This window comes from Neofelis nebulosa, chromosome 9 (genome assembly GCF_028018385.1).
Source record: "Neofelis nebulosa isolate mNeoNeb1 chromosome 9, mNeoNeb1.pri, whole genome shotgun sequence".
Classification (NCBI taxonomy): Eukaryota; Metazoa; Chordata; class Mammalia; order Carnivora; family Felidae; genus Neofelis; species Neofelis nebulosa.
The window spans coordinates 135,972,876-136,031,403 of NC_080790.1; the positions used below are offsets into that span (position 1 = coordinate 135,972,876).

The 58,528-nt window shown below is 50.0% G+C and overlaps 2 protein-coding genes, 2 long non-coding RNA genes and 1 other non-coding gene across 11 annotated transcripts; 3 read left to right on the forward strand and 2 right to left on the reverse strand.

The window, feature by feature from the left end:
- Positions 1–1,493: 1,493 nt before the first annotated feature.
- On the reverse strand, positions 1,494–7,891 carry LOC131485985 (uncharacterized). The gene is made up of 2 exons (XR_009249119.1): positions 4,098–7,891; positions 1,494–3,948 (listed from the first exon to the last, which is right to left on the reverse strand). It is a non-coding gene; the product is annotated as an uncharacterized LOC131485985 (long non-coding RNA).
- Positions 7,892–8,983: 1,092 nt separating this feature from the next.
- Positions 8,984–19,154, reverse strand: LOC131485988 (uncharacterized). Of its 2 annotated transcripts, XR_009249121.1 has the most exons (4): positions 18,932–19,154; positions 18,373–18,491; positions 17,190–17,287; positions 8,984–9,829 (listed from the first exon to the last, which is right to left on the reverse strand). It is a non-coding gene; the product is annotated as an uncharacterized LOC131485988 (long non-coding RNA). The 2 variants fall into 2 exon arrangements; XR_009249120.1 differs by lacking the exon at positions 17,190–17,287.
- LOC131486491 (U4 spliceosomal RNA) lies at positions 16,437–16,582 on the forward strand. The gene has a single exon (XR_009249377.1). It is a non-coding gene; the product is annotated as a U4 spliceosomal RNA (small nuclear RNA).
- A 37-nt stretch (positions 19,155–19,191) lies between the features above and the next one.
- SPO11 (SPO11 initiator of meiotic double strand breaks) lies at positions 19,192–32,236 on the forward strand. Of its 4 annotated transcripts, none has more exons than XM_058686048.1 (13): positions 19,192–19,322; positions 21,720–21,833; positions 23,115–23,203; positions 23,620–23,686; positions 23,905–24,013; positions 24,564–24,650; positions 25,362–25,398; positions 25,729–25,838; positions 27,281–27,380; positions 27,695–27,732; positions 28,671–28,747; positions 30,951–31,062; positions 31,564–32,236. In XM_058686048.1, exons 1-13 carry the CDS (start codon positions 19,192–19,194, stop codon positions 31,681–31,683), a joined length of 1,191 nt encoding a protein of 396 aa, XP_058542031.1. In that variant the 3' UTR covers positions 31,684–32,236. The 4 variants fall into 4 exon arrangements, with proteins under 4 accessions (XP_058542031.1, XP_058542032.1, XP_058542033.1 ...); XM_058686049.1 differs by having other exon boundaries at positions 25,741–25,838; XM_058686051.1 differs by lacking the exon at positions 19,192–19,322 and adding an exon at positions 19,506–19,654.
- A 3,578-nt stretch (positions 32,237–35,814) lies between these two features.
- On the forward strand, positions 35,815–58,194 carry RAE1 (ribonucleic acid export 1). 3 transcript variants are annotated; one of them, XM_058686055.1, is made up of 13 exons: positions 35,815–35,979; positions 36,417–36,451; positions 38,170–38,266; positions 38,831–38,935; positions 41,478–41,570; positions 47,301–47,387; positions 48,132–48,218; positions 48,345–48,416; positions 49,393–49,500; positions 53,112–53,218; positions 53,300–53,375; positions 53,906–54,100; positions 57,751–58,194. In XM_058686055.1, exons 3-13 carry the CDS (start codon positions 38,177–38,179, stop codon positions 57,835–57,837), a joined length of 1,107 nt encoding a protein of 368 aa, XP_058542038.1. In that variant the 5' UTR covers positions 35,815–35,979; positions 36,417–36,451; positions 38,170–38,176; the 3' UTR covers positions 57,838–58,194. The 3 variants fall into 3 exon arrangements, with proteins under 3 accessions (XP_058542038.1, XP_058542036.1, XP_058542035.1); XM_058686053.1 differs by lacking the exon at positions 36,417–36,451 and having other exon boundaries at positions 35,816–35,979; XM_058686052.1 differs by lacking the exons at positions 35,815–35,979; positions 36,417–36,451 and adding an exon at positions 36,078–36,253.
- Positions 58,195–58,528: the final 334 nt, after the last annotated feature.

A 58,528-nucleotide genomic window follows, 5' to 3' on the forward strand; every position in this document is an offset into this window, starting at 1 on the left:
TGTGAAGGAGCCACTTCCTCCCCCCTGCAAAAGCACTGGACACAAGCCTGGGGCTGCTGACTTCCATCCTCCTTGGAGAATGCCTGCCTGAAAAAGCAGACAACACAGAGAGCAGCTTTGTTGGAGCGCCTGGACACAGCCGTTCCTGAAGTCATCTACTCTGCACTTTTAAGTTGAGGGAGCCCATGTTTGCTTTTCTGTTTTTCTGTTAAGCCGGCTTGATTAGCTTTTCTGTCACTTGCAACCTAAGTGTCCTGACACCAGAGGCAGAACGCGCGGGGTTGCTTTTGAAGTGGCTTCTGTGGCCACACCCCCTCGATTTCTTCCTGGAGCTCTGTGGCTGGCTGCAAGCTGCCGCTCCTGCCGGACAGGCTGGGGCTCCTCTGGGAGGCCTGTGCAAATCATCAAGGCCACCCGACCTCACTCCCCAACACCGGCGCCCCTTTCTTCCTCCGATTCTCCTGTTCCCTCACAGTCTCCTCCCTCTTCTCCTGAGGCCGTCTTCTTCCCTGTTTCCCGAAACAGAAGAATCGTGAGTCAACTGAGGGTGAGAGTATGGAATCTGGAATCAGATATCCCAGACTTCAGACATCCAGCATCCCAGCTGTGTGACCTAGGCAGATGACTTCACCTCTCTGAGACTCAGTTTGCTTTTCTGTAAAATGGGGATAATACTTCCTATTCATGAGTCGTCTTACACACAAGTCGTGCACGACGCATGGCACGTGACTACTACGGCTAACCTTTTCTTCCCGTTCCCCGCGTGTGGCCCAGGGACGCCCGGAGCCATCGGTGACCTTCAACCTTCTCCCTGGCAGTCTCCGTGGGGCCATTTGCAGCCGCTGTTAGCTGATGACTTAACTCCCCAAGGAAAGGGCTGTCTGCTCAGCCACGTTTTAAGAATATAAATACCACCATCGGCAAGATTCAAAGGCCAGGCCGGGTAATGACTACCCCTCACAGGCCCTCAGGGTAAGACAGGTCTCAGCTTGCTACTCAGGGCGTGGAGCTGCTCTTTGGTCTCGCAAGGAGCATTTCAGCTGAGCTCCGGGCATGAGCAGCACCTGGGGACCCCGCTAGGCGTCTTCTCGGCGCCCAGGTTCAGCGCCCTTACAGCAGAAACGGGGCAGCGTCAGTCAGCAGACGTGGGCCGGAGACCACGGGGCAGCCCCGTCACCGAGCCAACCCGTGAAGCAACAGCAGGCTCAGCCCAACCCGTCCCTGCAGGTGCCGCTGGGTTGTGACGAGCCTCTTCCACTCACAGAGCCGTCTTCAAGCTGCCCATTTGCGTCACGTGCGTAACGCTGCCTGTTCCTGAGGCCCCACCCCGGCGGCCCATGTGCTTGCGTAACCGGGGATTTTCTTCGAACGACACGGAACTCAGGCCAAGGCGTCCCAGAAGCCACGGCATATAGCGCTGTGACCCGAGCGTGGGCTCTGGAACCTGCCCTTCCATAAGGAATGGGATCTGAAGCACCTTGCCTGCATCTGGCTTTTTCTTTTCTTTTCTTTTCTTTTCTTAAGCACAATGCGATGCAGAGCCGAGTTTTTTGTGCGTTTGTCCCATATTAAACGCAGACTCGCCGAGCACAGGGTGGGTGTTGTTTCGCTCCGTCAGCTTATGAGCTTGCTTAGTTTCCCAGTCCGCTAAGTCGGGATCATAGTGGTTCCCGCTTAGTAGGGCTGCTGTAAGGATTAGTAACGGCTGTCTTTGCTGAGCCCACACCCCGCACGGAGCACCTTTTAAGTGAGCTGCACGCATTACCTTATTTAATCTGGACAACGTCCCGGTGAGATAGGTACTAACATCATCCCCGGACGGGGGGGATTTACAGATGAGGAAATTGACCCAGAGGGGCCTGAGCAACCTGCCCAAGGGCAGGGATGTACCGGGAACTGGGGCCAGAATTGAACCCAGACGGAAGGACCGCAGAGCCCCGCTCGCTGACTGCCCCGGCGCCCCCCCCCCCCCCCGTTCAACACGGTCACGGGTGTGCAACACGTATACAGCACAGCACCTCACCCGTCCCCAACTCGTCACAGTTGACCTCGGTGCCCCACGTGCACCACGGGACTGTCACCGATTCGCATTTAGTGAGTGGCTCCATGCAATGGATCCCCAAGTACCGGTTGAGTTCCTGCACTGCCCGGGGGTACAGTTCTCGACACAGAGGGCGGAGCACCCATCAGGTTTGCATCTGTCCCCATGCTGCCATCGCGGTGGGAGGAAACCGCAGCAAACCGGAAGTCAGAGGCACGATCAGATGGGATCTAATGCCAACTGGCGGTAGGAAGAAAAAAACGAACCAACAGCCCGAAGGACGGGAGAAAGACAGGAGCTGAAAAGGGAATGACTTCTGGTTTGTTTGAAAAAGTGGACTTTCTAGAAGGAGAGGCACAGTGAGGACATTTCCAGAGGGAATGTATTTGTGACTTGGTCACACTCTGGTCAAATTCAGTGCCATCTCGTAGCAGGGAAAGTTATACGAGGGGGCTTGAAATGGCGATAGAGAGAGAGAGAGACGGTTGATGGGGTTGACCCAGGAGGCAGAATCCTTAGACCACACCTGCTCGCTCTGGCTTTCACAGCCTAAGGCACCACGTGAGGACGGGGGCCCCCAGCCCCCAGCCGCCCACCTGGAATCCTGTATTCCGCCTACTCTTGAGTCGTCAAATATCGGCACAACCCAAAATATGATGTCATCCATCTGTGACTAGCACAGAAGAAGCTAGACCCCCAAGACGGGATGTCCAAGGGGGCCAAAATGCAGACGTGCCCCTCCCCGCCACAAGCCACAGCGGCTGGACGCAGTGAGAAAATCAACACAGGGATTTACAAGCACACAACAAAACAGACATTTGCCTGATGGCAAATCGTGCAGGGAAGGGTGGGTATCTTGGAGCTGCAGATAACCAGATAAGGAGAAAAAGAAAACAGATCTGTGTGCAATTATCTCCCACACTGAGTCATAAGGCACACGAGCCGCGTCCTGCAGGATGCTGTCACCCGCACCCGCGCCCGCGGGCCGCGGCGCCGTGGCTGATGGGACCCAGCGGCCGCCTCCCGGCTTCTCTCCCTTCGCTGCAGCCCCGAGGGAGCTCGGAGGCGATGTTACTAGTGTCCGGGTCTAGCGCTCCAGAGGGAACCGGCCCTCCAGGTTGACGCTGGCCAAGGAAACCCACAGAGAGCCGGGGATCATGTTCAAGAGCAAACAGAAACGCTTTCTGACACAGATTCCGCCCAGTCTGTGGGATTCCCTGAAGCAGGAGATGTCAAGGGAGCAGAGAAGACCGCCAGGGCCCCCTCCCCACAGGGTGAGGGGCTGTGACGTCCCAGCGACTGAGGTCTGCAAGCTGACCCTGCGAGTCCCCTCGGGAGAAGAAGGGAAGTGACAGGAACGTGGGAGGGAAGCCCGGAGTGATCAGCAATTATGAAAACTCCCCCGGCGATGCTGGATTTGGCCTAAGAACAGTCTCCTCCTCGCACAGCCGGCCCCGGAGAGCGAGGGACAAGTGTCAGCTGCCGTGGCCGAGTCCCCGATGACACATCGTGTTTGTCCTCTGCCTCTAGCAGCTGAGTACGTGGCTTGCTTGGCCATCCCCAAAAGAAACCCATCTCGACAAGAACATTCTAGTTCTATTAGCAAGGCAGGCGAGCCAGGGTTTTTTGGCTCTGCCCGCCTCCCCGGGGAGCGCCTCGGGACCAAGCAGACACAGGGAGGAGGCGAGACACGAGTGGAAGCTCTGAGCTGGGGACGTCCAGGAGCGGAGGGCGAGGTCCCTGTGCAGGGCTCGCGGGTCCTACAGGAGTGCCTCCACCGGGGACGGGACCGGGCAGGGCGGTCTCGCGCTGGAGCTCGGGACGCAGGCCTGGTTCGAGCCCCAGCTCCGGTGCGTTCTTGCTGGGGGCCTGGGGCAAGTTCCTCACCCTCTCTGTGCCTCAGCTTCCTGGTGTGTAAGATGAAGATTATCAGCCAGCGCCTCCGATGCCCCCGTACGGGGACGGGGACGGGGACGGGGACGGAGCGGAGCGCCAACCTCGCGTGCGAACTGGAGCCGTGAACGTGGCCCGTGCTCCGTGAGGGCCTCTGACTCACCCTCGTGTCATCGCGGTGGCGATGTGGAAGGGCTTCGAGTTCCAGCCACGTGGGGCTGACGCGTATCCGACACCACAGGACGGGGGACTGGCTCGGAGCTTCACAAGCCTCCTCGCCTGACTTAATTCTCGCAGTGGGTCTGCGACACGGGGACCGTTCCGTAGGCGAGAGTACGTCTGACAAGAGGGCCCGGGGCAGTCGACTGAAGGTGGATCAAACCGGGGGCCTGGGTGGCTCAGTCGGTTGAGCATCTGACTCTTGATTTCGGCTCAGCCCACGATCTCACTGTCCGTGGCCCTGTGCTGACAGCGAGAAGCCTGCTTGGGATGCCGTCTCCCTCTCTCTCTGCCTCTTCCGCAATCACGCGCTCTCTCTTGCTCTCTCTCTCTCTCTTGCTCTCTCTCTCTCTCAAAAACAAACATTAAAAGACTACCTACATAGAAGTGGATCAAACGATGAGGAAGTGGCTTTTTCTCGCCGAATGTGACGGCCGCTGGTAGGCGGTCCCACCCGGCACCAGCGTCCCTGGGAACTCTTCCAGGGTCCGGGCTCTTTTTGCTCTCCCCCATCGACCGCAGGTGGGGCTGTCCCCTCGCGGTCACAAGATGCTGCTGCAGCTCTAGGCGTCACACACAGATGTGACAACTTCCTTCAGGGAGCTGGGGGGGAGGGGAGGGGGGTTCTTAAAGTCTTCATTGCTGCTGTTTTGGGCAACTCTTGATTCGCTGCCGAATACAAGCAGCGCAAGCGGGGCGTGGAGGTCTGACCGTGGTCCCCTCGGAAGGGCATCGCCAGGCTCCCCTCGCTCGCGGGCCGGTGCTGAGCCCACTGGCGCTTCGTCCGCGTGGGGTGCGGCCGTCCCCCGTGGCCCGAGGGGAGTCGGCCCCTCGTCCCTGCCTCCCACGCCGCGTCTCCCGACTACCTCGAAAACCACACCCACACGCTTTGGCGCGGTCGTTAGTCGCGCGTGTGGAGGTGGTGCCGGCACCCGGACAACCCCTTGAACTAAACGGTCCCAACGCCGCTTGGCATCCACACACGGTCCTGTCACTCAGGTCTCTTTGCCCGTGCCAGCTCTTCTATGGAGCAAGTGGGTTTCATTACGAAACGCTGCCAGTAAGTCAGACCTTCTCAGTTAGCTCATTAGCATGTGGTCCAGACAAGGTAGATTCTGGAAAGAGAGCAGCAGGGCGGCAGGCCGAGGAGAGCAGTCACCACATCTGGGTGGACAACCTCGCAGGTGATGGCCCCACAACCACGAGCCTTCCGGTGACCAACGGCTTCCGTTGCTGCTGCGTCGGATAAGGGGTGGATGGGGCATCTCGTTTAACAGATTCATTCAAGGGGCGCCTGGGTTGCCCAGTCGGTTGGGCATCCGACGCTTAAGTCCGGCTCAGGTCATGATCTCACGGTTCGTGGGTTCGAGCCCCGCGTCGCGCTCTGCGCTGACGGTGCGGAACCTGCTTGGGATTCCGCCTTTCCTTCTCTCTCTGCCCCTCCCCTGTCCTCTCTTTCTCTCTTTCTCAAAAATAAATAAATAAACATGAAAACAAATGAGTAAGTAAATAAAAGGTCCATTCGAGATGCGGCAGATGGGAGCAGAAACAAGAAAACCTCCCTCAGAGTAGCCCAGCCTCCCAGATGCAGACACAGTTCACTCCAGGTCTGGGGGCTCCTCGCAAAGGCTCTGTGGCTGGAGTGCCTGGGTCCTCACCAACTTCTGCCGCTTATTAGCTGTGTGACCTCGGGCAAATTATCAATCTCTCTGGGCCTCAGTTTCTCTATCTGTAAGATGGGCGTGGCTACCTACCTACCTCATAGGCTGTTGAAGGATTAAATGAGATGATGCATCTAAAGGGTTGAGAACAGGTCCTGGCACAGGGTGAGCACTCAGTAAACGTTAATTGTCATTATTACTACTGCTTTCACTGTGAATATTAACATCATCATCTTTGAGTTGTGATGAGAATGTAGGTCAATATGAGCACAAACTCAGACTCTGGTCTGGCTGATGCCCCATCCTGGCAGATGAGACTCAGGGGCCTGCGTACCGTCAGCTTGCGGGAAAGGCTTCCCGCCCTAATAAAGAGAGGTAGTTTTCAAGGTAGTTTCAATACCCAGGTCCTCACTGACTTGCATGATGTGAGGCTCACAACACTTTCCCATTTGCCCTCACTACAAGATAATCCCTACCTTAAAAAAAAAAAAACAAAAAAAACCCAAACAGGGGCGGCTGGGAGGTACAGTCTGTTGAGCGCCCGACTCTTGATCTCGGCTCAGGTCGTGATTCCCGGGGTCGCGAGACTGAGCCCCGCGTCACGCTCTGTGCTGAGTGGGGAGCCTGCTTGGGATTCTCTTCCTCTCCTTCCCTCTGTTCCCTCACCCCCCAGCTCACTCTCTCTCTGTGAAAAAAAGAAATAAAATAAACCGTTTAAACATTTCAGAAATGTGTAATACAGAAGGCAAAAGTATAATCTACTGAAGTGGGATTATGGGACACACGCGGCTTTCCCCCCGAAGCGTACCCAGCTGGTACCCGTGCCCACCATCGGCCTCCCGCGTTTCCGCTGTGTGTCTGGAAAACGCTGGTCGAGTCCACCAAGTACCGGAGAATATTTGAGTGTTTGCAACGTTCTTGCTTTTGCAAACAGCGAGGCAATGAACGTGCCGACTCCTGCAGACGCCGAATGTTTTAGGACGGACGCTCGGTGCCACTACGAGGTCTCAGAAACCGGGATTCCTCCCGTGTATCGAACACTTCACGCTGTCGGTGCATTTTAGCCTCACAACCCCGTCAGGCAGCTACGATGGTCACCCCCACTCTACAGATGGGCAAACGGAGGCTCCTAGTCACAGTCTCACGCAGGTGAGAGGGGCCAGGAAGGAGCGGAGGGGGGGTTCGCAAGCATGAAATGGGATGTGCCCCACTAAGCGCAGTACCCGGCGAGCGATAAAGACGAAGCCACTGCCACTGTGACCCTGCCTTCTGCACGTGCTCCCGCGGCCCCGTCCCCGCACACACAGGACATCCAGCCGGTGCGGTGACTCTCCACCCCGATCACACGGAGTTGGGCCCAGCGGGACCTCTCAGAGGTCAGGAGGCTGGCTCTGCCCACTAACTTGCTGTGTGGCCTCGGGCAAGTGTCTTGACCCCTCTGAGCCTCAGTGTCCATGCGTGGAAAACGGGGGTCACGGCAGCCCTGCCTCCCCCTAGGCCCGAGATAGGGATGAAGGAGTCGACCCACGAACAGCACTCAGCATGGTGCCCACCCCCAGTAAGCATCCTTAGACATTAACTCTCCATCCTACTATGATCGACTCGACTAAATGTTAATTGAGTGCCTACTGTATACCAGGCAGTGTTCTAAGTGCTGCAGTATAGTAGCGAACAGAAGCAGACAGAGCCCGCCCTCCGGGGGCCTAGATTTTAGGGGGAGAAGGAAATAACAAGCAACTAGCTGTAGCCAACGGCACGTAGGGAGGGGCGCAGCAGAGAACCAGGGCACGGCGGGGGGGGGGGGGGGGGCACAGACACAGGGTGTCTCAGGAACAGGGTAACACGGAGCTGTTCCCCAAATGTCTTCCGGACCCTCGTGACTTGCTTTGGCCAAAGACACGGGACAGGTGCCGGTTCTGGGAGGAACTGCAGAGCCGCTGCGTGACTTCCCACAGCTCCGGTGACCGTGAAAATACAAATAGAGGCGCCTGGGTCAGCCTGGGGCTCTGAGTGACCAACAGCGCCCCCCAGGCCATGACACGGGATGGGGAGTGTGTGTGAGAGGTGAACCTTCACCGCGCGCGCGCAGACTCGGAGTCGGGGGTTGCTAGCCGCCGCATAACGAAGCCTCATCCAAAGTCCTATGACTTAAGGGGGCAGAAGCTTAAAGGAAGTGAGGGAGCAAGGCGCAGGACCGTGTGTGGGAAGAGTGGGGCTGGGGCTGGGGGGGGGGGGGAGCAGCAGGTGCAAGGGCCCTGAGGCAGGAGCGAACTGGTGTACTTCCGGAACAGCCCAGGGGGCCCTGGAGGCTGGTGTAGCTGCAGCGGCAGAACGGGGTTGGGGGGCAGGGGGAGGGGCACCCATCACGTCCTCACAGGCCACTGTCAGGCCAAGCACAGTGCGTGCTGGTGTCTGGGGAGGGGAGGGTCTCCGAGCCAACCAGCACACCTGCCCTCCCAGCCCTGTTTCCAACACTGCGTTTAAAAAGCAGCAAGAGGAAGATACCGGCGTTGGCGCCCCTCCCCCGCCCCCCCCCCACCCCCCCCCCAATCCCCCGCCCCCACGCGAGAGCAAAGGGCTGGGCGTCCTGTTGGACCGCCCCCACCCCAGGGCTCTCCCTCCCTGGCTGGGACCTTCCAGCTGGCCTCACGCTTGGCTCCGGGTCCTCGTTTGTTTGGAGCTTGGACAGACTTTCCGGGCTGCTCCTCTCGGCGTCTGTTTACGAAGACGACTCCGCCGCACGAGCCTCCCAGGGCCTCTGCGTCGGTCCGAGCATCTGTTCTGCCGAGTTTCTTTCTCTATTTATTTCCCCGGTAAACAACCGGGGCAAAGGCAGGCTGGCGTGGCGTTTCCACCTCCGCCCGCTGCCTGTGCCAGGATCTAATAGGATGCAGAGATAACGAGGGGGGAAGCGAGGGCCCCACGACCGGGGCGGGAGCGAACACAGGGTGGGCTGGAGTCTCCCTGCAGAAGCCGTATCGCCCACGGCACCCGGGCCCCCGCGGCGCCTCCCCGCCTTTCGCTATCCACCGCACCCCAGTGACCCCCCCCCCCGAAAGGCCCCAAAGGACCACCCCTCCCCTTTCTCAGTCCGGGGGCTTTCAAGGTAGCCCTGCAGGCCCCTTGCTCCCCACCCCGCACCCCCCCCCCCCCAGCCCCACATCCAGGAACAGGTATGGGGCTGAGGCCTCCTCTCTGCAGGTCCCCTTCCCCCGCCCTTTGTGATTGGTTCTGCATCGGTCATGTGACCCAAGCTGCGCCTTTCCAGGTCATCCCAGGACTCTTAGGGGAGCCATGTGGAAAGGTGGGGTCTCTGACTGGATTGTTAAGGTGACAGGCTGCGACTCCCAACTGCTGGTGGTCCTCTCGGCCACCACGTGGGGAGGGCCTGCCAGAGAATGAAGGTGAGGCAGAAGACAAGGCAGAAGACAGCAAGGTAGAGGGAGGGAGGGAAAGACGCAGACTTCTGAAAGTAATCCTTGAGCTCCTGGATCCAGCCGTTCCTGAAGTCCCCGGATTTGGGGGTTAAATAATTTGTGAGATTTCCCGTCACTCACAATCAACAGTGCCCCGGGCGATCCGCAAACACACCTCGGTAGACAGATATACGGAGGTAGGGGGTGGCGATGGAATGAAAACCGGGCAGGATGGAAAACGAGAGAAGGGCCAGGGGGAACAGAGGGCGAGGACGTCTGAGAGTTACGCACTTGGCGTGGTCTTCTGGGTCCCTCAGCACAAATGCAAAGTCCTCCCCGCGGCCGATGGCCCTGCAGGGTCTGGCCTGTCACCTCCTGGGCTTCACCCGGTGGTAGTTACGCGACCTCTATATCCGTTTTCTGTGCCACGTGACGAACGACTCAAATTCGGGAGCTTAAAACAACACCTTTTTACGAGCTCACGGTTGTGTGGCTTGGAAGTGCGGCACAGCGTGGCTGGTCCTTCGCTCAGGCTGCAGGGAAGGTGTTGGCCAGCTGCACTCTCTCCTGCAGCTGAGGGTTCTCTTACAAGCTCATTCCTTTAAAAAAAAAAAAAAAAAAAAAGTTTATTTAGTTACTTTGAGAGAGAGTGTGTAAGCTTGAGCAGGGAAGGGGTAAAGTGGGAGTCAGAATCCCAAGGAAGCTCCGAGCCGTCAGCACAGAGCCCGACATGGGGCTCAAACTCGTGAACGGTGAGATCATGGCCTGAGTCAAAATCAAAAGTTGGACGCTTAACCGACTGAGCCCCCGGGGCGCCCCGCCAAGCTGATTCCTGTCATTGGCAGAATCTGTTCCTCGTGGTTGCAGGACTGCAGCCCCCATCTCCTTGGCGGCTTTCAGCCCCGGGGACGCTCCCAGCTCCCAGAGGCCACCATGTCACGGTCCCGTGTACCTCAGCCAGCCACAGCACATCAAATCCTCTCGGCTTCCAGGCCCTCTGACATTTCCTCCGGCCTCCAGCCTTTCTGCCTCCGAGGGGCTCCCCTGACGAGGTCAGATGTGCCCATCTTCCCTCTGTATCCCAAGGGCAACTGACTTGGGGCTTTAATTACAAACACAAAGTCCGCGCGCGGCAGCACCTAGATTCATGTTTGGATGAATAAGCAGAGGGCGGGGATCTTGGGAGGCCAGCTGGAGGATTCTCGAGCTCCTTAAACATCCCAACCGCGTGCTCCTTCAAAGCCCGAATGTGCTATCCCCTCCCGCCAAACAGCTCTCCTGGCCGGTGCCCGTGTGGCTCACGACCCACTTCATCATGTTTCTGTACGAATGCTACCTCCTTGACGAGACTTCCTCGACCTCCCAACAGAAACAGCGCCCCTCTCCCTCTCCAGCTCCTTAACGCTGCTTTGTTTTTCTTCGCAGAGCTTACGTGACGGTACAGATTTATTCTCTCTCCCTCCCCCGCTGGACTGCTAGCCCTGGCGACAGGGACTTTATTTTGTTTGCAGAGCCTGGCACCGAGTAAATGCTCAATAAATATTTGTCGAATGAAAGGATGCACATGTTTCTTAGATTTCTTAATGGTCTTAGTCACCGCGAGGTCTCGCTCGTGTTTATCTGCCAGCGCCGGGCTCACAGGAGGCCCAGTGAAGCGGAGGCAGGGAGCCCAGGCATCGGAGCCAGCCCGTCCGAGCTCCAAACTCGCGGGCCAGCCCTTCACCTCTCCAAGCTGGTTTCTTCATCTGCAGGATGGGGAGGAGATCAGCGTCTGCCTCACAGGGTGTCTGCAGGTGCTAAACAGTCCCAGGGAAGTGGCAGGCACCCAAATCAAAATCGTAAAGTCACACCTTTTCACACCCTCCGAAAGGCAAAAAGGAAAAAAGACAAGGACACGGACAAGGAGGGGAGTGACATCGGGGTGGTCACTTCAGAGATTCGTTTGGCAAAAGCCGGCAGAGGTGAGGAGGTGCATGTCCCGCGTCCTGTTCAGAGACAAGCCCAGGAACCCTTTACACGTTTGCAACCACGTCTACCAAGGTAGGAAACTTCTCTCAGTAAGGTCTCACAATACCGGCTTCAGACACGAGAGCGAGCGCTTTCCACAAACCGCCTCCTTTCGTCCGATTCCCACTTTACAGAGGAGAAAACGGAGGCTTAGCGAAGTGCACATCACTTGCTCAAGACCACACATCTGCGAAGTGGCAAAGTTCCGACCTGCACCCTGGATGGTGAAGAGAGTGGAGGGGGTGAGGGGAGTGGGGTGAGGGGGCGCAGGAAGGAAAGAGGAGGAAGGAAATTGGCAGGGCAGACAAAAATGACGGCACCTACCCATCTCCGAGAGTGCCCTCTTCTGCAAAATGCCGCGCGCGCACCGGCCACTTCAGTCCGAGGTCTGGACCCAAGAGCGATGCAAACATACATCCATGTGGAAACTTGTACGGGAATGTTCGTGGCGACGTCATTCCTAAAGGTGGAAACCACCTAAACACCCACCAAGTAAGGAACGGGCAAACCAAAATGGTGCTCTCCATACAGTGGGACATTTACTTGGCCAGGAAGAAGAAAAAGCACAGACACACATAGACGAACCTTGAAAACACGCTGAGTGAAGGAAGCCAGTCACACAAGGCCCCTTGTTGTAGGATTGCATTTACGTGAATTGTCCAGAACACGCAGCTCCATAAACACGGAAGGTTGCTGGGGGCAACGAGAGAGAGGTGACTGACGGGGGGTTTCTTGGGGGGCGGGTGGAGGGACACAAAAATGTTCTCCAAGTAGATCGGGACGATGGCTGCACAGCTCTGTGAACGTACCCTGTGAACTTTGGGAGGGTGGATTTCATGCCGGCTGACTTACATCTCAGGATAGCCGTTTTTTAAAATTTCTACAGATTTTAAAACGTTCTATGGATTTCTGGTTTTCTGCGTGTCGCTGAGGAAGAGGCACGAAAAACGGAAGTTTGGCAAATGCGGGTTACACGGGTTCAGTAAGATTTTTATGCACAGCCTTGCATTTGTGGACACACATGGTGGCACCCTTAATGGGGACGCGCTCGAATAACAGGTAATGTTTGTTGAGTGTCCGCGATGTGCCAGGCATATACGAACTCATTTACACATATTAACAAATCAACCCACACGGACCCTGGGAGGTAGGTACTATTCTTAGTCTTATTTTAGAAGTGAAAAAAAAAACTGAAGCACAGAGAGGTTGAGACACTTACTCAAGATCACACAGCCTGAGCAGGTGGCAAGGCCAAGGTTTGAACCCAACCAATCTCGCTGTGGGATTCACACCAGACTGCTATCTTGGTGGAGCATGCAGCATTTCCAAAACATGTGTGACCATGGCTTTCTTTCTTTGATTGAAAAGCATCCCCAAGCCTGTGCCTTCTCTCCATCTTGGAGGACGGCGTCCTGGTCCAGGAGAACCTCCCGCCTGCACAGATGCAATTCCTATCCCCGGTCTGGCTGCCTCCACCCTCACTCCCTGGGATCCATTCTCCCTTCTGGATTCAGTTTATGTCATTCCCTTGCTCTAAACCCTCTGATGACCTCCGCCTGCCTTTCCAGCAGGCTTTCTCAGCCTGGGCACTATTAACATCAGGGACAGGTTCGTTCTCTGCTGTGGGGGCTGCCCTGTGCCCTGCAGGATGTTTAACGCCACCCTCTTCCTACCATACGCCAGTAGCAACGCCCCCGCCCCCCCAGGTTGTGACAGCCAAAAACACCTCCCAACATTGCCAAATGTCCCGTGGAAGCAAACTGCCCCAGTTGGAATCATTGCCTTATAGCAAAGTCCCAAGTCCTCCTGCTGGCGGACAGGCCTCTGATGGTCTGGCCCTCGGCCCCTCCTCTCCACCACCTTCCTGTCCTTCTCACCCTCCACCAACATTGCCTTGCTCTCTGATCCCATCTGTCCCGAGGGGCTTGGCGTGTGCTGCTCCCCCCAGCCTGCGGCTGGCCCTTCCTTAGTAGTCAGCTTCTCTGTGTTCACGTCTTCACTCTTTCCTGTCCAAACACTGGCATTTCTTTTCCAGGCAACACAGCATTAGTGACTCTATGTCGTGTATTCGTTTTTCTCTTTATGATCGGTCTTCCCCACCAAAATACCAGCAACATGTGCGTGGCACTTGGTGATCGTGCTTTTTTTTCTTTTTTTAATTTTTTTAAATGTTTATTTATTTTTGAGAGAGGGAGACCGAGCGTGAGCAGGGGAGGGGCAGAGAGAGAGGGAGACACAGAATCGGAAGCAGGCTCCAGGCTCTGAGCTGTCAGCACAGGGCCTGACGCGGGGCTCGAACTCACAAACCGTGAGATCGTGACCTGAGCTGAAGTCGGACTCGGACGCCCAACCGGCTGAGCCACCCAGGTGCCCCAGTGATCTTCCTCTTTGTAATCTTGGTGTCAAGAAGGGCCCTGGGCACCAGGGAGGCGCTTGTCTGCGTGTGTGTGATGATCCAGGTCAATACGTAAATCCGGAAGCCCTCTGGTATGGACTCGGGCATAGTAAAGAAGGGGCTGGAGGAGAAAACACCTTAGGAGTTTTATCACCTTGGTTTTGGGCACTGAATGTGCCTTCTGGTCTTTGGTAAAAGGTCTCTTTCTGTCAAAACCAGTTGCCAAGAGGGCTTTAGAATGAAACACAAACAATAAAAGAAGGAGTGGCAGAGAGGGATGACGAGAACTACTTTAAAATTTTTTTTAAGTCTCCTTAAATCAAAGCAAGGCGCTGTTTAGTGTCAACTGATTTTTCCAATGAAGCAGAGACTAGATGCTGGAGGAGGGCTGGGAAGCAGTTGTGGTGGGGTGCCTCTAGGCCATGGCTACAGCAATTGTCCCCCCCCCCCCCCCCCCCCCCACACACACACACACACTAGTGGGTGGAGGGGAGTGATTAGCAGCCCAGTTGGGGTGTGAGGCAGAAAGAAATAAAAAGCAGAGAGGATGAGTCAGGCTGGGCCCTGGCCAGAAGCCACTCTGCGAGCTGGCAAGCCGGGAGGGAGCCAGGCTGCAGAGCCTTCCCTGCAAATCCATAGGACGCTTCCATGAAGTGGAGGGAAACTGTGGCTGCAAAATCGCTCCCTGGATTTCCTCCTCTGGGTTGGTCTTCTGTGGAGGGATTCTGAACCCTGCAGGGTTTTTGCTGAGCGTGACTTTGCCTCCTGGGCTGGGCTTCTCCTTCTGTTAATGAGAGGCTCAGGCCAGCTCTGAGCTTCTCAACCTGGAAGCTCCAGCCATAGAGGGCCTAGGAGGTTATAGTGGACTGAAATATAGTGAAATATACACATTTCAAACTACCTATGATATATACAGGGAAGGAAGGAAGAAGGAAGGAAGGAGGGAGGGAGGGAGGGAGGGAGGGAGGGAAGGGAGGGAAGAAGGAAGGAAGGAAGGAAGGAAGGAAGGAAGGAAGGAAGGAAGGAAAGGAAGGTCCAAGCAAGACCAGTCAAGCCCCTAAATCTAATTTCCAACTTACAGGAAATACCAGGGACAGAAAAACATGTTAAATGACACCACAGGGGTGCGACCACAAACTATTAATTGCGTGAAACTCTCTGGGACAAAACTCGGTATCTTCAACAAATAAATGGCAAGGAAGGAAAGGGGCGGGGGGAAGGTGTAGAATTAAGGAAATTTAAGAGCTGTATCAGCCAACAGCCATGAAGGGATGGGCCTTATCTGCACCTTGATGAGAAGAAACTATAAAAACAATTCGTGGAATAACTGGGGACATTTTAGCAGTGACAGAATATTAGGAAGTATTAAAGGATGATTGTAAAATATGCTCTTTTTGGTATGAAAATGGGATTATGGTTATTTTTTTTTTTAGTTTTTAAATGTTTATTATTTTTGAGACAGAGAGAGAAAGAGAGAGAGAGGGAGAGAGCCAGTGCACTTGAGCGGGGGAGGGCCAGAGAGAGAAGGAGACACAGAATCCGAAGCAGGCTGCAGGCTCCGAGCTGTCAGCACAGAGCCCGACGCAGGGCTCGAACCCACGAACCATGAGACCGTGACCTGAGCAGAAGTCAGATGCTTAACCAACTGAGCCACCCAGTCACCCCAGGATTATAGTTATTTTTAAGAGTCCTTATTTTTTAGAGATGCGCGTTCAAATACTTAAGATGAAATAATACGATGCCTAGGATTTGCTTCCAAATAATCTGGAGGGAGGGTTGGGAAGGGGGTGGACGTAGATGGGAAGGTTTGGCCAGAGTCACAGAAGCTCATGCTGGGTCCCCGGGGGTACATATTACAGCACACTCTCTTTCTCAAACAAACAACTTCCAGGCCTTCATCAGTAAGATAACCCACATGCTCACGAATATTTTGCTGATCTTGTTTGCATCATCTTCCTTGTATTGATCGGCTTTACATCATATATCCTGTTCTATAATCACCCTGCCTACGAAAAATGAATGAATCCGTTCATCAGCACCAAATGACCTCGACTTTGAGGCAATAGGATATAGCAGCTCACAGCACAGACACTGTTCTTATCAGATCAGAGCTTTGTCAGATGCCTCTCTGTGAAGCCAGTTCGGATTGTACTTCTTTGAGCCTCGACTTTCTCCCCATACAACGAAAGGCAGGAAATGAGATTTCGTGCATGGAGTTCGGCTCAGGGTCTGAGCATCAGCAAACCGCAGTTATTATTGTGGCCGGTGGCAGAATCCCAGGAGAATGTAGGGTCTTATTCGTATAAAAAAGGATGCTTATGTGGGCATGTGCAGAAAGACGTACAGAAATACTACAAGTAGATAACAGACAGAATCCCGCAAGGCGTCATTCATTCGTTCGCTCCACAAATACTGCTGAGTGCCTTCTGTGTGCTGGGCACAGTGGAACTGTGGGGTCCCGGATGGGCTCAGTCCCTGGGGTTGACAGGGTAGAGGAATGCAGGCATGTGGAGACAGGGGGCACCAAGGGTCAAGACTTGGGGGTGGTCCAGGGAGATCCAGACGGACATCTGAAGGATACAGGAGAATTAGCAAAGCTGGCTTTAGGGGAGGGAGGGCGGAGAGTAGGAGAGAAAGAAGACAAAACATTCCAAACTGCTAGAGAGCACGTGCAAAGGCCCCGGGGCGAGAAGGAATCCTTCCAGGGCCCGGAGGATGCAGAGTGCGGAGTAGGACAAATGAAGGTAAGGCAGTGAGTAGATGCTGGGAGAGGGGCTGCCTTTCACTTTCATCTCATACCTTCAGGCTCTGCGCGGGGGCAGTACTGTAGCCGACGAGGTTTATCCGAGGCGCAATTATTGCTAATTGAAAACGCTTCTCATTTTGTAATTTCTGAATTATGTAAATATTTTACGAAAAGCATATATCTTTCTTATAATTTTTTAAAAGCGGAAAAAAAACCCATACATACAAAATAAAAACACCTGATAAAGCCCCCCGAATAAAGACATTATTGTGGAATTTACCTTTTTTTTCCCTCAACACTCTATATGATGTTAAAATCCACTTACAGCTGCTGAAGAAGCCACCTTGCTTAAACGTAGCAAGTGGGGCATCGTCTCCTGTCCAGTTTGCTAGAAAGGCCTCCCCATCCTTCCCTACAATCATTGTGCCTAACTTGAATAATGCTCCTTTCCAGCCCACTCGGAGGTTCTGGCCCTCAGACAAGCTTCCGGATGTCAGGTTGGGTTCGGAGGAAAGGCCCACTAGTAGGGTGTAGGGGGAAAGCTTTTCATTTTCCCAAGAGCAGCTTGAGTGCGGCTTTGTGACCCTTCTCTGTCCCTGTGCCAAGCACAGCTGGCCAGCAGGTAGGCAGAACCCCATACCAAGACTGCCCCGCAAAGCGCAAAGGGCATTTGCCAAGTTTCATTTGCGATCTGTTGCTAGGGGCGGAATCTGTTTCTCTGGTTTCCTCGCAGGGCCCCGGGGCTGGGCTAGTTGACTTTGATGTGGAGGTGGTGGGCACAGGGCAAGTCGCCTGAGTGCAGGCTGGATACCTGAAAGCCTCCCGCAAAGACAGCTAACGCCTCCCGCTTTGGTCTGCCGCGGTGGGAACACAGCGAGGCCTTTCAAGTCTGCCCCTTGTGGTTTCTCCCTGCAGGAATGCCAAGTTTATTACGGGTTGTTCCCTTCTCGGTGTCGATCCCCTCCCCTCCCCGTGCCCCGGCCCAGCTCAGGACTTTTCATAGATCTGGTGAGGCCGCCGGCTCCTGGCTGAGCCTAGCGCTCTGTGATACAGAACGGCCTGTCCTCGCGAGAGCCAGAGACAGCTGGACAGATGGTTCTAGTCCCAGGAGAGAGGCACTTCCCAGCAGACAAGCCTAGCTGGTGTCACTGACTTGCCCTCTCCCTTCAGAGGCCTTTTGTTTCTTCCTCGTTGGGGATGATAAATTAGAGGCCAGAGGGGTAATTCTATCACCAGAGAAGCCTCTACAAATTACACTACACATTCCCCAGCCAGACCTGTAGTGGTGCCTCCTGTCCCCATGATAAAAAGCTTGAATTCGGGGTCACGATTTCGCTCTCACCCCTGTTACATACCAGAGTGCAATCTTGCACCAACTGATGGCTCCCCAAGCCTCGGTTTCTTCCTCGGTGAAATGGGGGTAATGATTTTTACCTCTTAGCGTTGTTGATTTCAACGCACCCTGCCAACTTGATTACTCAAGCCTTCACTTATTTATCCTCTCCTTAGATGGTGAGCTCCCAAAGGGCAAGGACTCTGCCTGCCTTGTTCACAGCAGTGTCCTCGGTTCCCGACAATTCCTAGCTCAGGGCAGGAAGTAAGGAAGTATTTGTGATAATAATAATAACAAAGGCCCTCAGTTCAGTGCCCATTATGAACAGAGGGGGTTCATTGTCATTTCTGACAGCAAAGCAGTTTTAGTTTCAAAACTATCAAATACCCAGCAAGTGAGGGAATAAAGTCATTTTCTGGAGCCGGCCTGCTGTCAGGTGGCTCTTCTGTGGCAAAGCCCTCAGGCTCCCATCCATGTAGGACCAGGCCCCCAGAGGCCTGGGACCTACCTTACTTTAGGGTCTCTCCCCACTGTCCTCTCTCTCAAGGGCACCATTCCCCCTAAAGCAAGAGTCCTTCTCTGGGGCTTTGGAATTCCTATCTTCTGCTCAAAGGTTTCAAGAGAGGGTGGGGGATGGGGAGGGGGGAGAGACACGACTCACCAATCTCCAATCTGCCAGGCAAGGGTGTGGTCCATTGTGAGGATTGCTAGATGAAATACTGGATGCCGGAAAACTTTTAGTAAGAGTATGTCCCAAAGATGGCATGGGACCTAGTTATCCTTTAAAAAAAAAAAAAAGTATTTGTTGTTTATCTGAAATTCAAATTTAACGGAGCGGCCTGTATTTCAATTTGCTAAACCTGGCGATCCTTGCAAGTGATCAAGCTGGGATGTTACCATAGCCCGAGTGAGCTGTGAACCTCACTTCCTCCTCGCCTGCTAAAGCGCCATGACCACATCAGGAACCTCCTGGGATGGTTAGGAGAATTAAGAAAGAGGCCGCTCTATGAATGTTGGTAAGGCCAGGAGATTTGTTTGCCCTGATCACAGCTGAACCCAGTGCCTAGCACCGCATCTGGTGTACAGGTGGATCACCAGAACTATGTCTTTTAATGAAAAACTGCTGCTACGATTTTCCCTAGATACCACCCTCCCCCCAAATAACCCATAAATCCATTTCAAGGAAAACCGGGTCCCACGGTCCCAACATGGGTCCCTACCGGGCCCATCACTTTGCCTCCCGAGGTGGGACCGCACCCGATCGAGCCGTGCTCAGCTGCGAATTCAAGTCGGTGAGAGTCGTTATGCGCAGGCGAGAGTCGTTACACGCCTGCCTGGGCAGTGCGCATGCGCAGTCGCAGCCAGAAAGCCAACGAAGGGCTCGCGCCGCCAGGGAGCATGCGCAGCAAGCAGCAGGGAGGGCCGTGGCGGGCGCGGGTGGGGTTCCTGCGCTTGGCGCCTCCTGTCGCTGCCGGCCCCCATGGCCTTTGCGCCGGTGGGGCCTGAGGCCTCGTTCTTCGAGGTTTTGGACCAACACAGGGCTTCGCTGCTGGCCGCCCTGAGGAGAGGCGGTGGGGAGCCCGCGGACGGGGGGACGCGCCTGGCCTCGAGGTAGAAGGGCTCCTTGCGGGGCGCGCAGGCCGGGCGGTTAGCAGCGGGGTCCCCGGGGGTCCCCAGTCGCCCCGGGGTGGGGGCGTGAGGCGCTCCGGGGGGACGTGGCTGGGGCCCCTTCCCTTCTCCCTTGAGATGCTGAGGTGTTGAGGCCACAGGACGACGTCCTTCACAGGCCACCCATGAACCCTGACGGAAGCGCTCCATCTCCCCCGCTCTCGGCTCTCAGTTTGAACTCAAAAAGCCTCGTGACAGAGCCCCTCCCCCCCTTGTTTTCTAGAATGTTCGCCATCTAGAATGTTCCAGGAGCGTCCCCACAGCGAGGCTCGCAGGTTTCCTAAGATTCTCTGCAGTCGGGGAGTTTAGGCTGACCTAAACTTTGGCTTTGTCTTTGTTAGAAAAAAAGAAAAAAAAAAATTTTTTTTTTTGGAGAGCATTTTAACCTAAAAAGCTTTCAGGATTGTGGGGGTGGAGGCGGGGGTGGGGAAGAGAAAGGGAACGTGAATGTTGGGAGTTGCCGCTCACTTAGGGGGTTTTAGCAAAGTGAAGGAGAAGGTGTTTACGCTACGACAAGGATTTACTTAACTTGGAAGTGGAGGGGATGTTCGCGCCTCAATGAAAACCAAAGCAGTTGGCGGCTTGGCTTAGTTGGTTAGAGTGAGGTGTTGATGAAATCATTACGGAGCGTCTCCAGCTACTCAACTTGGAATGAACTATAGAGACTATGTTCTGGATCGTTTTTGCCTAAAGTGCCCTGTTGTTCTTTTCCTAGGTCGGCTTTTGTGGTTTATCGGCAAAGTTTGTTTTGTTTTTGTTTTTCGATGTTTGCTTGTTTTGAGAGGAGGGGGAGGGGCAGAGAGAGAGGGAGAGAGAGTCCCGAGCAGGCTCGACGCTGGCAACGCAGATCCCACCGCCCGGGTAGATCCCATGAAGCATGAGGTTACTGCCCCAGCCGAAATCGAGAGTCAGAGTCTTAACCCACTGAGCCGTCCAGGCCCCCCTCCGCCAAGTTTTTCAGCCGAAACAAATTACCGGCGTATTTTTAAGACTAAGCCGACTACCAGAAGCAAAACAGAACAAAACGAAACGAACAACAACAGAAGTGGAATACCTACAAGCAAACCAATTTTTATGAAACTAGTTTGGGAGAGAAGTGATGAGGGTGAGGGGAAGGAGGGCAGGGAAGTCCCGTGTTTACGGTTCCAATGTAAAGTAATCTAATTGTATTTTCAGGTTTGTCACAGCGTTAATCTTGCAACTTTTTTTTTTCCCCAAACTGGAAAAATGAATGAGATATGTGAGTCCGTTTTTCTCTCCCCATTAGAAAATACTGATTCTTTTGAAACTTACTTTCTGATTTGTGCATTTTCTTTTTTTTTTAAATTTTTTTTTCAACGTTTTTGATTTATTTTTGGGACAGAGAAAGACAGAGCATGAACGGGGGAGGGGCAGATAGAGAGGGAGACACAGAATCGGAAACAGGCTCCAGGCTCCGAGCCATCAGCCCAGAGCCCGACGCGGGGCTCGAACTCATGGACCGCGAGATCGTGACCTGGCTGAAGTCGGACGCTTAACCGACTGCGCCACCCAGGCGCCCCTGATTTGTGCATTTTCAAAGCAAGCTCTGACGTTTCTGTGGAAACTAGAACATTCTACATTTTGCCCATTTTCTACATTTAATTTGATCTCCCTTCTTAGGCAGCACGCTAATGGTATTTATAACCGAACGACATTTTTTGAAGCTGATGGCTTGTGAAATTAAAAGTCAGCTCACAGAAAACTGGGCTAAGTCTTAATATTTTGCTGTAAAGTGGTGTAATGGTTTTGCCAAGTCTTTTCATGGTAGTGATTAAACTTTTTTCTCATTCTATCACTAAAATTCAAAAGGGCAGATTTAAGGCATGAGATCAATCAGGGCGATGTGCTACAACAAATATTGCTTTTGGAATGTTTTTGCGTTGCATTTTTTGGGGAAGAAATTCAACTCAAAGCCAATATTCCATCATTTTTAATTAAAACAGTTATCAGCAGTATTTCAAGCCAACAAGTTTGGATTTAAGTAGGTTAATATGACGAGATGTAAAATATATTTATAAATTCTATTGTCTAGTCATTAACACCGTCTAAAAGGGAGATTTTAGTTCAATTGTAACTATTTGGGAAGTAAAATTACAAGCAAATGAAATTTCTCTGTAAGTAACTGCTATCCATACAGTTGTTTTAATGCAATGCTGATGTCAAAAGTGAGAGAGAGCGGTTTAGAGGGGAAATTACCTAGTCTTAAAAAACAATCAAGGAGACAAGAACTTACTTTAGTGTTGTTCTCGGGGAATGGTACATGTTGTAAAAGGCCTAATTTAGAATTAAGATTGAATCATAATGTGTTTCTTGTTTCAGTTCTGAGGTTCTTGCATCTATAGAAAGTGTTATTCAAGACGTCATCACCAGCCTGGCAAGAAATAAAGCTCCCGTGTTCACAATAGACAACAGATCAAGCTGGGAAAATATAAAGTGGGCATGTTGCCTTTTTAATTTTTAAATACAGTTATCTATGTCATTATTTTAATTGACTCGAGTTAGAGTTCTAGTCCGATTTCATTCTTCTTACCGCGTCTGGAAGGATTAAATCTGGAAGGATTTAAGGGTGCTTACAAAAACACGTACGTCGTAGGCAGGTCATTTAAACCAGAAGTGGATGTGGAAGGTAAGGCAAAGGGAAGCAATGCTAGGAACCGTGAAGGAAGCACCAAAAGAGGCTAGAAGTCGAAACGTATATGATGAAGTCTTACAGTCCTGCTAAAAATAGGCTCCAAACTTGGATCTAAGCTTTTCTAGCACTCAAAGCGGGGAAACACCACCGGGGGGATTCTGCAAAAATACTGTAAAAGTGAACTGCTTGCTCAGGGGAGCTACAACCAATCCTGATACTGAAATGAAAATAAATGTATCTGGAACATAGAGCACACTTCAGGGGCTCTTCCTCCTGGTTGATCTCCCCCCTGCTAAGTCATGTGTCCGAGAGGTTAAAATGAGCAAACAACTTTGTCAAAGCCTTCTGACCTACTCACATAGCTTGTTTTTTTTCCAGGGGCTCAGCCTGTAGAATCTAAATAGCAAAAAGCACTGTGGTAGCTCTCACAAGGGTTACAGAAACAGAATAAAAGTGATTTGGGGTCCCCTTACTCACTAAATGCTCTTTTACAGTCAGTAATTAATACAAACTGTAAACTTCTGAATCGCATTCTACATCATTTTGCAAGATAGGCTTCATCGAGTCCAGAAGCAGCGGAGACCTGGCCTATTTGCCTGGTGCCCTTCTGCCACCTTTAGGACAGGCCTGGGAGTTCAGTGTAACCACCTAACACAAATTGTCATTTCATTTAGTGTAACTTTGGAGATAAATCAGGAATACAATATTTCAAAACTTGTTAAATTGAGCAAAATTATTAAATGGGCAAAATAAGCAAAAATGCTAATAAAATTGTGAAATATTTGATAATAGTTTACATATAGTTGATGTCTTCCCAGGAAAGAAATACACACATTATACTTAAAGGTACTTAATTCACGTATTTTAAACACTTTATTTTAGTACCTCTGTGTGTCGCAAAGCTAATTACCTAATTAACACCTGGAATTATCTAAGGTTATAAATGAAGTTGTCCTAAAGCTTCTGCTGAGAAGAAATAAAGATTTAGATTATGTGCGGAAGAGGACACTAAGTGTATGTTGTTTGGTGATTAGAAGTTAATTATTTTTTTTTTGTTTTATTACCTTTCAACAAAATGACAGGTTTGAAGATTCTGTGGGTCTTCAGATGGTCCCTCATTGTACTAGGAGAAAAATCAAAAGTGATTCACCGAAATCAGTTAAAAATTTTGGTAAATTAATCTTTCTTAGCTTTTAGGAATAAATAAGTTTGGTTGTTTTCTGGGTTTCAGTTGTTCCTAGTTGAATAATTTTAGTTGTTCTTTCATAGACCACCCTTACACCTGAAGTATAGTTACCGAAGCTTGCATTGTCAATAACCATGGAAATAGATTATAATTTCCAAATAGATTTGCAAGGTACATGAATCAGTGAAAAAGTGTTCTCTTGGTTTTGCTGTTCAGAGAGCAATTCATTTTATCTGATCCTTCAGGAAATTATTATTCTGTATTCAATACTTCTATTTTGGAATGACAGTTTTTTTAATGTCATGGATAGTAACGGGGACAGTTGAAATCTTTGATAGCAGTATGTTTTGAATTAATAAGAGAAATGATGAGTAACTTGTTTGTTGCATCTTATCTTGCAGCTCTCATTCTTAAAATATTGTCCATAATTTATAAATTGGTACAGAGCAACACTTACGCAACCAAAAGGTAAATACTTGTTTTGGTAAATTGCTAAGACACAATGTGAGAGTTAGTTTAGATTAACTCCTATTATGTTTTGAAATGGTACATAAAAGCCACAGTCTACTGTGGGTAAAAAATTACTTTATATGTTGTGTTTCATCCAATTAAAGCTTCCTACAAATAATACTCCAATACTCCAAAGAGAACATGGCTAATTAAAAATATATATTTAATTTTCATAGAGACATATATTATACCGACAGCCAACTTTTTGGTAACCAGACGGTTGTGGACAATATTATCAATGACATTTCTTGTATGTTAAAAGTGCCGAGGATGAGTCTACATATAGTAAGTACCATTAAATACAAAACTGTTTTTTTTAAATAGAAGATTTGCGGGGCACTGGGTGGCTCAGTTGGTTAAGCGTCCAGCTCTTGGTATCAGCTCAGGTCATGATCTCACTGTTTGTGGGATCGAGCCCCATGTCAGGCTCTGTGCTGACAGCATGGAACCTGTTTGGGATTCTCTCTCTCCCTCTCTCGCTGTCCCTCCCCCTCTCAAAATAGGTAAATAAACTTAAAAAATATAAGTTTGTGTAAAATTATTATAGAAAAATAAATGTAATCTGTGCCTTTTTCTGATATTATTTGGTACTACATTTTTCTCACTATGAATTTAAATGATCGACTCTCAATATATTTCCTTGGATGAATGGACCAAAACAGGTGAATTACTAAATATTTTTTATTCCTAAACACCTTATGTATTTTCTCCTTCACGTCTTAAATTCCAATCAGAGCTAAAACGCATGTAGTCAGGTGGGTGAGCATGAGGATTGACTTAGCAGTATAAAGTATGTTAGTGAAAAAGTGTTCAAGTATGGCTATTATTTTTTCAGTCATCCACATCAAAAGGTTTAATTGCTGGCAACTTAAGGTATATCGAGGAAGACGGAACCAAAGTGCACTGTACCTGTGGTACAACAGTAAGCATATTGATGTTTTCACATGCTTTAACTCCCTTGCAGATCCTTTGTTTTTGAAATGTGCTTTATTTCCTGCTTTCTTATGTAGTTTGGAGTTTAAGATTTTCAAATAAACTGAATGGTGAGTAGGCATATGCTTTCTGGGCCTGCACATTACATAGTTGCAGAATATGCCAATTGTCCAATGTCATAGTGAAATAAACAAAGCTATGCTTTCCTTCAAAAAAAAAAAAAACGTACCTTTGTTTTCAGGTAGAACGTAGCTTGGCTATCTTAGCATGATTCTTTATGTAATCTTTACACGGTTTTCTGGTTCTGAAATTGATACCTTTAATCCTAAACTGTTTGTTAGGCTTGGGCACCTAGAAAGCCCACAGCACTAGCATGCACAGCAGTCTAGAAACACACAAGACGACACTCATGCGCTCTAAGAGAAGGAGGCCTTAAATTTCATCCCTTTCTGCTGCCTAAGCCGGATCTCCACAAAGCTTCCAAGAGATTCTCACCTGCAAGGAAGTAGTTTGAGTGGCGTGTCTGTTTTCTTACTGAGGAGTATATCTGTTTCCTACTGTTTCTTTTCTGAGGAGTAAACCTCTGATGCCTGGTATATCCAGAGGAAAATGAAAATGTAGGGCTTCTGTGATAAATTTTTTGAATGTGGTTATACTTGCTTTTTATTTAAAATAAAAGCTATCTTGTTCTGTTATTTAGGCTGTTGCCGTGCCATCTAATATTCAAGGTATTCGAAGTATCCTTTGAGTGGGGAAACTAGTTAAGCTCATAGAGCATTCATTCATTCATTCGATAGACCAAGCCTTTATAATGTGTAACCATCAAGCTAGACCCTATCGTGGTCAAGATGAACACACATGGTTTCTGCTTTACTATTCTTGTAGGAGCTCCCCAACTAGTAGGAGAGACAGATATCTACATATGTGAATAGGCCTATATAGTTGAGGGTAAAAAGGAAAATACTATATCTATAGCTGCTTTTGAATGGATTTATGTGGCATCATTATTTAGTTGGTGATTAAATTGCAATACTCCTGCCTTCAAATTATCAGCCTTAACGTCACAGATATAATTACAGATGCAAAATTTCTGTTAATTGTGGAAAAAGATGCGACCTTTCAGCGACTCCTGGATGACAACTTTTGCAACAGGATGTCTCCGTGCATTATGGTTACGGTATGTTACCTACCTTGACCTCGATTCCAAGGCTAGCAAGCTACTTTGGGGATGGGCCGGAGGGGTTTATAACATCTGTGCAGCTTGCTCAACGCTCTGTCAGCAATATGGTGTATTTTTTATGGTTGTAGAGTAAAAATTTCCAAGGTGTTTATTTTTTTTTCATTTTTTAAAAGATTTTTTAAATGTTTATTTCTGAGAGAGACAGAGCGTGAGTGGGGGAGGGACAGAGAGAGAGGGAGACACAGACTCCGAAGCAGGCTCCAGGCTCCGAGCCGTCAGCCCAGAGCCCCACGTGGGGCTGGAACGCACCAACCGTGAGATCGTGACCTGAGCCACCCAGGTGCACCCCAGTGTGTTTATTTAAGCATCCTCAAATCTGACTAAAATCAAGGTGGTGCTCCCAATTCTTAAATACCAGCGATTTTCCAATATCGCAGTGAGTTTACACAGGCTCTCAGTCACCCACTCGCCATTCCCCTACCACCGCCGGTGTCAGCTGTGATATGGTAACACTGGGGCTGTGGGGAGGAGAGGACTGAACGCACAAGAGCTGCTCTGTTCTGCCTCCCGTGGGTTTGTGTATCATGTAATTGCATTAATTCCATCAAAGGGAGCCTGATTCTGTATACATATATATGCATACATATATATACGCGCCCAAAACGGCCGAGAACGCAGAAGTATATGTTGAGATGACACACATGCGGCCACAGGCATCAGTCAGCAGAGGGGGGTAAGCTTCCTGCTACAGGGTAGTGTGGGAGAAGTTGATGAAACTGGGATAATCAGGGCCCCCCGGGTGGCTCAGCCAGTTGAGTGTTCAACTCTTGAGTTCAGCTCAGGCCATGATCTCGGGGTTCTTGGGTTCGAGCCCTGTGTAGGGCTCTGTGCTCACAGTGCAGAGCCTGCTTAGGATTCTCTCTCTCTGTGTCTCTCTCTCTCTGTCTCTCTGACTCTCCCCTGCCCACTTTCTCTCTCTCTCTCAAAAATGAGTCAACTTAAAAAAAAACCAAAACTGGCGTAATCCGTGACACCTGCTAGACCGAGGCAGCGTGAGGCGTGTGCAGCGCTGCCTCCCCGTGTCCCTGTTGTTACCTGTTTCGGCTACTTGCCATCTCGAATAGTTTTTGCCATCTCGAATGAGACCGCAGCGAACATCTTTATAGGCGTCCGACTTGTTGTTATTCCCGTTTCTGCCGAAATGTTGCCTTAGGATTATTTCCCAGGACTGGGATAGTAGAGTCATAGTTATGAACGTACGTGGGTCTTTTTCCCTCTGTTGTGTAGACTGCATTTTTTTCACAGTCTACACCAGTCTTCCACCTGAAATTTAAAGTACTCTAACTTTTTAACTGTTAAATTATTAATAAAATAAGGAAAAGATTTTGCCATTTTCTTCTGCTGGAACTAAAGTTGCGTCATTTCAATCTTGCTTTTAGGGAAAGGGGGTACCTGATCTGAACACGAGACTTTTAGTCAAGAAGCTGTGGGATACGTTTCACATTCCTGTCTTCACTCTTGTGGATGCCGACCCACACGGTGACTTATCGTTGGGGATGATTGGAAGCAGTTGTCTTAACTAAATCCTGTTTACAGTATTCATAGTTGTGCTCTTCTGCTCTTAGAACACTTCCGTAGATTATTGTAAAAGAATATGGTTATTAGATTAAACTTAATGACTCTGATCACGTGAGGCAATTTCTTGCTATTTTTGCCATAGGAAGCCAAACCATAAGTTTTTTATTGGTAGTATCTGTGAAAATAAGAATTACAGATGTTACATATAGCGTTGATGATGATCTAACCTGCAATATACAAAGAAACTAATTGTAAAGGTAACTTTCTTTTAACAGGCATAGAAATAATGTGCATCTATAAGTATGGATCTATGGTGAGTAGAGAGAAGTATTTTTCCTCTCCTACTGTTGAGGTAGCTCATAGTCATCAGAGTGATTGTTGTATCCACGTATTGGCCCCTTGTTAGCTGAGGACCCCCAAAATGTACAGGGGAGCTACTCTCCTAGTCTGAGGCCATTCGGTTTCAGTGGCCGTGATTCCAGCTTCTGGCATGCCAAACGTGACCACAGATGACAGAATGGGATTAGCTGTGGGCAAGAGGCATTATTATCTTCCACTCTCCCAGCCTGTTCTAGTGACTGCGGGGCCTCACTGCAACAACAACGTCTCATTGCCAGATAAACTCTGGAAGTCATATACAGCCTTGAATTCTGACGTTGCCCGTTCCCTTCACTCCCACCAGATGGTAAAATGAAAACATTTCCAAATTCCACCCCCGGAGTCCCCAGCTACCATATATCAGTGGTTCTCAATGTACGGTCCCAGACAAGCAGTGTTAGCATTACCGGGGAACTTGCTAGAAATGCGTATCTCGGTCCCCATCCAGGCCTCCTGAATTGGAGTGTCTAGGGTTGGGCCCCAAGTGATTCTGTTGCATGGTAAAGTTTGGGAACCACTGGTATGCACGTGGAGTATCCCTGACGTATATGACCTACATATTGACATAAAAGGGATAGTGAAGCAAGATGTTAAAATATAGAACCACAAACAACAATAAATGCAGGTCGGAGAGGTTATTTATGGTTTCACTTTATATAGAACCAATGTGGAAATACTAGAGCAGTTTTAAAACCTTCACTGAAAGCCCAGTTTAGCAAAACTCTTGGTGATTTCTTTAGTTCCATAGGCTCAGGGCATGTGAAGTCTTTAGTACTCGTCTTTCTTAATGTGTAAAAAATTAGGCTGCACGAACAAGTATGCTAGCTTTCTGCATTTTAGCCTCACCCAATGTACTTTTGTTCTTTATTTTAGGCGATGTCTTTTGAAGCCCATAATCTCACAGTTCCAGCTATTAGATGGCTTGGTCTCCTCCCTTCTGATATTAAACGGTTAGATGGTTTTAGTAAAATCAGGGTGTTTGAAATGATGACTCATCATAATATGTAACAACGAGCCTAAAAAGCCACTACGAGGGAAAGCTCCTCATGTGTCGTCTTTATGTTGTTCACTGTGACTCAGGGTTAGAGAATCAGGAGTTAAAGTCACCATGTCTGTTTCAATTTCTAAAACTTCAATGAATTTGGTTAATTGAACTCTCAGCTGGAACGTATTTTTTGTTTTACCTTTATGGTTAAGAGATTTTGTGGCATTTTTATACTCAAAGTAGAAGACATCGCATGTAGTTAAATGGTAATAATTGACAACATCATTGGTTGCACCTGAATCCATTTTACCATAGATGTAAGTTTTTTAATTTCATAAGAAAATCTCATTTTAAGATTACTTAAAGTTTGGGAGCCTCAATTTTGGCGAGTTGAACATAACACGTTCACTATAGGAAAAATGTCATTATGTAACAAGATAAAAATCACCTACAGATGAACGGTGTTCGTTCATCTGTACGTTATTATTCACCCTTGTACGTTATTATTGCTCTCTGTACATAGCCCTCACTTTTTCACAAAAATGGGATCATACCCTGTTATTTTGTAATCTGCTCTCCTCACACAACAACACAATGAAATCACTTTTCCGTATCAAGAAATACAGTTCCGTGACCTCATTTTAATGTCCTCCGTTACTGAGTTCCAATTCTGGATGGACCAGTGTTTATTCAGCCAGTGCCTCATAGTCAGACGTTTGGGTGGTTTCCAAATAATCTGATAAATAGTGCTTTGATGGACCCTGCTGTAACTGAATCTCTGCCCACATCTTTAATTAGTCCCTTACTCCCGAAGGCTGAATTCCCAGAATTGCTGGGTCAAAGGGTATGCACATTTTTAAGACGTTGACTGCCCTCTGGATAGGTTAATTGTTTTCCCTGGAGAGTAAGAGCCCGCCTGTCCCTCAGCATAGGACATCATCACTTTTATTCATCTCTGCTTAATGTGATATTTAAAAATATTTTGTTGTTTTAATTGGCCGGCATGAATGAACTTGAGAACATGTTTATCGGATTTCTTTAAGCAGTGAGCAAACCTTGGTAACTGCTCCTTATTTCCTAAGTTTGGAACACGAACAGGTTTTGGGTGATTGCCACTTCTTCAAAAATGAGGGCATAAAACATTCGGTTTTTGATTTTTGAATAGTTACGTTCCAGTGACTCAAAGTTTTGTTCAGTTTGGTGTACGTGTATGGTCAAAATCCCTTCGGGGTGATCTGCCTGTATGAAAAGCTTTCCTAACGAATTCGGGACAAACGATCTGATAATTACTAAGGTGAAGGGCCTTGCAGAAACTGTAGCTGCGGCTCCTAAATTCCATCAGTGCCCTCAAAGCCACTCCAAATAAATGTACAACGAAGTAAGGGGGAAAATGTGATAGCTATGTAAACAGCTTCATGGGAAATCCTCTAGGCCCCCCTTTCTAATCAAATTGTCACCCTATCCGGGAGCTGCCACTGGCAAATGATCATAATTGTGGGGACATTGAGAACGACTGTTTGAAACTGGAGCTCTTCTGGGAAATCCAGGATTTGTCACTTCAAAAGTTAGTCTATACCATAAATCCTGGAGTCCTCATGTTCTGTTTTTAAAACACACACCGAGAAAAAAAATTACAACCTACTTCTCGAAAATTTAAAACTAGATATGCGCGCGCGTGTGTGTGTGTGTGCACACATGTGAAAAGAAGTGAGTGATAGACTAACTTGGCCCAGAAAATTCTCGATGAATGGCAAAGAATGAAGCGCTCAGTGGAGCCAAAGATCCCACAGTGAATCTTGCTGCTGGCCACACACATTAAATAGCTCACCGCTTCAAGGCCGTAGTGCTCTGGGAGCCACACTGGTGTCCACACGCTTGATGTGAGAGCACTGTTGGCATTAGTGTCTGTAACCAATGTCTGTGTTCTTCTTCTCACTGTCGTGTGAGTGTGATGTGAAGAAAAACAATTTAGAGCAGACTTCCACTGTGAACCCGAATACTTGCTGGTCTGGGACGTGCCAGATCCCCCCAAATTCTGAATTTAAAATAACTTGCTTATCTGTTATTTTAGAGTTTCTTGAAATAGTATAATAAATACAAACAAATATGTGTTCTTCAAGTTATAGGAACACTTTGTTTTTGCTGATTTTTTTCATATATTTTTCCAGATTAAATATACCTAGAGATACTTTAATTCCACTGACAAAACGGGACCAGATGAAACTGGACAGTGTCCTGAAACGACCTTATGTTGCTTGCCAACCATTTTGGAGAAAAGAAGTAGGTTTTTTTTTCTAAAATTCAAGTGTTGTATGTTTTATTGCCTTTAACTTCCATAGTGGCTATTCACATAATATTTTGAAAATATCCTCCTTGAAATTTTATATTACCAACAACTAGCATAGGTGTTGTGTGGCGGTAAATGGTTGTTGAAACACTGAATTAGGAATGCCAGTAGATAAGATCAGCTGGATGGAGCTGATCTATTTATCCTCATCATAGTTGTATACCCATTGTCTATGGCTTTACCATAGCTTATGGGGATGTGGGGGAAGAAGAGAAAGAAATCAGAAAGACCCCAGACCATTCCTAGTTATCACACACAGCCATACTGGGTATTCTTCTGACATTTTTTGCTGTGACAGCTCTGGAATATTCTGGCTGATTCGAAAGCTATTGCCCACGGTTTTGGAGAATAAAACAAGTCTAGACTTACTAGTTTGAGTCAACAGAAGTGTCACACGGGGCCCTGTTACGGCTGTACTTTACTTTTATTGGCAGATGGAAATAATGGCGGACTCTAAAATGAAGGCAGAAATTCAAGCTTTGACCTTCCTTTCATCAGATTACCTTTCCAGAGTGTACTTACCTAACAAATTAAAATTTGGAGGATGGATATAAAACGTATCACAATATACCTTGTGATTCCAAGAGGCTTTTCATTAGTTTTCAGTAGTAGACACTGTTGTGGAAAGAATGTATATTCTTAACTCTGTAGAGGTAAAATAATTTTACGTTAGTTATATTTTTTGTCAAAACAGCTTTCTCTAGAAGTCTTTGTTTTGGCCTTCTCTGTAGAGATTGAGTTCTATCTTATGTTCTAAAGTAAATTATAAAAGAAATAGAAGTTATTTTGACTTTTAAATTTTACTTGAAAAAAAATGTGTACATGTCATCAAGGTCTACAGAAATACCTTATTTACTTTCTACAGTACGACTAATGTTAAGGCACGAAGTATCTTTTCAGTATCAAAACAAATAATAACCTAGATTTGAGAGGTTGCAGATGAATCACAGTGTCCGGCATTTCCTTTTTAGCTGCTTTTGGTTTTGTTTGGTTTTGTTTTTTCTTTTTCCTTCCTGGTGTAGGGGCTGTAGCCCATTCATTCACTTGTGAAAGTGGTAACATTTATTATGAATAAATATTTGGGTTGATGCAGACCGAAGCACTTAATTTCGTTGCTGAGTATGCCTCTTATTAGTAATAATTTGAAGATTTCTCCAGGGCTTTATCCGTTCTCACCCCAAATCAAGTCCCCTGACTTCTCCTCTAGTCCGTGTTTATGAAACATAGAACATGTTCAAGATTTGCAGAAGCCTCGAATTTTAATAAGGTCTTTCTGTGACAGTAAAGATTTGATCTTCTCCCCTCCTAACCCTATCTTAATTTTTCCAGAGTTGGGTCTTATGGCTTTATTCTCTACTTTCGGCAAGCTTTTCCCTGTGCTGAAGAACTGCTTGTAATTATAAGCAAGAATATAGATTCATAGGAGAACAGAAATGTTGGTGATTTTATCAAGTGATGATGTTTCATCGATGATAGTAGTGGATACCATTTCTGAGAACTTACATGTGCTGATCACTGCTTACATGTGATCTTACTTAAGGCTTCCAAGAGCCCCGTCACGTCCGTAGTTAATTACATCTGTAGCTTACAGGTGAGAACACGGGGGATGTTGCTTCTCCCGGGACGCGTAGCCAGGACATGGCAGAGAGGGGACAGTGACACTGTTTGCCTCAAGAGTAGGACCAGCTACCGAATGTGTGGGGCCCAGGGCAAAATGTAATTGTAGGGTCCTCGTTCAAAAGTTAGCAGCAGGGAATTAAAGCGCCCTTGGGGCCCGCGTGACTGCACACCCACGAAGCTGGCCCTACTCAAGAGGTTCTGGTACATATTAAATGAGGTAATGAGAAAATTAAGTACTTGTATAGCACTTACGCACCAGGTATTTTCCTAGGTGCTTTTGAACATTAACGTCATCTTCACAGAAACTCTATGAGCTAGGGACTTTCATCAGCCCCCCTTACAGATAAGAGAACAAAGGTACAGAGATGCTAATAGCTTTTCCCAAAGTCACACGGCTACTAAGCAGCGGAGCTGGGACTCGAGGCTCCTGCTCTCATCACACCGGTACATGTGAAGGGCTCCGCGTGTGGAGCACAAGTGTGCACACTGCTCGGAGAAGGTCCACAGTTCTCGTTGGCTGGGGGCCGAGTCAGGTCCTCCTGATGCCAAGCCTGTAGTGTCAAAAATTATGTGATTTTCCGTGGTCGCCTCAGAACCAGGTATTTCATTTTGAGAATATTCTGTGAGGCTACCAAATTGACTTGTGAGACTATCGCAAATTGTAAAGACATTTTTATAAATCACAAATTTTTCTTTGAATTTATACCCTACTTCCTTCCTTTACATCTCCTATCGCTGAACTTTGACATGTTGTGTAAAGGAGAACATTACTAACCTAGAAATACATGGTCAAGCTGCACGATGTCTGGATCCGTTCGGATAGACTATCAAATGGAAAGGAATGAAACATCTACAGTAGTCTAATTAAAGTTTGAAAATAGGGGCGCCTGGGTGGCTCAGTCGGTTAAGTGGACACCTCCTGATGTCGGCTCAGGTCGTGATCTTGCGGTTTGTGAGGTGGAGCCCCAGGTCGGGCTCCACGCCGACAGTGCGGAGCCTGCTTGGGATTCTCTCTCTCTCTCTCTCTCTCTCTCTCTCTCTCTCTCTCTCTCTCTGCCTTTCCCTGCACATGCACATGCGTGCTCTCTCTCTCTCAAAATAAGTAAACTTTAAAAAAGTTGGAAAATAAATTTGAAAGGGGCTTGCAGATACATTCAGTTAAGACAATCACAGTCATTTCAAGTTTATGATTGGAAATTTACTTAAAACACTTTTCAGTTATTTGGGAAAAGAAAATGGGAGGAGAGAATATTGCAGTTTCTGCAGAATAAGCAAAATCATTCTGGGATTTCCATCTATGACTTCCTTCCTTTCATGAGAGCGTCTCGGTTGAACTGCTGGATGTAGACACCTGTTTATTGGTGCCGAAAAGAACGGTTGCTCTCAAAGCTAAACCACGTGTACATGTGCACTAAGAGATATTTGCAACAGAATGTTTTGTAGTAAAGTATCGAGAAACATTACTTCTGTCTGGACTTTTGTGCACCGGTAAAATCTGTTACCCGGGGGAACAATCCTGTAAACACGAGCCAAGGGCGTCCTCTGCTGGCAGAAACTCTACTGTTCTCTCAGATCCTTCCACTCTTTTGGATGGATGTGCAAGACTCTGTATCATGATAGAGGTTTCTGGAGTATTCCTCAGGTGTGGGAAATATAATTCAACAAACGCTGATTTCACGCCAGCTGTGTGTAAGACACTGAGAGCTTGGTGCTGCAAAGGATACGCATGGGAGTAAGACACAGTTTAAAGTCTAGCCAGCAAGACGAGGCAAATGCCTGCCGTCTTATGAGGCAGAATATGAGAAGCAGGCTTCAAGAAGCGATGGTATGAGATGAGCCATTTGGGAAAGAATGAGGAAAGGTGTCCTTGAGGAGGGAGTACTTGTCAGAGATGATTCCAAGATTATGCTGGGGGACTTCGGTACCGGACAGGCTTCACTGGCTCTGCTGCTTAACGGCTGCATGACGTCTTGACAAGGAGGTTGCTTCGCTCAGCCTCGCTTTCCTTTCTATAAAATGGGATTACAGTACTTACTTTATAGGGCTGCTCTGGAAATTATAGGAGATAAAGAGCTCTTATTATCACGATCTAGACTAGAGGTTCTCGATCTTGCCTGCTCCTTAGGATCACTTGGGGAGCTTATAAAAACGATTAACCCCCTGTGCCACCACAGATCAACTAAATCAGAAATCTCTGAGAGGGAGGCCCAGGCAGCACAGCTTTACAAAAGGTACCCCAAATGACTCCGAATACCTCATCTAGACTCGGTGCGGCCAGCTCAGCTGGGAATTTGCTCAGCACCCCCTGGACCTTCTCGATCTGCATTTTATAAAAAGGTCTTGCGGGTCTGAAAGTCCCCTGCAGATATTAAGGCTCCTGGTTCGCAGACCACACTGAATAGCAAAGGAGAAGGTTCGGTGTATGTCCCACAGAGTCAGGAGATCCCTCTCTCTTCTTTTCCTTCAGAAATTCAGCCACCAGCTGAAATCTTTGGAGTTGGCACGCGTCCATGTGTGTGTCCTAACAACCCCTTAGCATTCTTATGGAATCTTACACTTGGCAAAAGTCTTTCATGTGTGTTACTTCATTCGATCCCAGTTAAGAACTTTCCTGAAGTCAGGCATCGTTATGCCAATTTTACAAAAGGAAACTGAGGCCCAAAGAGCCCCGGACGGCAGACAGGAGACCAGGGCAGGGCCCCAGGCTGGCGGACTTCACCGCAGCCCGAGGCAGCATTCATCAGCTTCTCCGAAGATGGCCTTGGACTTGAATTGGCGGCAATCAGAATTCTGCTAGACATTTAATTCTCGAGAGAAAATACTAACTATCCTCCGCGGGCGGGAGCGGCAGCGGCGAATTTACTAAAACGGTTGCTTGGCAACTTGCAGGCGGGCCACACCAACTTACGACCAATCCGCAAATTGCTGGCACGGGGACTGCTTCTCGGCGTCAATAACGCTTCTGCGCATGTGTCATCGTCTCGCGAGAGGGGGAAGGCTTTCTCTTTCTTCGCTGCCTTCCGGGCGACACAGGAAGTGGCCCCGGGGCGCAGGCGCAGTGGCTCCGCGGTAATTGGGGCAGTTTCCTCCACCAGCGTGAGGGTGTTTCGGCCTTGGGGTTTTCTGTTCGCGCCGCCTCGCCGTCGCCTCCTCCTCGCCCGGGTGGGCTCGCAGGCCCCCGAGTTCCTCCCGCTCCCCGCCACCTGCCCCCCCGCCGCGGCGCGACTCAGGTAGGCCCCGTGCCGCCTCCCTCGCTCCCCGCGGCCATGGCGCCTCCGAGGCCGGGTCCCCCGGCGGAGTGAGCCCCGCAGCGAGGTGCCGGGGCGCGAGCCGGCCGGTTAGCTGGCTTCGTTACCGGCCCCTGGGAGGGACGCCAGAGCTGGAAGGGGCCTCGGAGTCATCTCGGGTCTAACCCCCTCGTCCCTCTTGTGGGGAAACTGAGGCACTGGGAAGGGTCGCGGAGTTGATGGCAGCGTCTGTCGCCTCTGCCCGCCCCGGTTACAGGTCTGGCTTATCAGATGCATGCTACCTCCTCGGAGGAGCCTTCCCCGACCAGTGTAGAAGGGCATCCATCCCCTTTAGTCTTCTCCCGCCTTAACCTCTCTTCGTTGCACCGACCACTGTCTGAAACTGATCTGTCTCTTTGTTTCCGGCCTTCTCTGCCAAGTGTTTGCTGTACACGCGGAGACACGCGTCCCCCAGGCCAGTATCTGTTCAGTCCTAGCCGCCGGGCCCAAGGCACTGTGCTGAGGGTCAGGCGTGTGCCAGGGAAGAATCCGGACAGCCCTCTGTCCTCCCGGAGCTGACCTCCTCTCGGGGAAGAGCCTGGTTGCAAACAGTATCAGATCCTGACAGGTGCCGTCCAGAAAACAGGGTGATGTCGTCCGAGGTTGGAGATGTCAGATGAGGAAAACAGGGACGCCTCTGAGGAGGTGACCTTTTGGCAACCGACGGGTCTAGCAGCCTTTACTGTAACCCTTTTAAAGCGGACCTTTCCGATGAGTTTGGGAAGTTGGCCACGGTTGCGTCAACATCACCACAGTCCAGTTTTAGAACGTTTCCATCGCCCCCCAAAAGTGCTCGGGAGACAGCTTTTGAATTGGGGGTCTGAAGGTTCAGCCTGAGACCTCGGGGGGACGGGGGAGGGCGAGTCACCCCAGGCGGAAGGAACAGATGGCAGCAGTGTTCCAAGGCCGGGTGGACCTTGCTGTGTCCGCGCGCAGGAAGGGCGTCAGCAGAGCCAGCCCGGCTGGAGCGCAGCGGGTGGCACAGGCGGGGAGATGCGGTTGCGTTGGACGCGTGTCCTCCGAACTTGAGGGGTCCCAGCGTCCTGTATGACACGCGGTCCACGTGGCCTGGTGGAATACTTGCATGACCCCTGCTCCTTCCCTGGGTTCCACGTGGCAGAAGCGTTCTCTCCCAACTTGAGAGCTGCAGAGAGGGAAGGAACAGAGAATTTTCAGGCGCCGTGCGTGTGTGCGCGCGACCTCCCTTGTTTTTCGCGATTCTGTGAAGTGGGTATTCGTGGCTCTGTTTTCGGGGCTGAGGAAATCGAGGCTAAGCCACCTGCCCCAAGCCGTGTAGCCACTGGTTCCTGGACTATGACTGCAGAAGCCTTGTGATTCCTTTGTTCTCATGCAGTGAGCTGGTGTTGCCCGGGCACTGCTCACATTTAACGTCCTCTCTCAGAGTTGTTCTCAGATGCCGACGGGATCATAGCTGTTGCTTTGACCAGGTCGCTGGGCGCCCACTTTCTTCATGGAGTCGGGAAGCCCAGATGCCTTTCCAGAATCCCTGGCGGTCTCCCCATTCTGTGTTGTCCAGGATGTAATACCAGGCCTTTGGGTACTCGAGCAGACCCGATGGAGTACTGTTTAAAACTTCTCGTACGGAGAAGTTGCTGAACTTTGCCGGGACTGGTTGCTTGTCTTAGTGACTTCGTTCGGAGATGCTGACCTAAAGCAGCGTAGAAGTTAGTAAGAAGAGAGGAAACTCCCACTGAGTGGTGACCTGAAGAATGGGGCCTTTCGCTGGTTTACTGTTGTGTTCCTGGTGCCAAGGGCAGCGTCTCAAACTACATAAAACCTGGGTGAATTTATTTTCTGGCCGGTGACTGAAAAGCACTCGGCCGTAGTGTATTGGTTTACTAACGGTGGCAAACATGCGAGGGAAACGGGGAAGCTGGCTGTGCGGTGTGTGGGAACTCTGTCTTGACAATTCCCTGTAAGTCAAAAACAGTCCTAAAGTAGAAAGTTCATCTTTAAAAAGTACCTGCTTATCACGTTTAGATGTCTTGAGAAGAGAGCAACTCATTTAGAGTCTTCTTTTTCTTCTGTGGCTGAATTAGCTTTAAGTTAGCTCTCAGTGATCTTGATTCCTGAAGGAAGGACCCGTCCTTAACGTTTTCCGTTACTTTTCAGGGCCAAAATGAGTCTATTCGGAACAACCTCGGGTTTCGGAACCAGTGGGACCAGCATGTTTGGCAGCACAAGCACAGATAACCACAACCCCATGAAGGTACCGTGGAAAGCTTCACAACACTTGGAGGAAATCACGCGCCAGGGCCTCCCCGAGTGAGAGACACTGAAGTGGTGTGGGAGCCTCCTTTGGGGCGAAAGCTCTGGAACTCTGTCTAGCCCACTTTCTCCAACTTGGGAGCACGGCAGCTGTGTCCACTGCACGAGTGTCCCGGGCACCCTAACTTCCCCCATCTCTTAAGTCACCGCGGTGCTTGTTAAAACTGTGGGTTCCCAGGGCCCAGCCCACGACTGTTGAGTTAGAATTTCCTTTGGGGTGGGGACAGGCGATGACTTTGATCTAGCACTTTGAGGCCACAGTGAACCAGTGGGCCGTCACTTGGAAGGTATCATGATGGGCATTCCATAGAGAGTGCTGGGTCTGGTCCCTCCCATCTATGCTGGTCCTTCCCCTGGCTTCCCCTTTGGGATCAAAGTAAGAGAGGTCCAGTTCATTTAGTTCTTGAACACAAGGAAAGTCTACCCTGAGTGCTTAGTGAGAAAGAAAACAATTTTGAATGAAATTAATGATGCATACTTTGTAACACTGGCTTTTTCCCCCCAGGATATTGAAGTAACATCCTCTCCTGATGATAGCATTGGTTGTCTATCTTTTAGCCCACCAACCTTGCCCGGGAACTTTCTTATTGCAGGATCGTGGGCTAATGATGTAAGTGCTCCTTACGTGCATGTTCTAGAAGTCCTCTCTCTTTGTATGGACAGGGTTAGCTTTCCTTTTGGCTCCATTCTGTCCCAAGTGAATGAAGTGAATGAAGAAAGAAATCGGTTAGAGGGTGTGACCCTTCTGAGTGCACTGACATCATCTGTTACCCTGATTTTTGTTAAGAAAGCACGATCATAGGCATCACTCAAAACTTCGTCCTCTGGGGGGGCCTGGCCGACTCAGTCAGTGGAGCACATGTCTCTTGATCTCAGGGTTGTGAGCTCCAGCCCTGCGTTGGGTGTGGAGATTACGTACGTACGTATACATACGTACGTACATACATACGACCTTAAAAAAATTTCCTACCTTAGTTCAGTAACTTGACGTGGATTCCCAGATCAAATGTAGTATCGTTGAGAATGACTGTTACCCGTGGTAGTATACGTAAATTTCTTTTCTTTTTTTTTTATTTTTTTTTTTTAAATTTTTTTTCAACGTTTTTTATTTATTTTTGGGACAGAGAGAGACAGAGCATGAACGGGGGAGGGGCAGAGAGAGAGGGAGACACAGAATCGGAAACAGGCTCCAGGCTCCGAGCCATCAGCCCAGAGCCTGACGCGGGGCTCGAACTCACAGACCGCAAGATCGTGACCTGGCTGAAGTCGGACGCTTAACCGACTGCGCCACCCAGGCGCCCCCGTAAATTTCTTTTCTTATCCTGAAATGTTCTTAAGGCGTACGTTAAGCTTGTTTAACTTCGGGTAAAGCACAGATCGTGCGTAGGTGTTACACTTAGCCTGTGGCATACAAGAAGAAAGGCAAAAAAATAAATCGCAGTACACAGAGGAAAACTCTGGTAGAAACATAAGCAAAGGATGTGAAGAGGCACTTCACAGAAGGAGTGCAGGTGGCCCCTTGGTGTGGACTGGAGCCATCCAACCACACTCCTGAGCAGACGAGTTCAGAGTTAGGTGATAGACTGCGTCACGTTACCGAAAATTAAAAGCAGAAAAGCATAACGATTGGTCCCGGCAAAGATAAGCCGAAACCGTACATGTACCTCTGCTGAGTACGTAGATTGCTACGGGGCTCCTGAAAGGTAATCGGCCATACCTGTGAGAAGTCCTTAAGTCTGTACGTTGCATCTTAGTGCTTCCCCTGTGGGGCATGAGGAACGTCCCCAGGCTGTCTCTTGCAGACTCCAGCAGTCTCTTCACTGTCCTCCCCGTCTTATGAAGCAGCTCGTGAGCTCAGGAGTAGAATAACTGGCCCAGGGCCCACATGTAAGGGAGGGGCAAGGCGGGGCTGCCGACCCGCGCAATGTGGCCCAGGGTCTAGACTCCTGGCCGCTACCCGATATCGCCTCATTTTAAGAAGTCTCCGTGCTAGTCCACTCATAATGGTATTCTGTGGTATGTTTGTATGCTGGGTTGCCATTTTAAAAGTTTTGGAAAAGATTTTTCGGCAGCAGGGAGGCAGTGGGGCGGCAGGGGGATGAAGAGAGGAGAACAGCAAGGGGAGGAAGGTAGCCATGGCTGAGCAGGTTTGGTTTCTACATGTAGTTTCTGGAAAGACTTCAAATGAGTCACTAAAAAACGTCAGAAGAACGTGTAATGGCAACTAATGATGCAAGGGAGAAAAGTGCTGACGAGAGTGAAGGTACTCTGTAATCTAGTTTTTTTTTTTTTTTTTTTAATGTATATTTTTTTAACGTTTTATTTTTATTTTTGAGACAGAGACAGAGCATGAACGGGGGAGGGGCAGAGAGAGAGAGGGAGACAAGAATCCGAAACAGGCTCCAGGCTCTGAGCGGTCAGCCCAGAGCCCGACGCGGGGCTCGAACTCACGGACCGCGAGATCGTGACCTGAGCTGAAGTTGGACGCTTAACCGACTGAGCCACCCAGGCGCCCCTGTAATCTAGTTTCTTTTTTTTTTTTTTTTTTTTTTTTTTAAATGTTTATTTATTTTTGACGGAGAGAGACAGAGCATGAGCAGGGGAGGGGCAGAGAGAGAGGGAGACACAGAATCGAAAGCAGGCTCCAGGCTCTGAGCTGCCAGCACAGAGCCCGATGCGGGGCTTGAACTCACAGACCGCGAGATCATGACCTGAGCCGAAGTCAGACGCTCAACTGACTGAGCTACCCAGGTGCCCCTGTGATCTAGTTTCTTGAAGACAGCATATGCATAGAAAGACAAAGCACAACAAACTTTTTTTTTTTTTTTTTTAATGTTTATTTTGAGAGACAGAGCACAAGCTGGGGCGGGGCAGAGCGAGAGAATCCCAAGCAGGCTGTGCACTGTCAGCACAGAGCCCGACTCCGGGCTTGATCCTGCGAACCATGAAATCGTGACCTGAGCCAAAATAGACAGTCAGATGCTTAACCGAGGAAGCTACCCAGGCGCCCCTCAATTGCTTTGTTGTTAAAGTCAGTGAGGTTGACAGGAGACGTTTCCGTGTGTGTAAGTTGCCACCATTCCTTATCAGGTATTAGCTGCGTGCAGCGTGCCATGGCTTGCTGTTTGTGCTCATTTGTCGTATCGCTTCAGGTTCGCTGCTGGGAAGTTCAAGATAGCGGACAGACGATCCCAAAAGCCCAGCAGATGCATACGGGGCCGGTGTTAGATGTCTGCTGGAGTGATGTGAGTCTCTATCAAGTTTTCGTGTTTTCTGCAGTGTAAAATCGTGTGTAATCCAGAGTTTGTGTTTCAACTTTTATATAACCCAAACCACACATAGCGTGTATCTGGTACACATTGTTGGAAATTCTGAGTTTCTGAATGTGTTGATGTTCCTAAAGTGGTCCATTAATGTTAGCTTTAGTTAATCTGAAAGCTTTTCTTGCATAAAAACTTCATTATTTTAGGGGTGCCTGGGTGGCTCAGTCGGTTGAGTGTCTGACTTCAGCTCGGTTCATGATCTCGCAGTCTGTGAGTTCGAGCCCCGCGTTGGGCTCTGTGCTGACGGCTCGGAGCCCGGAGCCTGCTTCCGATTCTGTGTCTCCCTTTCTCTCTGCCCCTCCCCTGTTCGCACTGTGTCTTATCTCTTTCAGAGGTAAATAAACATTTTAAAAAATTAAAAAAACAAAAAAACACAACTTCATCATTTTATTGACACGGTACCTTGGGCAAAGGGTTAAATAATTTCTGGAAACCTTTTTTTACCCTTATGCCATAAATTTATGTTGTTTTAAAATTGGAAATTTAGGGGGCGCCTGGGTGGCGCAGTCGGTTAAGCGTCCGACTTCAGCCAGGTCACGATCTCGCGGTCCGTGAGTTCGAGCCCCGCGTCAGGCTCTGGGCTGATGGCTCGGAGCCTGGAGCCTGTTTCCGATTCTGTGTCTCCCTCTCTCTCTGCCCCTCCCCCGTTCATGCTCTGTCTCTCTCTGTCCCAAAAATAAATAATAAATAAAAAACGTTGAAAAAAAAAAAAAATTTAAAAAAAAAAAAAAGAAATTGGAAATTTAGTATCTCAGAAAATAAATGCTAGAGAAAAAAAATAATATCTTTCTATTAACAAACATTTGAAGTCTTTTTTAGGGTTTTAGAATTCTGTTTTTCCTTCCAAATCTTGAACATCAGTCATATAAACAAATATGTCCAAGTTAATGTGGCTCTGAGCTTCTGCTGTGGATTGGGGAGAGTCTAAATGGAGACATCTTTCACAAGGCCCAGCAGAGAAGGGAAGGTGGGTGTGGCGGGCCGCAGCTGCGGAGAGGCCGGTCCCCTGGGTAGAGGAGGGGCTGGGGCACTGACAGCTCAGCCTTTCTCTCCCGCCACCGCTGTGGCCCGGTTGGCTGAGCTCAGCGGAGGCAAGAAAACAGGGGCCTGACTGACGGGCAGACAGATGTACCCCCATGCTGGGGAGGCTAGGCCTTCCGGCCCCTCCCAGGCCTTCTGTGTCATTTGTTCGGTCAGATTCATTAGGTATGATTTGCGGACGATGAAACGGAACCTTTTTAGCGTGTAATTCTGTCATCAGCCCCCAGAATCCCCCCCCCCCCGCCCTTATGTGGGCACGTCCTCCTCCGATCCCAGCCCCTGGAAACCACTGGTGTGGTTTTGGTGCCCATGGCTCTCCCCGTGCCGGGTCGCGCAGACAGCCCCGCCCCGCGGTGCCCCTTCACTCCGCGTGGTGCCTTTGAGCCCCGTGCAGGTGGTCGTGCCAGTGGTTTGGCCCACTGCGTGGCCGGGTCATCGTTTGCTCACCCAGCCACCAGGAGGAGGATGTTTGGGTTGTTGCCCATTTTGGTCAGGAATCAGGCTGCTGTAAACACTTGGGTCCTGGAATTGCCACGAACAAAAGTTTTCATTTCTCCTGGGTAGGTAATGGATTACTGGGTCGTACGGTGAGTATATGTTTAACTATGAGAAATTGCCAGTTACTCCTGTTTTATGTGGTCATTTTTAAGTGATGTGATCTTACTTAGTTTCTAACTAAGAAAGGAGTCTGCTACTCATCAATATTTCGGGATGGTTCGGGAGCCAGACTTGCTCCTGTTCTCATCATTAACTGTGATGGTCTTCTCTGAGCATTTTTGTCATCTGAAGGTGTTTTCTTGACATCTCTGATTGGGTTAGTATGAGACTGATAATCTGTGAAAACAATTTGAAAAGATGCATTTTTTACAGATACAACTTACTGTTTTTTAAGTTTGTTTTGAGAGAGAGAAAGAGAGAGAGTGAGCACACGTGCAGGGGAGGGGCAGAGAAAAACAGAATCCCAGGGAAGGGGGGCGTGGCGCCTGAGTGGCTCAGTCGGTTGAGTGTCCGGCCCAGGTCATGATCTAACGGTTTCATGAGTTTGAGCCCCATGAGTTCACGCCCCGCATTGGTCTCTCTGCTGTTGGCCTGTCAGCTCAGAGCCCCCTTGGGATCCTCTGTCCCCTCTCTGCCCCTCCCCTGCTCACACGCATGCTCTCTCTTTCTCTCCAAAAAAAAAACCCGAAAACTCAGGCAGACTGTGCGGTGTCTGCACAGAGCCTGACGTGGGGCTCGAACTCATGAACTGTGAGATCGTGACCTGAACTGAAATCAAGAGTCTGACACTAAACCCACTGAGCCACCCAGGGGCCCCACGACTTATTTTTAATTTGCACGTGGAAAAGTAATAACTTGAGTAAATTTAAAATACTTGATTTATTTTGCCTGTCTTTTTTTCTGATTTGGTGATGGATCAGAATGTAAAGTTTCTTACAAACTAGGTAAGAAGTAAAATGAACTGGAAGAGGATGTATTGAGTGGCTTCGGGATATATAAAAACGAGAACAGCTTATTTCCTCTCTCCCGAGTCGTGCGTCATCTGCTGGAGGGACTGAGCACCGTAACGAAGGGTTCTGAGTTCTGAGAAGGTGTGCTGGTGCTGGGGAACACAGAAAGCAACTGTAAATTTTGGGGAGGGTGCCGTGAAGGCTCCACTGAAGAGACAAGAGTTAGAGAAACGAACTGCACACAGGCCTCTAGTTTTTTGAGCATTGTGTCACCCAGTCCAGGCCTAGGTTCAAATTTGGGCTCTACTCTTCAGTGTTTTCAGTTTGGCAGGTTACCTGATCTCTCCATCTGTTTCCTCGTTTGTAAAATGAAGGTGATAATAATTACGACGGGTCATATTTAATTCAGCAGATAACTGTCAGGCTCCTCTAGTCAGCTAAAGCCATGGGGGGGGGATAGAGTGGAAAACAAAGTAGGCCAGGTAGGCAAATACCGTATTCATGGAATTTCTGGTCTCTTAGGACAGACCTGTAGAAACAAGCAAGAATTCCAGGTGGCAGAACTTGTGACAGCTAGACTACACGTACGTAAAGCGATGGGCACGGTGTCAGACGACAGGCTTGCCTGAGGGAACGTAGTGAGTGGCCGAGTGTAGGCCCAGACCCAGACCTTCCTGGCTCCAGAGCCCATGTGCTTGACCGCCTCCCTCATAGGCCTACAGGAAGGGAAATGGGCCAGCGTGGGAAGAGCGTCCGGGAGAGGAAGCCGCGTGCGTAACGGCACGGAAGCACGAAAGAGCCAGGGTGACCGTGGAGGCATAAAAACCAAACTTGGCGAAGACGATTCTTTGCCCTCTGAGGACATTTTCGCTCCGTGGCCGTAGCAGCGTGGAGAGCAGCTGGGTGGAGAACACAGGGCCGGGGAACACGAGTGCTGTCGTCTGCCCCGCCTTCGGGTCGATTAGCCTCAAGGTCGGCGCCCACTGGGCTCTCGTGTGCCTGCTGCCGCGTGGTGCTGGTCACGGCTGGTAGGATGGGCGTTGCCGGTGCGATGGAGAGGCCGGCGCGTCCCTCGGTCTGGGGGTGGCCATCGCACGCGTCGGTATCTTTCTGAGGGTTTACAGAGTGAGCCTTCCGACGTCACTGACACACCGGCAGGTTGTATCTTGTCTTTCAGTTGCAGAACTGGTGACTTTCTATGGGAAGAAACTTTTGCTGGGGAAGAATGACAGTAAATCTTTGAGCTTTGGAACCAGAAATGACATAATCTGGGTCACTGGTCAGCAGACTGTGGCCCGTTGCCTATTTTTGGGAATAAAGTTTATTGGAACACAGCCACACTCCCTCATGTACATAGTGTGTATGGCTGCCTTCAAGTGTAACACTTCAGGAGTTGCAACGGAGACCTATAAAGACGAAAATTCACTAAATAAATGGCCCTTTAAGAGAGAAATTTGTGGGGCGCCTGGGTGGCTCAGTCAGTTGGGCGTCCGACTTCAGCTCAGGTCATGATCTTGCAGTCTGTGAGTTCAAGCCCCACGTCGGGCTCTGTGCTGACAGAGCCCGGAGCCCGTTCAGATTCTGTGTTTCCCTCGCTCTCCGCCCCTCTCCCGCTCTCACTGTGTGTCCGTCTCTCTCTCTCTCAAAAGTAAAATAAAAACATAAAAAAAATTGTTTTTTAAAGAAAAAAATTTGCCAACCGCTGGTCTAGAACTTTCCATTTAGTACCTTTCTTTTTAAAACTTATCTTGTGCTTCTTCGTATTTGACCTAATTTATGAGTTCTGTATTTGAATTTTTTTCAACATTTGTTTATTTTTGAGAGAGAGAGGCACAGAGCGTGAGTTGGGGAAAGGTAGAGAGAGAGGGAGACACAGAATCTGAAGTGGGTTCCAGGCTCTGAGCTGTCAGCACACAGCCCAACACCGGGTTCGAAGTCATGAACCGTGAGATCCTGACCTGAGCCGAAGTCAGACACTTAACCGACTAAGCCACCCAGGCATCCCTGTATTTGAATATGTTTAAAATCACTACACCATGATTGCTAATTTTTTAAGCTCTTCTATAGTTTACATAGGACCAGTGATGTTTGCAAATTAGCGTAAGGGCACCTGGGTGGCTCAGTCAGTTAAACGTACCAACTTCGGCTCAGGTCAGGATCTCACGGTTCGTGACTTCGAACCCCGTGTCGGGCTCTGTGCTGACAACTCAGAGCTTGGAACCCATTTTGGATTCTGTGTCTCCTTCTCTGTCTATGCCCCCCCCCCCCACATGTGCTCGCTCTCGCTCTCTCATAAATAAATAAACATTAAAGAAATTTAAAGAATAAGAATTAGTGTAGTCTTATGGTGTGCACTTCAGAATGTTATTGGATACATAGGCGAACAAATGTGTAATGATTATGGATATATACGTGTGTCTACATAGATACCGTAAATGTGTTTACCCTTGGTGATTCTAGGTGAAGTGTTTATGGATGTTCATGGTTTTATTCCTGCAACTTTTGTGAGGGCTTGAAATTCATTTAAAAAAAAAAAACAGCTTAAAATTAATCAAAGCAAGAAAAAATGTATAAACGTCCCTTGGTAATACACACAGATGGAGGATATCCAAAAGCTACTCCCAGAGGGTAGTGAGTGGCCCATACGGAAGGAGCCGGGTCAGGGGTGGGAGACCTCATTTTCCCTGTATAACTTCAAGTGCTATTTGAATTGTTTTCATCCTGTTTATGTGGTATTTCTTAGAAAAATAAATCAGTAATAAAGAAATGAAGCTAAAACACGTTTTAGGTATGTCAGTGTAGTTTATAATATACCAGCCCCCAGATAATTAGAAAAATAAAAATTGCAGGGGCACCGGGTGGCTCAGTCGGTTAAGCCTCTGACTTCGACTCAGGTCATGATCTCACGGTCCTTGAGTTTGAACCCCACGTCGGGCTCTGTGCTGATTGCTTAGCGCCTGGAGCCTGCTTTGGATTCTGTGTCTCCCTCTCTCTCTGCCCCTCCCCACTTGTGCTCTTTCTCTTTCCCTCTCTCTCTCAAAAATAAACATTTAAAAAATTTTTTAAAAATTGCAAAACGAAACCTGCCTCAATATGATCAACTTAATATACAGATAGAAATTTTATTTTTTTTCAATGACAGATTTTCTCCACTTTCTTTTAGGATGGGAGCAAAGTATTTACAGCATCATGTGATAAAACTGCCAAAATGTGGGACCTCAACAGTAATCAAGCAATACAGATTGCACAGGTAATAAACAGCGTCTGCAAAAGGCTGGTGCCCGTGGGCCTCAACATTCACGTATCTGACATTCCAACACCCGTGTGTGGCTTGCCTTTTCCCAACTGTATTTGGATACTCGTTCGTTCGACAAGTATTTATTGAATCCCTGCTGTATCCCAGGCACTTTCCGTAGGGGTAGAGACGCGGCAGAGTAAGAAAGACACTTGCCACACGCCCGTGGAGCTGTTAGCCTGCTCGGGGACAGCAGGCACGCCCTTGTGGAAGGACTGCTGAGGCAGGAGTAACGGAGGCAAGAGAGCCAAGAACCAGAGGGTCTGACCTGTTGGAGAAGGGCCCCTTGACATGGAAACATTTTCAGAAAGGCATCACATACTCCGAGATCACGGGGCTGTGTGATTGTGCCAGAAGCGTCTCCTTGATTTCTTGATTCGTGCCACCTTAGTATAAACAAAAGTGGTGGAGTCCCTACTCGTCACTTCTGAAAATGCCTCCCTAGGAAGGGTTTACTTTTACTCTCACGTGCTCGCTAATTAGGGGGAAATAAAACTGACGTTTGTCAGAATGGTAAGTAGATACATGTTCTTGGGGTAAATTGGATGTCATGGTCATGGGGAAAGGCTTGGATATCCTTTGGTGTTTGTTTGCTACGACCTTGATATTTAAGTTCATTCCTTCTCTGAGTTTCCAGAACTGGGACCGTTCGGCACATGGTTACATTTATCTTGATCTGTTCTGATTTTGTTTCGAAAGCACGACGCTCCCGTTAAGACCATCCATTGGATCAAAGCTCCAAACTACAGCTGTGTGATGACCGGCAGCTGGGATAAGACTTTGAAGGTATGATCATGCCATTGAGGGGACTGCATGGCCTGACCAGGATGGACATTTACTTCTCATGCTGTTTGGACTAAAGCTCTGAATGGTCAGTTACTGGCTTTTTGGGTTTTTTTTTTTTCCTTGTAGTTTTGGGACACACGATCATCAAATCCCATGATGGTTTTGCAACTCCCTGAAAGATGTTACTGTGCCGATGTGGTGAGGAATTTCTGACTCAATATGTATCCTTTTAAGAGAAATACAAAACTTGATGATGTCTTGAAATTAGAGGATAATGTAAAAATCCCTCGCATTTCAATAATAAGTTCCCAGAGGATGTAGTTCAGATCTCCTGTCGTCTTGAATCAGGAGATTTTTGTGCTGGATTTGTTCCAAAATTACTGAATCCTGCTGCCGGGGTTTTTTTTTGCCACTTGTGTTTTGAACACACGCAGGAAGCCACGTGCCATGAGGCTGTAACGCTTCTTGGTTGCTGTAGAAAAAGTGGCAACAGCTCTGTGGCGTCGCACGGACCTTTGGGGACTGTGAGCGGGAGAGAAACCGAACTCTCTCCGTCCATCTGGTGATAAGTCTTAAAGTCTTGTGCGAACTACCACTAATCGCACCTTTAGGAATTTATTGTGAGAAAAATGACGCACGTGGGTTTGTTTTGTGTAACGTACTGAAACCTTGGATGTGACCTAATGGGCCAACAGGACCAGGGAGCTTAAACGGACCTGGTGCTGTTTGTTTGAGGGAAAATGGCACAGTCACCAGTAGCGTTCTCGGAACACACACCTCGAGTGCAGGATCCACGTCACGTAGGAACATACGGACGTGCCTATGTGCGCGTAATGCTCCAAGAAACGCCACAGTAACACGCTGTGATAGTGACAACAGCTGTCATCTGAAGGGATGGTGTAGGTGACCGATTTCTTCTCTCTTCCTCAGGGTACTTTTCAAGTGGTCGTATTTCATGGTTTTAAAAAACGAGCCTTTTAAAAACGGACGTTCTACTTGCAGATACGGTTTCTGCAGGTTTTCATGAAACATGTTGATACCGGTGGTCTTTTTTAGATTAAAACAAATTCAGGCTTATTTTTGTGACTCTAAAAGAATTTCGATCTAATAGTTTTGTGTAAAAAAACCACAGTCCTTCCTTTGAAGCACGCCCCTGCCTCCCTCCATTCCCTAGATCTACCCTATGGCCGTGGTGGCGACTGCAGAGAGGGGACTGATCGTCTACCAGCTAGAGAATCAGCCCTCCGAATTCAGGAGGATAGAATCCCCGCTGAAACATCAGGTGAGTCACGTGACCAGGACGCACATACTTAGAGCCTGTGTCACACGCACTTCACTGCGCACGATTGGGATACAGTTGTGCTTCCAGACACATGTAAGCATTTTCTTTTTTTTTAAAGTTTGTTTAAAGGTCTTAAAGTTTATTTCTTTGGGCAGAAAGTGAGCGTGAGCAGGGGAGGGGCAGAGAGAGGGAGAGAGAGAATCCCAAGCAGGAGCTGTCGACACAGACGCCGATGCAGGGCTTGGACTCCCAGATCATGAGCTCGTGACCTGAGCCGAGATGAAGAGTCGGATGCCTAACCGACTGGGCCACGCAGGCGCCCCGGCAAGTAGTTTCAAAGGCGGTGAAGTTAAGGATATAAGCAAGCATTTAGTGAGTAACTACTGTCCGTCCCTGGACAAGCCAGACTTCTCTGCCCTCTCCAGACGTGCCCCGGACAGCTGGATGCTGCAGAATCAGATCGCATACCCCCGCGGACTGGTTCCGTCGTGGGCATAGCTCCCAGCCTCCGCTGTGCCTTCATCCCGCCCAGTCACCGGGTTTTTCTCGTCCGCTCACCTGCCACAGGCTCTTAGATTTTCTTCACTTGAAACTCCTAGGCTCTCCCTCCCCTACCTTTGTCTCCGCACATCCATCCGGCTCCTGCTCAGAGAGCATACGGACCGGCGGTGGGGAGCTTCTCTTCCTCCCGCTGAACCTAGAACTCTAGCTGCGCCTGCACCTTGCCCCCGCTTTCTCCCGCCAGTCAGGGGACGTGTGCCCCTGGGGAAGGCCCATCGTGGGGGGGGGGGGGGGGTCTGTGGAGCCTCGTGCTGCTGGTCCCCATCGCCTCCGGGGGCGGGGGTTGTCTGGACTCCCACCCCCTCCTGATGTCACAACCGGCCCTGACATGCGCCCTAGTCTTCCTCGCCCGAGAAAACGCTCTCGGCCCACATCCTTTGGTCCCACCCGGACCCCTTTTTCCTCCGCAGTTAAGCATCTCACCTGCGCTTTCTTGGTTTCCTTACCTCCCACTCCCTTGTCACCCGGCTCCCTTGAGACTTCTGCCTCCGTGACTCCTCTGAAACAGCTTTCGGCCGGCCACCGAGGGCTTCCGGTGGACGCTGACCAGCCGTCCTCTTCTGTCAGCCCAGCAGCATCCACCACTGTCCCTACATGTTCTCAAACGCCCCGTCCCTGTTCTCCGCGATGCCCGCCTCTTCGTCTTCCTCACTGCTGCTTGCTGCGTGTCGGGTTCCCCGGGTGTCTGCCCTTGGCCGCGCTGCCTCCTCTCCCGAAGCAGGACCTCCTCTCCCGTCCCTGCTGTCATGTTGGTAAACCTTGTGGGCTGGGGACTCGGATCCCCCACAGACCTCGCCTCCGGGATGCCTGCAGGACATCCCCAGTCTGACGGCTCCTTGACGCGTCTCCCGACGTCTCCGCCCAGCAGTATCCGTCACCAAACCCGGGACGACTTTCTGCAGATCTTCATTTGGGTGTTACCCCTCCTCAGGCTTCTCCCTGGCCCTTTTCCCCCAAACTGCGTGTGTGCGTGTGTGTATATACCTTAGAGATAAACGCGTGATGTGTTTCGTGTGTTTCGCTTTGTGCTGCCCACTAGAAAGTAAACTCAGTAAGAGCAGACATTTCTCTTTGTTGCTGCTTCGTTCCCAGCTGCAGCCCGGTCTGGTGGGTAGAAGGCTTCTGTAGATGTCTGCTGAGCGAAACAACGATCTTAGCCTGCTCCCGCCCCCCACCCCCCACCCCCAGCATGTTCCTCCCCAGGTGCTCTGCCTCTCATGAGACCCACCTGCTGTTGTCAATGCTGCGAATCGGAAAGGCATCCTTGATCTGCTCCCCCTCCTTTCCGCCTGTCCCCCTGATCCCCAGGTTCACTTCTGCAGGTGTTTTAGAATCTGTTCATTTTGTTCCTTCCCTCCCACCACATCTAATCCAAATTTCCTCGAATGACTGTAAGAGGTTCTGTCTGTGCCCTCCTTTGATCTGCTCTCCACGCGTGGGTTGGGGGGGCTCTTTCTTCTAGTGGCACGTCTGACTTTGCCACACCTCTGCCGAAAAGCCAGCAGTGACTTCTCATTTCCCTTTGGATAAATCCCAGGTTCCCTGACAAAACCTAGTCTGATCTGACTTTACTTCCTGCTTCTAGGCACCCTGGCCTTTCATTTGTTGAGGCATGCCATCAGCCTTTGCGTAGGGCTGCTGTGTGGCTGTGTTCTTGTAGATGGTGCCCCCTAGAGGTGTGCGGTTCCTGGGAGGCACAGCTTGACGAGCCATGGTTCCTGCTGACCTCTAAGAACTTACGGATTTTGTCTCTTTACATTAGTTTTTTTTCTACTCGAAGAAGTAATGGACTTTCTGTTCAAAAAAAGGCAAATGGTACAGAAATAGAACTAGCATGTGCTTTTCTGTTTACTTAGGAAATTTGTGCGCTCTAATAAGCGTTAACAATAACAGAGACTGCTCTTTACCATCATTCTTCTATGGCTTCGTCCCAGGCTCTGATGCTGCCCTCATGCCTCCCGAACCCCTCTAGGAAGATGAAATGTCCAGTTTGGGGAGGGTGGGTGGTTCTCGGGGGTAGGCCAGGTTGTCACATCTAGAAGGAGGAAGTGACGGGGTGCCTGATCGGCTCAGGCGGTTAAGCGTCCGACTCTTGATTTCGGTGCAGGTCATGATCTCACAGTTGGTGAGATAGAACCCCGCGTCAGACTCTGTGCTGACAGCGCGGAGCCTGCTTGGGATATTCTCTCTCTCTCTCTCTCTCTCTCTCTCTCTCTCTCTCTCTGTCTCCCCTCCTCCTCCCCACCACCCCCACTCGCCGGCATGCTCTTCTCTCAAGGTAGGTGAAAGGATAGAAGGAGGCACTGAAGACCCAGGCCCTGGTCCTCTGTCTGCCACGGGGGTTGGGTCCCGGGCTCTCCTGTGGGGTCTTCTATAGAGTCCAGGAGACCCTCCTTTGGGTCCCCGGACCCAGCGTTAGATGGGGTGCGGTGTGTTGCTTCTGCATAGTGTGGTCACAGTTAGAAAGTGCTGGTCACATCCACTGTCCCACTCGGCCCTGGTTTCCCCTGTGGTTGCCGGGCAGACGCTGTTTCCCTCTTCTGTCTGGGGAAGCGGATTCAGAAGCATTGGGTGAGTTGCCGCAGGGAGCCCACCTGGTGGTGGGCCGTGCGTCAGAGACGCGAGCGCGTCCCCCGCCCCACGATGGGGCGGCACCGGGGTAGGATGTGGTGGGGCTCCGAGGGTCACACGAACCGCGGGAGTGACAGGCCTTTGTGGCGCCAGAGGCCGAGCGGCACCGGACGGAAGCACGCCGTCTGCGGTTTATCCGCAAAGTCACGTGGCCGAGTACAAGTGGTTTCCCCAAAGGTGGACGGTGATGTTTACTGGAGGACGAGCAGTCACTTCTGTGTCATGTTTGTATAATATGTTTCTGGTTCTTCTGAAACCCCAAAACAGGGTGAAAATTATTTGTCTTCAGTTGGTTACATAATATGTTCTGGTTGTTCTGAAACCCAAAAACGGGGGGAAGATTATTTATTTTCACTTAGTTACGAAATCTTGTCTTTTACACTGTGATAACGTTCTCTTTTTCTGTCTCCAAACGGTAGCATCGATGCGTGGCTATTTTCAAAGATAAACAGAACAAGCCGACTGGTTTCGCTCTGGGAAGTATCGAGGGGAGGGTTGCTATTCACTACATCAACCCCCCAAATCCGTAAGTGGGCTCAATTCGCTTGTGGATTTTCGCTGGAGTCTCTTTCAGAAAGGAAAACTCAGTTGGGCCTTTGCTTTTCAGTGCCAAAGACAACTTCACCTTCAAATGTCACCGCTCGAACGGAACCAATACCTCAGCTCCTCAGGACATCTACGCGGTATGTTTGTAGAAACTTTAACCTTGAGAACCTGTCTAGAAACTAGACTTGGAGGTGGGTGGCTGAGTCATTAGGGGTCACAGGCAGAGATAGATGACTTACGCTGTAGGGCCCGGGTTTCTGTTCTTATGACACACTGTCTTCGCTCTCCGCCTGCTGCTTCGGGCTCTCGGAGCCATCCACCTCCTTTCGGGTGCTGGGAGGCGGTTGATTCGCTTAGCTGAAACTCAGAAATTGCCGTTTGCTGGGAAAGAAAAAGGCATTCCTGTGGGGTCCTCTCGGCAGTGTCAGTAGCCGCATACTTGTTGATTTTTGCTGACCTGTGTTCCTAACGAGAGGCGTGACTCAATTCTGGGCTGGCAGTCGGTTCTGGAAGCATGGCTGGTCTCTTCCGTGATCAGCGGCAGCCGGCTCTCACAAAGTGACAGTCCGTGTGTTCTGGTTCGTACGTGCGGCAGGAAGCTCGTCCTGGTAGAGACGTGCTGTCTCCTCTGCCGTCCACCTCTCACTGTGCGCGTCGATCCCTTCAGGTAAACGGGATCGCGTTCCATCCTGTTCACGGCACCCTTGCCACTGTGGGATCCGATGGCAGGTTCAGCTTCTGGGACAAAGATGCCAGAACGAAACTAAAAACTTCGGAACAGCTGGATCAGCCCATATCGGCCTGCTGCTTCAATCACAACGGGAACATATTTGCCTATGCTTCCAGCTACGACTGGTCAAAGGTGAGGATCCCCAGGCCTGCCCTGGGCTCTCTCGGGTGACAACGCCGGGCTGGAGGCGGAAGGCCCGGGCTCGAGCTGTGACTCTCCGCCGGACTCGCTGGTGACCTTGGCAGGTCACCGTCATGTCACCTCCAAGGGAAATGGCGGGCCTTCCTCGCCAGGTGTGCAGACCCCGTGAAGTCATACCTGTAGAGCCTTTCCCTGGGACCCCGCCCCTGGGCAGGGTCTGGTCATCGTGAGCCCAGAAGCAGGGGGAGCTGGAAGCCGCACGTCCTTCAGCGATGGCCGGGGCGGTGGCCAGAGAGGAAGTGGTCATGCAGGGGGCAGGGGCCGCAGGGCCAGGTCACCGAGCTTTGGCCGGAGGCGTGGCTTTTCTGTGTATCATCTGGGGAGAGGGTTGAGGGGCTGACCGGATCGTGGCTGCGTTTTTGAGGCGTCCCGGCGTAGCGGCGAAGGGACCTGACTCGGGTGCTTGAGTTCCGGGCCACTGGCTGATGTCTGCTGTCTCTCGGCCAGCCCACGTGCTTGCTTCTCAGCTGCTGGTTCTCCTGGATTGTTCGACCCTTGTCTCTCTCGTCCCCTCCCCCAGCAGCCTTTCCACCGTGTCTTCCCTCCCATCGGCACACGTGTCTGTCTTCTGGCCCGTCTCCTTCTGCCCTCCTGCCACCGCAGACAGGCACAGGACTCCCTCCAGCCACTCCATTCTCTTCTCCTCCCAGCGCCTTCTCTCCCTCCCCGCCAGCTCCTTTGTCCTCCAGCCTGGGGCCGTGCCGGAGTGCGAGGAGGAGCCGCGTTTCCCTTGACCGATAGACCTGTCGGAAGAGGTTAATGCCTGCTAGCTTCTGTTGTTTTGGCCGCCTCCGGGATGCTGCCCCTCCTGGTCAGCTCTCAGCCTGACTGGTTCTGCTCGGGGTTCTCCACCGTAAACCAGTGACCCTTCGGTTTCTGACTTGATTCCTGAGCTCTTCCGGTATCATGGTCCCGACAGGATGTGTGTACCTGGTGCCCTAGGGTACCTTCACTTTGGGAGAAGAGTCCTGCTGACTCCCACCCACACATCCTTTATCCTCCAGGCTTGCTGCCTCTCCCATGTCCAACCTCTGTGTCAGTCACCATCCGCTCTCTTTGGGCATAGGTCTTGGTCTCAGCTTTGATTGTCTCTTTTTCTCAGAAGAGCCGGAAGTCACTGTCTCTGGCCGCTCTGCCTTGTGGCCGCCCTGCCTGTTCAGCACGTTGTTATTTTTTCTCGTAATTTTAATTTTTTTTTTTTTTAAGCTTAATTTATTTTGAGAGGGGGAGAGCACGAGCAGGGTAGGGGCAGAGAAAGAGGGGGAGAGAGAATCCCGAGCAGGCACTGCACTGTCAGCACGGAGCCCAACGCAGGGCTGGATCCCACAAACCATGAGATCGTGACCTGAGCTGAAATCAAGAGTCAGACACTTAACCGACTGAGTCACCCAGGCGCCCTTCAGCACGTTGTTTTCGATGCCTGCCCCGGCCTCTACAGACGTGCCCCCTGTGGCTGAGCGTTTGCTGATGCGGGCCGTGCAGCCGCTTTGGTTTTCGTCAGGCAGCTGTACTGACGTGTCCCTGCAATGCAGTCATCGTTGTGCGGAGTGATCAGTTTCAGCATCCGTATATGTGCCCGTGAAGACTTCACCCCAGTCGAGAGAGTGCTTTTATCACCCCCAGAAGTTTCCGTGAGCATTGCTGGAATCGTTCTCCCCACACACAACCGGTGATCTGCTTTCTGTCTTTAGAAATGAGTTTGCAGTTTCTAGAGCTTTATGTAAAAGGAGTCCTACAGGGGCCCCTGTGTGGCTCAGTCGGTTAAGCCTCCGACTTCAGCTCAGGTCGGGATCTCATGGTCTGTGGGTTCGAGTCCCACGTCGGGCTCTGTGCTGACAGCTGGGAGCCTGTCTGCCCCTCCTGTCTTCCTGTCTGCCCCTCCCCCACTCACACAGTCTCCATCTCCAAAGTAAATAAACAGTTAAAAAAAAAAAGAGTCCTACACCACACGCTTTTTTTTGCCTGGCATCTTTCACTCAGTGTGATGATTGTGGAATTCACGCACAGCGTGGAGCGTATCCGTGGTCCATCCTTTTCACTGTGTAGCAGCCCGTGGCACGGCTGTGCCCCGCGTGTCTGTCCCTCCACCCGTGGAGCCACACGCTCAGTTTTGCAGAGTGTGCACTTCTGGTTCTGCCTGATTTGGTGTTGGAGCCAGGTGGTGGCCTGAGGCCTCGATTTCTCCACGGGGCTCCGTGTGTCGCAGGCTTGGAAACATTGGTAGTGGAAGGAAGTGAGAAAGTTCATCGCCGTGAAAGCCGCTCAGGATGAGTTTGTCCGGACAGGTTGCGCCAGCTCGTAGCGCCCGCTGCTTAAATCCTCGTTCTCGTTTGGAAGGAGTTGCTTTGGGAATTTCACCCTGTTCTGGTCTAAGGATCGTTGTCTCCGGGATGCGACCGTGATCACTTACGATTAGTACTCTCAGCTTGCTGCCCGAGTGTACCTGTCCAGAAGAGCTGCACCTTGCGTGTTACGATGAGAACGTATGGTCACCACTGAGCAAAGCTTCTAGAGCCACCTCGGCACATCTGCCCAGGGATGAGCAAAAACCTGTCGTCACGGGGGAGGCAGAGGGCAGTCAGTGTCCCTTCTCCCCTCCCTGTTCCCACGCTTCTGGTCCCTGGAGTGCTGCCTTTCTGCCTTGCCCCGCCCCCATCATCTCCCTGAAACAGGTCTGTCATGTGTCTCTCTCTCTCTCTCTCTCTCTCTCTCTCTCTCTCTCTCTTTTTTTTTTGTTTTTGGTTTATTTTTGAGAGAGCAAGCAAGCAGGGGAGGGGCAGAGAGAGAGGGAGACAGAATCCCAGGCAGGCTCCGCGCTGTCAGTACAGAGCCCGATGTGGAGCTTGAACTCACGAACCGTGAGATCACGACCTGAGCCAAAACCAAGAGTCCGATGCTTAACCGACCGAGCCACCCGGGAGCCCCCCCGTATCACTCTTAGTGCCACTTATGACTTTGGTGGCTGCTGTTCCTTTTCCCTGTGGGATAATGTTTAAAGCCCCCCTGTCTGCCCTTCCCAGCCCTTCAGAGTCCAGCCTGGTCCAGGTTTTTCTGGCTCCCCCAGAGTCATACCGATCTCCTTCCACCTCAGCACGGGCACGAGCAGACGCACTGACGGCCGTGCGTGCCTCCGCTTCTCTATGGGTCCGCGTGGGGAGGCTTGTCCCGGACCCTGCCCTTGTGCCCGGGAAGCCTCAGAGCAGACGTCCGCTCTGCTTCAAGGCCTCAAGTCCAGGCCAGTCCTCCCCTGTCCTCCTGGGAGGCTCAGCTCCTCCCGTGGGCGGCCCTCCGGGCCTTGAAGTGGGGGTGGGCTGAAGAGTCTCCGTGCCAAAAATACATAAAAGATGGTCCGTCCGAGGGGGACACCAAAGATGGACTTCCTCCACGCCCTTAACCTTTCCTCCGAAACCGATTTCTGCTTAACGTTTGTTTGCCTTTTCTTTCTCGCCAGAAACCTGTTTTGTTCCCCCAGAGAGATTCTGTTTGATGCACGAAGCACAGGACTTGGTGTGTGCCGAGTGCCCACAAAATGCTAACTTTTGCTTTTTCATAATAAGCTCGTTGTGTTTTTTTCCCTTTAGGGACATGAATTTTATAATCCCCAAAAGAAAAATTACATCTTCCTGCGCAACGCAGCCGAAGAACTAAAACCCAGGAATAAGAAGTAGCGGCCAGGGACCTCTGGGCCGTCGGGAGTCGCTCTCTCTCACTCTGCCTCGTCTTTGTACGAATTTGGGTTCCAGTTTTTGGTAGGTTGTCAGCCATGGATGTGGATTTCAACCCCTGGAGAAAACGATCATTGTTCGGCAGTCGGGAGCCCAGCCGGCCACGACGACTGCCTGTCACAGGTCTGTGCTGTGGCCCTGAGGGGACTGAAGTCATTAGAGAAGTCAGATTCCTGTGGGCGACTGCCAGGCATCTTTCAGCGCTTCGTTCAGCCATGTCTGTATTAGAGAACATTGGGGAACATTCTACGGACGCTGTACTGTATTTTGTAATAAAATATTTTGAAGATTGCCTCCTAAGCTCCCTTTGTCTCTCTCTCCCCTGGCCTGCCCCCTAAGCTCTCACATGGTTGTCCTGCCCAGCATGATCATGGGTTTTGATTTGTGATGTGAGACGCCGTTGGGGGAGCAGCAGTCTCGCTGAGGAGGGCGGGAATCCTGAGCCGTGCGCGGGGGGCCGGCCGCTGCTTCTCCAAGCACCGGCTTCTTTCGTTCCGTCTTCCACGTCCCCGGTGTCGTTTGGCTCTGCGGGCGGACGTCCTGGTGGCTGGGACGGGGCCTGTTCCGTGTGCAGACCCAAGCGGGTGATGTTTGTGTGGCCCTCAAGTTAGGAGCGAGCCCCCTGCATGAGACA

What these genes read in the sequence shown, in the direction of transcription:
- SPO11 (XM_058686048.1), top strand. Translation starts at nt 19,192, where the DNA reads ATGGCCTTTGCGCCGGTGGGGCCTGAGGCCTCGTTCTTCGAGGTTTTG. An exon ending in AACACTTACGCAACCAAAAG is followed by an intron (nt 23,687 to 23,904) that starts GTAAATACTTGT and finishes TAATTTTCATAG; the next exon opens with AGACATATATTATACCGACA. An exon ending in TGTGGATGCCGACCCACACG is followed by an intron (nt 27,381 to 27,694) that starts GTGACTTATCGT and finishes TTCTTTTAACAG; the next exon opens with GCATAGAAATAATGTGCATC.
- RAE1 (XM_058686052.1), top strand. Translation starts at nt 36,216, where the DNA reads ATGGCAGCGTCTGTCGCCTCTGCCCGCCCCGGTTACAG. An exon ending in ATAACCACAACCCCATGAAG is followed by an intron (nt 38,267 to 38,830) that starts GTACCGTGGAAA and finishes TTTTCCCCCCAG; the next exon opens with GATATTGAAGTAACATCCTC. An exon ending in GCTGGGATAAGACTTTGAAG is followed by an intron (nt 48,219 to 48,344) that starts GTATGATCATGC and finishes TTTTCCTTGTAG; the next exon opens with TTTTGGGACACACGATCATC.